Source organism: Bos indicus, chromosome 26 (assembly GCF_029378745.1).
Source record: "Bos indicus isolate NIAB-ARS_2022 breed Sahiwal x Tharparkar chromosome 26, NIAB-ARS_B.indTharparkar_mat_pri_1.0, whole genome shotgun sequence".
Classification (NCBI taxonomy): domain Eukaryota; kingdom Metazoa; phylum Chordata; class Mammalia; order Artiodactyla; family Bovidae; genus Bos; species Bos indicus.
In genome coordinates, this window is record NC_091785.1 from 51,489,621 (window position 1) to 51,561,709 (window position 72,089).

The window sequence follows — 72,089 nt, forward strand, 5'->3', positions numbered from 1 at the left end:
TTAATTCCTAAAAGGGCATTTTCACACATCCTCCTGGATCTGCTGTTTTTTAAATGTCAGTCCAGAATGATCCTGATGTCAAAAAGACACAACTTGGGGCGGCATATTTTGCTCCCCTTGATGTACATGTGCCCTAATTTGCTTATGAATTAATTTACAGAGTAACATTCTGATGTCTTTCAGTTTTTAACCAATTTTTAACCCAGTATAGAGCTACTGTGCATTATTTTATGCTAGTTTTTGTTTGAACACAGTGTTTCAAAGCTGTTGTCTAAATACAAGAGGTGTAGTGTTGCATCCTAGATGAGTCTGTTTAGCTTTGGAAAAAAATGTCAGACTGTCTTCCAAAGGTGGCTGTGCACGCATCCCACCAGGATCTTGAGTATGTTTTTTTACGGTTGTTTACTATCAGTGTACCCTCTGTGGCCAGGTGTCTGTTTCAGTCTTTACCAATTATTAACTGGTTTGTTTGCTCTAGAGTTCTTGGTATAATTTGAATCAAAATTCTTGATCAGATATGTGTTTTTTTTTTAATTATTAATGTTTGGCTGTGCTGGGTCTTCATTGTGTGGGCTTTTGTCTAGTTCTGGCGAGCAGGGGCTACGCTAGTTGTAGTGCATGGGCTTCTCACTGGTGGCTCCTGTTGTTGTGGGACACAGGCTCTGGGGCTCATGGGCTCAGTAGCTGCAGCTTCCGGGATCTAGAACACAGGCTCAGTGGTTGCGGTGCGTGGGCTTAGCTGCTCCACAGCGTGGACAGGGATCCAACCTACGTCTCCTGCATTGGCATGAAGATTCTTTAATATTCAGCCACCAGGGAAGCCCTCAGCCATGTTTTAGATTCTAGTTTGCCACAGCTGTATCTGGTGAGAGAGGCCAGTATCAAGAGGCTGGGAGTGCTCATCCACAGTTCTGGCTGTGCCATTGAAAGCTTTGGGGGCTTTGGTGAGCTCCTCAACTTTCCTGGGACTGCTTCCTCTCTTCAAAAATGCCCTGCTGTTGGACTGTACCCCGCCAGGCCCCTCTGTCCATGGGATTTCCCAGACAAGAATACTGGAGTGGGTGCCATTTCCTTCTGCACAGATACACATTTGGAAGATATTTTCTCCTGGTTTGTGATTTTGACACAGGAAGGGGGAACCCCTTCCACGGCCTGAGAGCAGGCTCTTGTCTGACACTTGGAAATGAATTGTCCGAGGCGACATGTGCTGTCAAAGAGACTTTATTGGGAAGGGCTGCCTGGGTGGAGGGCAGGAGGGTGAGGGAAGCTGAGAGAACTGCTCTGCCACGTGGCTCACAGTCTCAGGTTTTATGGGCACTGGGTTGGTTTCTGGTTTGTCTCTGGCCAGTCATTCTGAACTGGGGTCCTTCCCGGTGGCAGATGCATCACTCATCCAAGGTGGATTCTGCAAGGAGGACCCTGGGAGGTTGGTAGGACCTGCGGATTGGAGTCTCCTGTCTCCTTTGACCTTTCCTGAATTCTGGTTGGTGCTGGCTTCTTAGTTCCTTGTTCTTACCCAGGACCTCCTGTTGTAAGACGACTCCTGCAGGTGGTTTCTCTGGTGCCCGGCAAGGACGGGCGGGTGGTTTTGGTTAGTAGTTCCCCTAACACTTTGTCCTGTGGTTTTTTTGAGTAAGGTCCTTTACAGAGTGAATGTATACATTTTTAAAAGTCAGTGTTTTAATTAATTTATTTAAAACACTTTGTATATTGGCTTTTTTGTTGTGTTTTAGAACTCACCACCAGACTCAAGGTCATGTAGATCTTTTGTTGTTTTCTAAAATGTTTATAGTTTTTAATTGAAATGTGGTGTCAGTTGCAAAGTTTGTGTTTATGCTCCTTTCATTCCGTATGGTTTTTAATCAATTGTTCCCTGGCCGTGTGTTGAGCAGGGTCTTGGAGATTTTTGGCTCCATTTCAGTTTGGGTTTCCAGTCTGAGCGCTCACAGCAGAGCTGCTTCTGGGTGAGCCCTCTGAGGTCTGTGAGCGCGGGGCTGCCCGCTCTTCTCTGGCGGCCCGCAGGGGGCGCCAACCGCCCTCTGACCCGTGGGCGCAGGACGTTTGCCTTCAGACTCGGCTCAGTGACCAACTGGCGGGAGCTTTGTCTCCTCAGGACCGTCAGGGCTCAGGCTTCTGGATAACGGGGCTGCGTCCAGGCTGAGAGGAGCGGAGTTTCCTCAGTGCCCACCAGCAAGGAGGCGCTGCAAGAGGGAAAAATGAGGACGAAGTAGACGTTTCCTGTGTCCAGCTGAGCGCTGACCGGAGGTCCATCTCAGAGGACTGGGGCGGGGCGGGGAAGAGCTCCATGTGCAAACGGCGGGTTTTTAGTTAGATTTCTGTTAGATGATCTAGAGGATGGCCAGTGATGCTCTCTGGTGTAGGTGGCCAGTTTTCTGTCACTTTCTTGAAAGGACTGTCCTTTCATCTTTGCACGTTCTTGGCTTGATTTTCATGAACTGTCCACATACATGTGGCTTTATTCCTGGGCTCTCTATTCTTTCCTCGAGTCCCTGTGCCTGTGTTTGTGCCAGTTCCTCACTGTTGTGGTTACTACAGCTCCGTGATGTGGTTTGAAGTCAGAGAGGAAGATGCCTCCAGGTTCATTCTTCTCTCTCAGAGTCTTTTTGGCTGTTGAGGGTCCTTAGTTGTTGCAGAATATTATTAGGAATATTCTATGAATATTTCTATGAAAAATGCCATTGGATATTATGTTTTGATTGCAGTGCATTTGCTGATGGCTTTGGTTGGAATGGACATTTTAATAACTCATTCTTCCAGTGCATGAGCATGGAATATTTTCCCGTTTATTTGTGTTTTCTTTGATGTCTTTATCAGTGCTTTCTAGTTTTCTGACTACTGGGCTTTATGTCCTTGGTTACATTTTTTCTTAATATTTGTTTCTGATTGTTATTAGTGTATGGAAACACAACTGATTTTCGTATATTGATTCAGATTCTAAATTGTAGTATTTTATATGATTGTAAATTGATCCCAAATTATTCAACTTTACTGAATGTATTCTAACAACTTTATGTGGGAAATTTTATTTGTAAATTCCATGTGGACTCCTTCAAGGGCAATGAGCATCACAACTTCCCTTGAACTTCGTCTGGGTAAGTCCTGGCCTCTGTAAGAAAGTTTCAAGCCAAAAAAAAAAAAAAAAAAAGGAAAGTTTCAAGCCTGTCTGATCTGATTTTCTTTTGTGGTATTGACATGGTTGTTTTGAAAAATAATTTACTTTTCAGTAACTTAAAATGTGCAGGAAACTCTTAATAATGGTAAAAAAAAAAAACCCAAAAAACCTCACATTTGCCACATCACCTAAAATACTCCATGCGTTTTACCCAAAATGGGTGCCTTCTCCTGTGGAACCAGCACATAATCTCCAAAATCAGGAAATCATATAGTTTCTACATTGTAATGTAATCCACAGCCCCACTTCCACCTTCAGCAATTGTCCAATGGTGTGAATGTATCCTTTTTCCCTCCTCATCCAATTTTTTTAAGACTGTTACTGAGATTTTCAGTCATGTGGACAAACGTGGTGGATGTAAAGCAGACATGGTGAATGTGGGATCTGGGTGGCCTTTTCTATATGGGTTTTTTCACTAAAGATGTTTTTAATGTTTATTCATTTTGTAACATGTACCAATACTACATTCTTTTTCCCCATAGTAATTAAACATAAATAACATGCCATTTACCATTTACATATTTGTAAGCATACAGTGTTGTAGTATGAGCTACCTTTCCTTGTTTTGCAAACCAGTTTAATAATGTGTGCCTTGTGCGTGCTTTGGAGAAACTCGGGAAACCGAGTCAGTGACTGAAATGGCCCAAGATATCACCTTAGATACCATCTTCATCTAAATACAAAACAGGGGCTTCCTGGTGGTCCAGTGGCTAAGACTGGACACTCCTTAAGAAGGAGGCCCAGGCTCCATCCCTGATCCGAGAACTAGATCTCCCATACCACAATGAAGAGTTTGCGTGCTGTAACTAAATATCTGGCTTGCCTCAACGAAGGTCCACCTGGTGCAGCCAAATAAAAAAACAAATAAATATTAACAAATAAAACAAATAAAACTAAAGGAAAGGAAGGGTATGGTTGTTGTACAGATTTACGTCTTAGCTTTCCCTATTGATAAAAAAAGAGTTTCACAAGACTGTCATCCTTCTATCTGATATATACAGAGAACTCCTTTGAAATGAGATTTCTCTTGTAAATGTGACTCAGAAGAGCCATCTTGAACTTGGGTTTCAGAGATGATCATGTGTCCTCTTAAAAAAAACATTAATTAAGTCCAACGAATTCTCATGCTGAAGGGGTATATTTTGGGGTAGCATTTGCTCCCCTTCACTTTGGATGTATCCCAATTTGCTTACACAGGCATCTACCGAAGACATCCTGATATTTGAAAGTTTTTAGCTTTTAGAAGTAGAGCTCCTGTGTCTAATTGTGTGATAATTTTTGCCTGGACGCTTTTTCAAAGCTGTTTACTAAGTACTAGACAGGTAGTGTTCAGGTCACAGGTGAGCCTTGTTTAGCTGTGGAAAAATTCAGCTAAGTTTCTCTGTGGCATGTGGGATCTTCCTGGGTAAGGGATTGAACTTGAGTGTCTTGCATCGTCAGGCAGATTCTTTACCACTGAGCCACCAGAGAAGCCCCGCCCCCTGCCCCCCTTTTTGAATTTCCTGGATCTAATAGGTGTGCAGTGCTACCTTACTGTTGTTTTAGTTTGTAATTTCCTTATGATATATGATTTTGAGTATTTTTGATATGCTGATTTACTGTCTTTATATTTTCTTTGGCCAGGTGTTCAGATTTACACATTTTTAATGAGGTTGTTTGTTCCAGATTTTTTGGTATAGTTGGAGTACAATCCAGAAGTAGATGTTTTTTGGGAACACCTTTGCTTTCTCCATGATTCAATGAATGTTGTCAACTTGATCTCTACACTTACAGTAATAAAAGAACCATTGCTATTTAGAATGTGGGGGCTTTAGGGAGGTTATTAGGTCATGAAGGCTTTGCTTTGCCCTCATGAACTGAATTAGTGCCTGCTCATGCTTAGTCGTGTCCGACTCTGTGACCCCATGGACTGTAACCTGCCAGGCTCCTCTGTCCATGTGGTTCTCCAGGCAAGAATACTAGAGTGGGTTGCCATTTCCTGATCTAGGGAACATTCCCTACACAAGGATCAAACTCAGGATTCCTGCATTGCAGGAATATTCTTTACTTTCTGAGCTACCAGGGAAGCCCATGAACTGGATTAGTGCCCTCATAAAACCACATAGTGCCCTTGCCCCATGTGATGTGTGGGCACAGCAAAAATACAGCCATCTACAAACCAGGAAGAATGCTGTCATCAGAACCCAATCCAATCTTAGACTTCCAGCTTTCAGAACAGTGATAAATAAATGCTTATGTTATAATTACTATAGCAGTCCAAACAAGCTAAAACAATCATCAACATAATGTTCAGGTATCAACAGAGTTTTCACCAGAAGACTATGCATCAGAGAATGTGTTCTGTTTGATTTCACTTGTGTGAAATTCAGAAAAAGACACAAACTATGTAGAGTGCTAAAAATAAAGATTCATCTAACTTGAGGAATACTGACTCAGAAAGAAGAGGAGAAGTTTGTCTGATGTAGTGTTGGTCTTCTACTCGGTTTAGAAGTTTGGTCATAAAGGCATTTTTACTTTGAAAAAAATTCAATAAATTGTAAACTTATGTTTTGTGCACATTTTGAACGTGTATTATAAATGTTTGAAATATGTTACAAATGATACTACTCTTCAAAGCAGCAAAACTTCCTTTGACTATGAAAGCAGTCTCTTTGTCTACTGAAGGCAGAACGTATTAGTTTGCGAGGGCTGCTATAACTAAGTACCACCGACGGGGGTGGCTTAAACAAAAGAGACTGATTTCCTTGCAGTTTGGAGGATAGTAATTCAAGATCAAAATGTTGGTAGGGTTGGTTTCATTCTGAAGCTTCCGTCTGGCTTATAGACGGCCATCACCTCCTGTGTCTCTCGCAGTCTTTCCTGTGTGTATTCTTGTGTTCTAATCTCCTTTCTTAAAAAAGATACCAGTCATCTTGGGTTAGGATGCACTATTTGAACTGATTACAATTTAATTTCCTCTTTAAAAACTATATCTACAAATTCAGTCGTATTCAGAAGTACTGGGAGTCAAGATTTTGATATATGGATATTAAATAAGCTTTTCAACCCATAACCCAAAGTGAGATGGTAGTAGGCTGTGGCACAAAGTTATGATAATTGTGTGGAAGAAATTGTGTTAAATTGGATTAAACAAATATTACGGGTAACAGACTATGGCACGAGTATCAATGGCAGACATCAGTATTATGATGTAGACTTCCCAATGTATGAAGGAAAATATGGACATGGAATCTAAAAAAGAAAAGCACTAGAAACCAGTTGGGCCCCATGGCAAATCTGCATTGTACCCAATTGTTATTTCTCCAGAGAACTCATTTAGTGCAACATACTGTCTAACAAAGCAATCACTTAATACTCACCTATATGTATAATCTCTTAAGGAAATGGCATCAATCTACAGATAATATAAATCCTGCCTGCATTATTCAGCAGAAGAGCCATGATATTGATGCTCTTTCTAAAATGGCTGTTCCTTCAAAGGTATGTAGACTTCTGTATTATACATTTATTTATAACCATCAAAACTCTGCTTTCTTATTTGGGCAATCATGTGCCAAAACTAGACTTATGATTCATAAATGACAAGAAAGAAAAAGGAAATACCAATGGCCAGAAAAGTGTGGATATTTACTATTTTAGGTACTATTACTTATATAATTCATTGAGTCATTTAGGTGGATGATGAATATATTGAATGCCATTCTCTGTGATTCTTTACTTAATGACTAATAGCTACTACCATTTATTGATGACTACCCAGTCCATGGATGTACAAAGTGTCAGAAAGGACTGAGCATGCACACACACACAGACGTGTATGGAGAACAGTATGTTCCATAGTGCACACTTTCTGTTGCATGATCCTCAAAATAAACCTACCCATATAAAGAATCCATTTTGACCAAAAAAAAAAAAAAAATGATGAAGCCCAGAAATATTAAGAAACATTGTTCAGAGTGCATGGATCAAAATTGTTAAAGCCAGAATGGGAATTCAACAAGTTGACTCCATAGCCCATGTTTTTACCAGTGAATTCTACTCAGTTCAGTTCAGTCACTCAGTCGTGGCCGACACTTTGCAACCCGTGGACTGCAGCAGGTCAGGCCTCCGTGTTCATCACCAATTCCTGGAGTTTACTCAAACTCATGTCCACTGAGTTGGTGATGCCATCCAACCATTTCATCCTCTGTCATCCACTTCTCCTCCCACCTTCAATCTTTCCCAGCATCAGGGTCTTTTCAAATGAGTCAGTTTTTCACATTAGGTGGCCAAAGTATTGGAGTTTCAGCTTCAATATTAGCCCTTCCAATGAATATTCAGGATTTATTTCCTTTAGGATGGACTGGTTGGATCTCCTTTCTGTCCAAGGGACTCTCAAGAGTCTTCTCCAACACCACAGTTAAAAAGCAACAATTCTTCAGCGCTCAGCTTTCGTTATAGTCCAACTCTCACATCCATACATAACTACTGGAAAATTGATAGCCTTGACTAGATGGACCTTTGCTGGAAAAGTAGTCTCTACTTTTTAATATGCTATCTAAGTTGGTAATAACTTTCCTTCCAAAGGGTAAGTGTCTTTTAATTTCATGGCTGCAGTCACCATCTGCAGTGATTCTGGAGCTCCAAAAATAAAGTCTATCACTGTTTCCACTGTTTCCCCATCTTTTTGCTATGAAGTGATGGGACCAGATGACATGACCTTAGTTTTCTGAATGTTGAGCTTTAAGCCAATCTTTTCACTCTCCTCTTTCACTTTCATCAAGAAGCTCTTTAGTTCTTCTTCACTTTCTGCCATAAGGGTGGTATCATTTGCATATCTGAGGATGTTGATATTCCTCCCAGCAATCTTGATTCCAGCTTGTGCTTCATCCAGCCCAGTGTTTCTCATGATGTACTCTGCATATCAGTTAAATAAGCAGTGTGACAAGATACAGCCTTGACAGACTCCTTTGCCAGTTTGGAACCAGACTGTTGTTCTAACTGTTGCTTTCTGACCTACATATAGATTTCTCAAGAGGCAGGTCAAGTGGTCTGGTATTCCCATCTCTTTCAGAATTTTCCACAGTTTATTGTGATCCACATAGTCAAAGGCTTTGGCATAGTCATTAAAGCAGAAATAGATGTTTTTTTCTGGAACTCTCTTGTTTTTTCAATGTTTTTCCAACAGATGTTGGCAATTTGATCTCTGATTCCTCTGCCTTTTCTAAAACCAACTTGAACATCTGGAAGTTCATGGCTCATGTATTGCTGAAGCCTGGCTTGGAGAATTTTGAGCATTAGTTAACTCGTGTATGAGATGAGTGCAATTGTGTGGTAGTTTGAGCATTCTTAGGCATTGCCTTTCTTTGTGATTGGAATGAAAACTGACATTTTCCAGTCCCATGGCCACTGCTGAGTTTTCCAAATTTGCTGGCATACTGAGTGCAGCACTTTCACAGCATCATCTTTTAAGATTTGAAATATCTCGACTGGAATTCTATCACCTCCATTAGCTTTGTTCACAGTGATGCTTCTTTTTTTTTTTTTTAATTTTTATTTTATTTTTAAACTTTGCAATATTGTATTAGTTTTGCCAAATATCGAAATGAATCCACCACAGGTATACCTGTGTTCCCCATCCTGAACCCTCCTCCCTCCTCCCTCCCCATACCCTCCCTCTGGGTCGTCCCAGTGCACCAGTCCCAAGCATCCAGTATCGTGAATTGAACCTGGACTGGCGACTCGTTTCATACATGATATTGTACATGTTTCAATGCCATTCTCCCAAATCTCCCCACCCTCTCCCTCTCCCACAGAGTCCATAAGACTGATCTATACATCAGTGTCTCTTTTGCTGTCTCGTACACAGGGTTTTTGTTACCATCTTTCTAAATTCCATATATATGCGTTAGTATACTGTATTGGTGTTTTTCTTTCTGGCTTACTTCACTCTGTATAATAGGTTCCAGTTTCATCCATCTCATTAGAACTGATTCAAATGTATTCTTTTTAATGGCTGAGTAATACTCCATTGTGTATATGTACCACAGCTTTCTTATCCATTCATCTGCTGATGGGCATCTAGGTTGCTTCCATGTCCTGACTATTATAAACAGTGCTGCGATGAACATTGGGGTACACGTGTCTCTTTCCCTTCTGGTTTCCTCAGTGTGTATGCCCAGCAGTGGGATTGCTGGATCATAAGGCAGTTCTATTTCCAGTTTTTAAAGGAATCTCCACACTGTTCTCCATAGTGGCTGTACTAGTTTGCATTCCCACCAACAATGTAAGAGAGTTCCCTTTTCTCCACACCCTCTCCAGCATTTATTGCTTGTAGACTTTTGGATCGCAGCCATTCTGACTGGTGTGAAATGGTACCTCATAGTGGTTTTGATTTGCATTTCTCTGATAATGAGTGATGTTGAGCATCTTTTCATGTGTTTGTTAGCCATCTGTATGTCTTCTTTGGAGAAATGTCTATTTAGTTCTTTGGCCCATTTTTTGATTGGGTCATTTATTTTTCTGGAGTTGAGCTGTAGGAGTTGCTTGTATATTTTTGAGATTAGTTGTTTGTCAGTTGCTTCATTTGTTATTATTTTCTCCCATTCTGAAGGCTGCCTTTTCACCTTGCTAATAGTTTCCTTTGATGTGCAGAAGCTTTTAAGTTTAATTAGGTCCCATTTGTTTATTTTTGCTTTTATTTCCAATATTCTGGGAGGCGGGTCATAGAGGATCCTGCTGTGATGTATGTCGGAGAGTGTTTTGCCTACAGTGATGCTTCTTAAGGCCCACTTGACTTTGTCTTCCAGGATGTCTGGCTCTAGGTGAGTGATCACACCATCGTGGTTATCTGGGTCATGAAGATCTTTTTTGTACAGCTCTTCTGTGTATTCTTGCCACCTCTTCTCAATATCTTCTGCTTCTGTTAGGTCCATACCACTTCTATCCTTTATCGTGCTCCTCTTTGCATGAAATATTTTCTTTGTATCTCTAATTTTCTTGAAGTGATCTTTAGTCTTTCCCATTCTATTTTTTCCTCTATTTCTTTGCCAAGGAAGCCTTTTTTTCTGATCTCCGAGGGAGGTTTTCTTATCTCTCCTTGCTATTGTTTGGAACTCTGCATTTGAATGGGTATATCTTTCCTTTTCTCCTTTGATTTTCACTTCTCTTCTTTACTCAGCTATTTGTGAGGCCTTCTCAAACAACCATTTTGTGTTTTTGCACTTCTTTTTCTTAGGTATCATCTTGATCCCTGCCTTCTGTACAATGTGCATACTCCGTGCATACTTTTTTAGGCACTCTGTCTATCAGATTTAATCCCTTGAATCGATTTGTCCCTTTCCCTGTATGATTGTAAGGGATTTGACTTAGGTCATAGCTGAATGGTCTAGTGGTTGTCCCTACTTTCTTCAATTTAAGTCTGAATTTAGCAAGTGAATTTGGCAAGTGGATTTGGATAATAATTGTCACCTCTTTTTTTTTTTTTTTTTTTTAAGTGAACCACTTTCTCTACTCTTTTGAGATTTGCTTCAGTGTTGCATGAAGAATGATGATGTCAAGGTTCTTGGTTAAGTCATGTTCCTGGTTTTAGTTTCCAATTTTCAAAATAATTTGTGGGTGACCTTGAACCACTCATTTTGTGTCATTCATCCAGTTAATTTTTAGGATGAAGTATCTGACCTCCAAGATCACTTCTGGCTCATAATTTCCCCAAATCTTGATTCTTTTGGAGAATTTAAAGCAATTTTGCTATTTGCATAAAATTCAGGATAGTTCTGTAAAGTACTTTAAAAAATGGATCTCATTCATACATTTATTTATATATCTATCAATTTTTTTTATAGTTAAGCAATGGCACCCCACTCCAGTACTCTTGCCTGGAAAATCCCATGGAAGGAGGAGCCTGGAAGGCTGCAGTCCATGGGGTCGCTGAGGGTTGGACACGACTGAGCGACTTCACTTTCACTTTTCACTTTCCTGCATTGGAGAAGGAAATGGCAACCCATTCCAGTGTTCTTGCCTGGAGAATCCCAGGGACGGGGGAGCCTGGTGGGCTGCTGTCCATGGGGTCGCACAGAGTCAGACACGACTGAAGTGACTTAGGAGCAGCAGCAGCAGTATAAAATGTATTTAACCTTGACTCTCTTCCTTGCTCTCTCCCTCTTTAACACACACACACACATACAGACACACTCACACACACAATGCTTTCTTGTTTTAAATTCCCTTTTTCTTGAGGGAGTGCAAGTTAAATTATAATAATCTGGTGCCAATGAGTTTGCCTTATGTAGCTTCTCCATAAAAGGTGAGAAGGAACTAAGGAGTCTGGGATCCTTGGGCACTGAAGAGGAAAACTTTGCCTGAGTATTATTCTGTCCATGATTTTCCAGCAAAATTGAGGTAGTACAAATGGGAGTTTATGAACAATCTTAGTTTCCATTCAGATTCTTTAATCTGCTAGCTATCTTTAATGTCTGAGCCACCAGAGAAGCACCAAGAATATTGGAGTGGATAGCCATTCCTTTTTCCAGAGGATCTTCAGGACTCAGGGATCAAACCTGGGTCTCCTGCATTACAGGCAGACTCTTTTCAGTCTGAGCCACCAGGGAAGCCCCTACTATCCATATTTTGTGGAGAAACTGAACCTCAGAATTATTTTACACAGTTTTCTTTTGTTTGTTTTTTATATTTTATCCTTCAACACAGAGATAATACTGATCACAATCACAAATAGGTGGCGAGATCTTGTGAACTGTTGATAGGTGAAAATTCATGGCTCATTTCAATTTTTTGACTGCCTCATCAGAGACAGGCGTTGTGCTAGGAATTTCCTAATGTTGTCTACGATCCACATACCTCACTGTGAGACAGCAGTTTCCTTTTTCTACAGATGAACTTTGAAACTGAGAATCTTTACTTTTCCAAAGACAGGCAGTTAATTATGGTGCAGAGTGAAGATTTTATTTCTGATCTAACTGACATCGAAGTTGATGCTCTACTGACTCCAAAAAGAGCCTGAAAAGAGTTCACTGATAAATTGTTCTACTACAATCAACTTCTCCACTAATGACCTCTACTTGTACTCATTCTCCCTAGATGTTTCTCTGTGATCTGTACTTTGGAGGCACCTGGGATCTCTTCAGCAGCCATGAGATGCACAGGGTGTGCATTGCTGTGTTTGGCCTGAAAGATAATGCTTATTAGGACTAAAGCACAATAGAAAAGAAGGTGACTGAGCAACATTGTATAATGCAAACCAGGAATGTTTTCCTGAGGTGCAAGGTGCTTTCCTGAGGCAGATAATATACCATGTGAAGATGGGAGAGATTATACCCATGACATTAAGGATACTGGTCACATAATGTTATCAGAAGACATTCTTCTGATTAACCCTCCTTAACTTCCCTTACTCCTGAGATGTTTCTATAATTTTAATTATAATGTGTTTCATCATTATCTGGATAGTTCCTTGGGGAGATGCTCTCAGTGTGTGCAGTGTTCAAGATTCTATTATAAATAGTGAGGAATTATCATTTTTTTTTGTTGCTGCTGAAGATAGGTCTGCAAATTTTATAGTCTTTGCAATAGAGATTAATGCAGTCACATCTTTAATTTTTAGCCCTTTTTTGAAGAAGAGATTAAGACCTTCCTTGTGGACCTATTTGTTATCAGTGTTTTATTGTCTGGAATTATATACTTGGGAAATATTACTATTTGTATTAATAGTTGATATAAAAATTCATAAGAATATCTTGCTACCATAGGGACTTACAAGAATTTTTGCTCTTTAGGTTTTACCTCTTATATCTTCTCTACAAACCCAGTGATTTTCACGTTGTGTTTTAAAATGTATCTGAATGGAATTGAAAGTATGGTGTCATTGGGATGATTGTTATTCCCAGTGCAGTCACTAAGTTGTGTCCTACTCTTTGCCATCCCATGGACTGTAGCATGTCACGCTTGCCTGTCTTTCACTATACTGAAGAAATAATTATACCTTTGCTGTATCGTGTGTGTGTGTGTGTGTGTGTGTGTGTAAAATTCCTGAAAAGTTAATGAAAGTGATATTTTAAATTTCTAAATTATACATTCTATATGCTTAATTGCTTTAAAAGACGATGCACAGCTATCTAATAAAGTGGCTCTCTATGAGAAGTTACTTCGGTCATCTGGCCCTAGGACTATGGGATCACCTAAGCTTGAGAGGCATAGATAGTGGTGGTCCAAGAACTCTGTTTTTCAGGCTCCATAGCCATGTCAAGCTCTTCTGGTTCATCAAGCATGAATTATCAAAAGGACAACTTTTCCCCTTTTTTGGACGATAATCAAACTGCATTTTAAATGTAGAGAAAGAGAATATTAGAGAAAGTTATCAAAGAAGCAGTAGTGATATACAGTTATTGAGTGTACCCCTAGAGTTCAGTTAATTGGTTTGCATTTCCATCTGGCCAGTTTGCAGATGTCTGATCCAAGGAGAGCCTCAGGTCTGTCAGTGAGTCAGTTTTCTCATTTTTCAGAAAGCTATGCTAATTAGAACCTCTCTCCTGGGACCTTTGTTTATAAAAGATCGTGTAAGGAGTCAGCAAAAGGTAGCTGTTATCTCACCTTAAAACTGAGACTGTTGGCACTAGAACAGGTTTTAAATAGAGATTTGATTAGTTATGGACACAGTAATGCATTCTATGAAGCTGATCTGGAGATCAGGATGCTTAAAAATCATGTGTGAATATCCCTGAATGTCTACAGTATATAACAACTACTGTAGTCAGTTTGGAGTGTTCTAAAATGAATGAGACAAACTCTACTATCACAGAGCTAATGATTATGAAAAGTGGAAGAAAACCCACATATCACACAGGAAGGGAAATTGGAGAAGTAGTGTTACTTTATGTTTCTTAGGAGCCTTCATGATTTTTTATATATTTTATACTTAATTGCTGGTGGTGTTGTCACTAAGTCATATTTGGCTATTTGAGGCTCCATGGACTACAGCATGCCAGGCTCCTCTGTCCTTCACTATGTCCCAGAGTTTGCTCAGACTCATGTCTGAGTTGGTGATGCTATCTAACGATCTCATCCTCTTATAATTAGTTGTACCAATCATCCAAATCAAACACTGTTAATTAGGTAATTATGGGTTCACCAAGCGAAGGTAAGAGTTTTTATATATGGAAATTCTTGGTCTTAGCTCTATCTCCCAGTCAAAATCAGTAACTCTCATCTGGCTTAGTTTATCCACACTTAGAAACCAGAAGATCTATGATCATGAAAATATAGGGTACAGGTGAACCCAGACCAGAACTGAAATATCAGTGACTATGTTATGTGCCCAAATCATTTTCTCTATGGTGTATTTAATTCCCATATGAATAATTTCAGGGGTAGGAAGAGTGTTTACAGAGATTAATCAACTTCCAAATTGTGAGTTGCTACTAGTTGGAGGGAGGCATGATACAATCATAGAGTTTATACACTTTTTAAAATAGTTCCTCTTCTAACTTTTTGTATTTTCATTTTCTTTTTCCTCAATATTTTTACATAACTGGCTACTTGCCCGTAACTGAAAAGTCACATCCTCAGAGAGATCTTTGACCACTCTGTGTGCAGCCTGCCTCTTCTTATTTCTGTGTTTATCAGCATGCTCCGTTTCCGTCTCATAGTAGTTCCATTCCCTAAATTGTCTCATTTCTGTATTTTTTATTCACTCCTTTTCAAAAAGAATCAATTATAATGCAAACCAAAATCTTGTGTAGCTTGTTCAATTTCATACTGCAAAACTTAGACTACTTCTAGATATAATATAATAAAAATATAATATAGCAAATATATTTGACATAACATTGGTTTTGATGTTTGTAAATGAATTATTATAAGCAAATATAACTACAGACCATTTTATGTCATAATATTCCCTTGAAGCAATGTTATTATGGGGATCTTAAATTCCCAAGATGATGTTAATCCTACAGATGCATCCCTAAGTACTCAGAGCAGTTTACTTCTCAGAAGACTTATCTGGGGAAGTGTATTAAACAGAGAAAACATTCGTTGTGGACATTTTAATTGTAATGACATTGAATTTGAAAATAATTAGACATGTAATGGATTGTTGCTGAAAAGCAGTAGAATCTTAAATAAGACAATAATTTTAAAAGCATGGCACCTGAATTTTATATGTATATAGAATTTGTATATTGATATAATTTTGATATGGTGATTGAACCACTCGCGGTTTACTTTACTGAGATAACTGTTAAACTGATACAGTCTGTGTTGTTAAATACTGCTTACCTCATCCTGCAAGCAGCAGTAATCAAACAAGTGAAATATATAGCTAAATAAAATAAAACATGATGAGGATTTTCATAAGTTGAAAGCTTTTTATATCATATGCTGGCATAGTGTATAAAAGTATGTCAATGGCTAGATTGTAAGACCAAGCTTTAAGACAATCATCCCGTAAAATTGCGTAGATAAGAAGATATCTTCTGAACTTCCCTGGTGACTCAGTGGATAAGAATATGCCTACCAATGTAGGGGACATAAGTTCGATCCCTGGTTGGAGGAAGCCTCCACGTGCCATGGAGCAACTAAGCCCGAGAGCCACGACTACTGAGCCTGTGCTCTAGAACCTGTGAGCCACGACCATTGAAGCTGCTCACCTAGAGTCAGTGCGCCACAACAGGAGAAGCCACTGCAGTGAGAAGCCCACACACCCAACCAAGAGGAGCCAAGCGCAGACAAAAATAAATAAATACATTTAAAAAAAAGGATATCTTCCAAGTCATAGGGAAATGAGCAGGTTAATATTACATGTGCATTTGTATTAATATAGACAATGACAGGCAACCATCATACACAAAAATAGTATTCAATGGCATTTCAATGATTCACTCTTATTACTTCCCTGGTCAGCACAAAGTGGTTGTCTGACCTTATTGAATATTTACATTTATGAGTCTCAAGTCATTTCCTATAAGACAATATGCTGAAATGGATTTGGTCATTCTCTGATGACTCTCAGTCTAGCTTTACTTCTGTTAGCACTCTATGATGTTAGCATCATTGAAATAATTTAGCAAAAATAAGTGTCTAATACTAGTAGTATATGAATGTAATTGTCCGTTTTAAAGTTAAGAAACTAATAAATATTGTAATAATTACCTATAAGTCCTATTAAAGGACATAAATGTGATTATATACTCATATTAAACTTTGTGCAAAGTCTACATTGATTTTTATATTATTTGAACTAGAATACTGATAAACATGACTCAAAATTTTCAAGAATAAAATAAATCCATTTGTTGCTTTTAGTTTGTCCATAGGCACTGCAGACTGGGTCTAAGTGAAGGCAATGCCAAATTTCACAGATGTGACAGAATTTGTTCTTCTGGGGTTGACCAGTCGTCAGGAGCTTCAGGGTCTCTTTTTTGTGGTGTTTCTAGTAGTTTACATGATCACTCTGATAGGGAACACTGGTATCATTATTTTGATCAGCATCAGCCTCCAGCTTCAGAGCTCCATGTACTTTTTCTTGAGTCCTTTGTCTTTTGTGGATGTGTGGTTCTCTTCCATTGTCACTCTGAAGATGCTGGAAAACTTACTATCAGACAAAACCCATTTCCTGTGTGGGGTGTTTGGTGCAGTGTTACTTCTTCAGAGCCCTTGTCCACGTGGAAGTATATATCTTGGCTGTGATGGCCTTTGATTGCTACATGACCATCTGCAACCCTCTGCTTTATGGCAGTAAAATGTCCAGGAGTGTCTGTGCTCATCTCATCTCTGTGACACACATCTATGGATTCTCTGTTAGCCAAATCTGCACACTCTGGACATATGGCCTGTACTTCTGTGGAAACTTTGAAATCAACCACTTCTATTGTGCTGACCCTCCTCTTATCAAGACTGCCTGTGGAGGGGTCCACGTTAAAGAATGCACCATGATTGTTATTGCTGGGATTAATTTCACATATTCCCTCTCAGTGGTTCTCGTTTCCTATACCCTCATCATAGCGGCCGTGCTGCACATGTGCTCTGCCGATGGCAGGAGGAAGGCATTCTCCACGTGTGGGTCCCACCTGACAGCTGTTACCATGTTTTATGGGGCTCTCCTCTTCATGTATCTCAGGAGGCCTACTGAAGAGTCTGTGGAGCAGGGGAAGATGGTGGCTGTGTTTTACCCCACAGTGATTCCCATGCTGAATCCCATGATCTAGAGTTTGAGGAACGAAGATGTGAAAGAGGCGGTCAACAATGCAATCGTCAAGGCAAGCTTGAAGCAGTGCACCTGCAGTGCATAATTCCATGTATGCCACTTCCTGTTATAAATGTCCAGGCATATAAATAACCCTGTTTAAAATAAACTGTATACAGGCAACACTTAAATATACTAAGAGGTCCAGTCTAACACAGTGATGGTTTACCCCGTGAACGGACTCTCAGGACTAAGCCTCCTTTATCTACATATGCAAACATACTAACCCTGACCTATTACTGTTAGTCACAGTGTATGTAAAACTGTGCTAAGTGTAGTCATCGGATAACTCATAAACACATTTGGATAAGCACACGTTAATTTGGAGGTATTTTTGTAAGAGTTGAATATGCTTTCTTAGGATATTTTCTATATATAATTGCTTTTCACTTGTTTTAAAGTAATATGTAATTTCATGAGAAAAAATTAAGACTTCATCACTTTTCCATGAATGTAAAAGTTGGTGGATCCTCATGTATCAAAAAAGCTTTCAATAACATTCATACATGCATGGACTTTTGAAAACAAAAATGTTTTCAGAATCTTCAGCTAGTGTCATGAATCAATCAGAAGGTTAACTCTCAGTATATATTGCTCTATAATTAACACTATTTGTGTTTCAAACCATCTGTTGGCTCACTGTAATTCTACTCTTTGGTTTGGATTTTGGCTAGTTGTTTTTCTCTTCATTAATTTAAATAGGTGAAAAATTTATGAGTAAAGCCTATCATGTCCTTCTCATAGTTTAAAAAGATGAAGCAATATGGATTTTTGTCATTTAAAATCTAACTTTTGATCAGAAGAATGTCCTGTTAAACATTTGATTGCTATGATGAAGGTATTGTTTGATTCCAAATTCTTGTCACTAACATTACATTCTTAGATCTGTATTTAGCTGCTTAAGTCAAGCTTTTAATAACTAGAGTGCATCAACTAGGTAAGAATCTGTGTAAAACTAAATGTCATTGCACTGCTGCTGCTGCTAAGTCGCTCCAGTAGTGTCCGACTCTGTGCGACCCCATAGGCGGCAGCCCACCAGGCTTCCCCGTCCCTGGGATTCTCCAGGCAAGAACACTGGAGCGGGTTGCCATGTCCTTCTCCAGTGCATGAAAGTGAAAAGTGAAAGTGAAGTCGCTCAGTCGTGTCCGACTCTTAGCGACCCCATGGACTGCAGCCCACCAGGCTCCTCCATCCATGGGATCAGCACAGCTCAAACTGGTATCCATTGGGATCTGATTACACGTTTACAATTCAATTTATGTTGATTGGTGTCCACTTAATCTACCTTCATTCTTAATATAAGTGGAATACACTTTTTGTCCTTGTTGACTCTTGCTAATAATACCAGCATAAAAGCAAATCAGAAGTAGAAGTAATTTCTCATGAATGAGTTTATTCTTACGCTACGCTAAGTCACTTCAGTCGTGTCCAACTCTGTGTGACCCCATAGACGATAGCCTACCAGGCTCCCCCGACCCTGGGATTCTCCAGGCAAGAACACTGGAGTGGGTTGCCATTTCCTTCTCCAATGCATGAAAGTGAAAAGTCAAAGTGAAGTCACTCAGTCGTGTCCGACTCTTAGCGACCCCATGGACTGTAGCCTACCAGGGTCCTTCGTCCATAGGATTTTCCAGGCAAGAGTACTGGAGTGGGGTGCCATTGCCTTCTCCGGAGTTTATTCTTGTTTAGGGGCTAATCCAATTAAAAGGGGTACACAATTGAACATGTGTAGAAAGATTCTGAGAAGTAACATTTACTTGTGGTAGTATCACTGGAAAGATGGATTCATTTAAGCACAGAAAGTACTGTTACTCAGGCTAATTTACTAATTGCCCACAAGCCACATTCCCTAAGATTGGTTCTGAGAAAAAGCAGATGGTGGGAGGAGAGTTCTTTTTCATAACTTTAGGTTCTAAGCAGGAAGAAAGAGTACTATTTGATTAGTGTTGGAAACTACATTAACAGAGTTTTTTTTTTTTTAATGTTTTCAAATCACCCAAGTTTGCTTCTAACAAGTTGGTGTCAAGTATGAAATGATAGGCTGCTCAAGAAACAATCGTACTGACAGAGACCATTATAACTTGACCCTTTAAGATCACATTTTCTGTGATCCTTATGGCAGACATATTCCTCAGTGTCCATTATTTTATGTTTTATTTTATAAGTAAAACATTTGTCATCCAGCTGTTCACCACCGTTCCTATTGCCCCTTGTCAGTGGGATACATGATGTTGTCCAGTCTTGGCAATGAGCCATCAGTAGAAAGTGGTGCCTGAAACCTGAAGATCACCTTCTCTATGTTAAAGTCATTAGATATGGACTTTTTTCTCTTCCTTCCCACTTGAAAATGTTGCCACTGAAATGATCACTTTTTAGACAAAGATGGAAACCACATATTGAGGGTCTAATTGCCTTTCCCAAACCCCTTAACTCATACTGCTGCCTGAGAAAGGAATAAATTATTAAGTCACTGCAGCTTGGGAGTTCATTTAGCTATAGTGATATTTTTGCTCTTATAATACTTTCCATAAACATATCCTTGGCATTTCACCTCTGCATCTTACCACTCACTAGGACAATTTTTACCTGAGAATGATCAAGTCTCTTCAGAAACTATTCTGGTATTGAGAGCAGGGAATCTTGTCTTCTGTCTTAACCAGAAGGAGAAAAAGTCAAGGTTCTGATCTATATTAGATATTAGGTTATATATCCCTTTGTCGTAACTACTTGATGAGTCCTTGGGCTTGTTATGACCTTTAAGAGTCCAGTTGTCACATTAACTGGTTTTGGATCCCTTTTGACCCATCATCTAGGCCATTTCACTAGCCTTTTTAGGTACTTACAAGTCTCTTTCTTAAGCTTAGGAAATCTCAGCTATTTTTTGTCTGCGCTGTGCTTGCAGGTGTAGATAAGTTGTGTTTTCACCATACATTTGAGCCAGCACATCTTTAACTGTCCTTACTTATTAGTGGGGCTTCCCCAATGGGTCAGCAGCAAAGAATCATCCGCAAGGCAAGAGACATGATTTCAATCCCTGGGGGAACATCCCCTGGAGAAGGAAATGGCAACCTACTCCAGTATTCTTGCCTGGAACACCCCATGGACAGAGGAGCCTGGTGGGTTACATTCCATAGGGTCACACAGAGTCGAACACAACTGAGCATGCACACACTTATATGCACTTATTATGAGTGAAATTGTTCCCCCAGAAGATGTGTTAAGTTCCTAACCTGAAGAACTTCAGAGTTTGGTTATAGGATCATTGGGTTATAGGGTCATTATTTGGATGTAGGGTCATTGAAGATGCAATTGTTAATATGAAGTCATACTGAAGTAAGGTAGACGGTTAATCCAGTGTGCTGCTGCTGCTGCTAAGTCGCTTCAGTTGTGTCCGACTCTGTGCGACCCCATAGATGGCAGCCTACCAGGCCCCGCCATCCCTGGGATTCTCCAGGCAAGAACACTGGAGTGGGTTGCCATTTCCTTCTCCAGTGTGAGTGATGTCCTTACAAGAATGAAGAAATTTGGACACAGATGTAGAGGGAAGATGACCATGAGAAGACAGCAGAGACTGGAAAGATGCTTACAAGACAAGGAATGCCTGGGACCATGAGCAGCTGGAAAAAAACAAGGAAGGAACCTCCCCTAGAGCTTCACAGAGAGCCTGGTTCCACCAATACCTTGACTTCAGACTTGTAGGCTCCAGAACTGTGAGAAAATAAATTTTTGTTGTTCTGAGTCAATGAGTGTGTGGTACTTTGTTAACACAGACTGGTGAAACTAATATATTTCTTTACAGTAATTTTTAAAAGTTAGAACTTGGGTTTTACTTAGTTTTTCTTAGTGTCCCAGGCTATCATCCTGTCTGCTCTAGGAGCTCTTCAAATGTATCTGAAGTTTCTTAGTAAACCTGTGGTTTTGCAGCAACCTCCCCTGAATCCAGTGTGCTACCCAGAAGGGGCACCAGAGTCCTTCTGAAAGATTCACTGACCTTTAAACCCTTCTCACATTGCCAATCTCAGGTCCAGCCCTTACTCTGTAGTTTACTATAGAAGCTCACTGCTGTGCTTCTAACTATTTAAATTATACTTTTGGAATTGTTTAAAAAATAGCAACAACAAAGATGTTCTCCTCTCTTGAGTTTTATCTTTGGCAATTGACAGTCATGATTCCCAAGATTAATTTCTGTGCAACTGTGCTCCCTGACCCCAAACGAAGTTGATTTAAGAACTTGAAAATCAGGATTGCAATTCATTGCTTCTCTTCAGAATTTGTACAGTTTACATCCACTTAGAACACCTTGTTGCTGCTTTAATAATGGTGTTGAGGTTAGGTGAGGCATAAATTAAAATAAAGTTTAATATAAATAATTTAACATGGCAATATTGATGTCTTCACATAAATGTGAAATCTAATTTAACAAGGAAATGTTTACTAAGATAACTTGGAAAAAATAAGCTAAACTGTTTCTAAATAACTTATACAATCAATTTTTTTGCCAGTATTTTCCAAAATAGCAGACTATTCAGCATATTCAGGAATGTTTTTGATTTTGCCCTATGAGAATAGCTCACAATATCACCCACATGGTAGACACCAAACATTTGAATCTGAATTAAAAAAAAAAAATTCCAGTTGATGGTTTAAGTGGGTCTTAGATTGCATCACTTTACAACCACCCCAACATAGAACAATATTCCTGACATCTGACAGCAACCATGTTTAAACTTGGTTTTAAACTACCACTTCCTGTCAAACCATTGTAATGTCTTCAAATCCCTAAAATATAAAAGGATCTTAAGCCTTACTGAGGGATGTCTGCATTTTTGTTTTGATACAGAAAAAGAGAGTATGACTTTCCAAAAGCTGGCCCTGATTTCCAGATCTCCATGTCGAAAAATGACATCTTTTCAAACAACATGAGAACCGTGGAATTACAGAGAGTGACCACCAGTGAATCTAGTGGGAGTCAGAAGCAGAGAGGAATGATTTTTAGCAGACAGGGTGCAGTTGAGGAACAGCTACTGCCTGGAACGACATGGGGATGGACAAGAACTTTACCACCTCCCTTGTTCTGTTTCCACAATGTGTAAAATAGAAACATTTTTGAAAGCAGCGGCTAAATCTTATTATCAGTTAAATAGAAACTATCCAGGTCAAAACTATCAAGTGTCACAGATGCAAATAGTAGCAATTTGTTAAAAATGTGCATTATAGTCTTTTAAACCTTTTACTTATAAATTTTATGAAAAATAGAACACATGTGCAAAGTCATTTTGCTCATATAAAAATGGCAGAAATAAAATTAACCTATCAAAGATAATAAAAACAACACATCTGCGTGTGGCATAGTTCCAAGACAGTCAGTGTTACAAGATACATTTTAATGTTTACTAGAGACAGGAAATAACATTTTTTAAAGGCTTTCCTCAAGGCATTTTTTACCTCTTGGTTCCTCAGGCTGTAGATCATGGGATTCTACATAGGAATGACTACTGTGTAGACGACAGAGGCCACTTCGTCTGTGTCAAGGGAATGGTTTGATTCCATTGATTCCATTTGATTCCATTGATGAGAACCACAGGATGAGAATGCTTTGTGCCTCCCTTCTGCAGATTGGATTCTCAGGATGGCAGCCACAATGTATAGGGAAGAAATAAGGACCGTGGTCAAAGGGCTGATTATGTTGAATCCAGCAAAGATAAAAATCAAGATCTCTTTGAGGCTGGTGTCTGAGCAGGCAAGGGCCATCAAAGGAACATCATCACAATAGAAGTGATAACATTGGGGCCATAGCAGATCAGTCGAAAAGTAACAACTGTGTGGAGGAAAGCAACAGAAAAGCTGTATCAGTAAGGGCCTGCTACCAGTTGCATGCACACCTTTTGAGACATGATCACCATGTAGAGGAGAGGATCGCAGATGGCCACATAGCGGTCATAAGCCATTACTGCAAGAAGGAACGTCTCCAAAATCAAGAAGTTCAGGAAAAGGCCCAGCTGTGCGCACATGCATAGAGAGATATGGACCTGTGCTTGCTCAGGAGGGTCTCTGGGAACTTTGGGGCTATTGATGAGGAGTAACAGAAGTCTACAAAGGCCAGATTACTGAGAAAAAAGTACATGGGTGTGTGAAGGTGAGGATCCAACCGGATCAAGGAAACGATGCCAGCGTTTTCCCACCAGAGTTAGAGAATATACCACTAGAATGAGAAGAAAGAGAAGCATTTCACTCTCTCTCTGGACTGAAAAACCCAAAAGAACGAGTTCCATCACCTGGTAATATTCTCTTCAGTCATTTGTTCTAGTCTCTAAACTGCTGAAAAGAGGCAAGTTAAAGAAGATAAGTTATCAGGAGTAAGGAATTGTCATCAGATGCCAAAACGTGTGTGTTTTAACTTGAGAAAGTATTGCTCATTGAAGCAGAATAAGTCGCTCAGTCGTGTGCGACCCTTTGCGACCCCATGGACTGTAGCCTACCAGGCTCGTCCATCCATGGAATTTTCCAGGCAAGAGTACTGGAGTGGGTGCCATTTCCTTCTCCAGGGATCTTCCTGACCCAGGGATTGAACCCAGGTCTCCCACATAGCAGGAAGACGCTTTACCGTCTGAGCCACCAGGGAAGTTCCCCAGAAGTTCTGAAGCAGAATATCAGAACAAATAAATATATCCCCTCTCAAACTCTCCTGTCTGACTATTTATAATTTTCTGAAGCCAAAAATTGAGGTTTAATAAAAATAATGTTTATAAATATATGTAATATTTTAAGTTTAGATTATTTTTAGTCATATTAAATAATAGAATAAAGACATTTTAAAATACCCGGCTCCCATATTTACTTCTCAGTGGAGTAAAACTTTAATATGTAACATTTTATTTGTTTTAATAGACATTTATTTTAACAAATGTTCATTATGCTAAATATAATACAAAGCTAAACAGGATATTCCATGGATAGAAAAGTGGAGGAAATTAAATATTTCTATTTGTGAATTAGGCACATTTTGGATTCATATGTAATTTATTCATTTTCAAATACTACTTTCTAAAAGTGAAAAAGCACACTTGTAGTTAGAATACACATATGTTAAAAAGTAGAGTCCTTTATAATCATTTCCTCAATGGACTTGAGTTTGAGCGATCTCCGGGGACAGTGAAGGACAGGGAAGGCTGGCATGCTGCAGCACATGGGGTCTCAAAGAGGCAGACACGACTGGGTGAGTGAACAGCAACAAATGGTTTTACAGGAATTATTTTCAACACATAATCAGGAATACTTTCTAAATTATTGGTGTGGCATTATTGGTGTTACCAATTTTTAGTGATTTTTTGCCCGGGGAGCCCTAACGCGGGGTGGCCCAGCAACTGCCTGCGAAGGCCTCCCGTGGCTGTTTGCTTCCTTCTACCAGAGCTAGCTGTGCTCTCCGCTTCAGTTTTTCACAAGCCAGGGCTGCGCCTGCCACTCTTCACCAGGGGGCCCATGGGAGGTGCCGGGGGCCCATGGGTGGTGCCAGGTGCCCTCGGCTAGGTGACCCCAGCATGGCACCCTGCTGTGGTGCTGATACACTCCCGAAGCCTTCTCCCCCATGGGCAGTACTGCGATGACCTAGAAATGTGTTTGCAAGGCTCGGAAAGTGTAGGGTGACACACGGCCCTGATTTGGGAATTGAGGCCCTTGGAGCAGGCTTGGTGGTCTGACCTCTGAGGAGCCAAACCCCAGCTGCGAGGAGAGCCCTGAAAACACATTCTCTCGCCTGCCTTTCCTTCCTCCAAGATAGATAGCTTTCCCAGTCTCTTGTGTGCTGAGAGTCACACAGGGCTGGAATGCACTTGCTTTAATGTCATTATTCAGTAGCAATTGCCCCTGAAGCCCTGCACCTAGGTTGGGCTGCCACACTCACAGGCAAATCAAAGTGACCTCCAAATGAGTAAGCTCTTTGCATCAAGTAGCCTAAGTATTGGAGCTTCAGGTTCATATTTGTCCTTCCAATGTATATTCAGGCCTGATTTCCTTTAGGATGGAGTGGTTGGGTCTCCACAGTTCAAAAGCATCAAATCTTCAGCAGTCAACTTTCTTTATAGTCCAACTTTCACATCCATACATGACACATGGATAAACCATAGCCTTGACTAGACAGATCTTTGTTGGCAAAGTAACGTCTCTGCTTTTTAGCATGCTGTCTAGTTTGGTCATCACTTTCTTTCCAAGTCCTAAGCGTCTTTTCGGAGAAGGCAATGCCAACCCACCCCAGTACTCTTGGCTGGAAAATCCCATGCATGGACAAGCCTGGTAGGCTGCAGTCCATGGGGTTGTTAAGAGTCGGACATGACTGAGTGACTTCACTTTCACTTTTCACTTTCATGCATTGGAGAAGGACATGGCAACCCACTCCAGTGTTCTTGTCTGGAGAATCCAAGGGACAGGGGGAGCCTGGTGGGCTGCTGTCTATGGGGTCGCACAGAGTCAGACACAACTGAAGTGACTTAGCAGCAGCAGTAGCAAGCCTCTTTTAATTTCATGGCTGCAGTCACCATCTGCAGTGATTTCCGAGCCCCCCAAAATAAAGTCTGCCGCTGTTTCCACTGTTTTCCCATCTATTTGCCATGAAGTGATGAGGCCAGATGCCATGATCTTAGTTTTCTGAATGTTGAGCTTTAAGGTAGCTCTTACACTCTCCTTTTTCACTTTCATCAAGAGGCTCTTTAGTTCTTCCCTTTCTGCCATAAGGGTGGTGTCATCTGTATATCTGAGGTTATTGACATTTCTCCTGGCAATCTTGATTCCAGCTTGTGCTTCATCCAACCCAGAGTTACTCACGATGTACTCTGCATATAAGTTAAATAAGCAGGGTGACAATATACAGCCTTGATATATTCCTTTTCCTATTTGGAACCAGTCTGTTGTTCCATGTCCAGTTCTAACTATTTCTTCCTGACCTGCATACAGATTTCTCAAGAGGCAGATCAGGTGGTCTGGTATTCCCATCTCTTTCAGAATTTTCCACAGGTTATTGTGATCCACACAGTCAAAGGCTTTGGCATAGTCAATAAAACAGAAATGGATGTTTCTCTGGAACTCTCTTGCTTTTTCCTTAATCCAGTGGATGTTGGCAATTTGATCTGTGGTTCCTCTGCCTTTTCTAAATCCAGCTTGAACATCTGGAAGTTCATGGTTCACATATTGTTGAAGCCTGGCTTGGAGAATTTTGAGCATTACTTTACTAGCGTGTGAGGTGAGTGCAACTGTGAGGCAGTTTGAACATTTAGAAACAAACTTAGAGCGTCCTTTTAAATAACTTAATTAATTAAACCTTTTAGCAATATAACGCATCAAATAAAAATGAGGTTTGTTAGGGAGCTGGGAAAAGCCAAGCGCCATCTTGGATTTCCCATAGCCCTGACTTCTTGATTTACAGCTACTGTTCATGCATTTTTAATCCCCCACTTTAGGAGTAGACTGTTGCCATGTTTTAAGGATGTCAGAATAGCAAAAGTCTAACAGTGAAGTGTTATTTTTTTGTGGAGGCAGAATGAGCTTTCACATGTTCCATAATCTTAAAGAATGCTTATTTACTTTACCAAAGTAACAAAAGATTTTAAAAACAAATATAAATCACTTAAAGGCAAAGAAATTCATAATCTGTTTTTGAAAGCTTCATTCTTAGAAAATTTTGTTCTCTTAACATAGTCAGTTCAGTTCAGTTCAGTCGCTCAGTTGTGTCCGACTCTCTGCGACCCCATGAATCACAGCATGTCAGGCCTCCCTGTCCATCACCAACTCCCGGAGTTCACTCAGACTCACATCCATCGAGTCAGTGATGCCATCCAGCCATATCATCCTCTGTCATCCCCTTCTCCTCCTGCCCCCAATCCCTCCCAGCATCAGAGTCTTTTCCAATGAGTCAACTCTTCGCATGAGGTGGCCAAAGTACTGGAGTTTCAGCTTTAGCATCATTCCTTCCAAAGAAATCCCAGGGCTGATCTCCTTCAGAATGGACTGGTTGGATCTCCTTGCAGTCCAAGGGACTCTCAAGAGTCTTCTCCAACACCACAGTTCAAAAGCATCAATTCTTCACAGTCTAACTCTCACATCCATACATGACCACAGGAAAAACCATAGCCTTGACTAGATGGACCTTTGTTGGCAAAGTAATGTCTCTGCTTTTGAATATGCTATCTAGGTTGGTCATCACTTTCCTTCCAAGGAGTAAGTGTCTTTTAATTTCATGGCTGCAATGACCATCTGCAGTGATTTTGAAGCCCCCCAAAATAAAGTCTGACACTGTTTCCCCATCTATTTCCCATAAAGTGATGGGACCGGATGCCATGATCTTCGTTTTCTGAATGTTGAGCTTTAAGCCCACTTTTTCACTCTCCACTTTTACTTTCATCAAGAGGCTTTTTAGTTCCTCTTCACTTTCTGCCATAAGGGTGGTGTCATCTGCATATCTGAGGTTATTAATATTTCTCCTGGCAATCTTGATTCCAGCTTGTGCTTCTTCCAGTCCAGCGTTTTCTCATGATGTACTCTGCATATAAGTTAAATAAGCAGGGTGACAATATACAGCCTTGACGTACTCCTTTTCCTATTTGGAACCAGTCTGTTGTTCCATATTCAGTTTTAACTATTGCTTCCTGACCTGCATCCAGATTTCTCAAGAGGCAGATCAGGTGGTCTGGTATTCCCATCTGCTTCAGAATTTTCCACAGTTTATTGTGATCCACACAGTCAAAGGCTTTGGCATAGTCAATAAAGCAGAAATAGATGCTTTTCTGGAACTCTCTTGCTTTTTCCATGATCCAGTGGATGTTGGCAATTTGATCTCTGGTTCCTCTGCCTTTTCTAAAACCAGCTTGAACATCAGGAAGTTCATGGTTCACGTATTGCTGAAGCCTGGCTTGGAGAATTTTGAGCATTACTTTACTAGCATGTGAGATGAGTGCAATTGTGTGGTCGTTTGAGCATTCTTTGGCATTGCCTTTCTTTGGGATTGGAATGAAAATTGACCTTTTCCAGTCCTGTGGCCACTGCTGAGTTTTCCAAATTTGCTGGCGTATTGAGTGCAGCACTTTCACAGCATCATCTTTCAGGATTGAAATAGCTCAACTGGAATTCTATCACCTCCACTAGCTTTGTTTGTAGTGATGCTTTCTAAGGCCCTCTTGACTTCCCATTCCAGGATGTCTGGCTCTAGATGAGTGATCACACCATCGTGATAGAGAGTAGACTAAATCCCAGTCCATCTGGTACCAGCTTACCAGATAACAAACAAACAAAATGTGTTTATTGATGAATCTTAGAAGTCTTTTCCATAAATCTTCAAGTAGCAGTATTCTTGCAAAGGCATCAGAATGAGACCATAGAAGGTGTGTTTAAAATCTGATTAAATTGCAATTGACAAAGTAGCCTGGTCATTGCTGTGATATGTAACACTTTAATATGATAACTAGAATTATAACTGACAACATTTTATCAGGACATATCAGATTCTCATGAATTTCACATAATTTCTAGGATATCTATATTAGTAACATCAACCATACACTATAACCTGACAAGATTCACCACTTTCCAACAATACTTCCCATGTAATTTAACATGTCAAATGAACTCAGGTAGTTTAATATCTCTCTTTGGGATGTCTCAGGGGCCCTCTGAAGCACCCCAAAGTTAGCTAGATGTCAAATGCTTTAGGAAATGTTTTCAATAAATATCAAATGGGTTTATAACACTCTGTCGGATAGGATCATATAAGTCGCTGTGAAACAATAGTTACTCACTTGGCCAAAGGTAACAAAAGATTTCAAAGGTAAACATAGATCACTTCAGAGATAAAGAAACTTAAAATCCATTATCAAAGGCAGTTCAACATCTCAAGAAAACTTGTATTTATGCACAAAACCCTTCCCTTGGGGTCCACTTCCCATAAAACCTTCTCATCACATTCTGTGCCCATTACTTTGTTCTCCCATCCTGAAACAGCCACCTGTAAGTCAGACCCACTTCCTTCTCCCTCCATAAAATGTAATTTCATGTATCGTATCTTTTTTACTGAAAACACACATCCTATTTTCCTTAAGCAACCAAGAACTGGCCTTTATATTAGCATTCTATAGATTGGTGAACATAATTACCAGCGATAATTTCTAAAGAAAATTCTAGAGAACATCTCAGGATGGCATCAAACATTATTCATTAATCGTCTAAAATCTCTAGTTTCTCCCTAAGAGGAAGTTAGTGTTCAGTAATGAATGCTTCAGAATCTTATTTGGAAATGACCTAGCTATTCAATACGCTTCTGTCACTTACTTTAGCACCCCCCCTAGAAATTCAAGTTACCCCAATCTGGAGAGACTACTTTAGACAGGCATTTCTAAAATATAATTATTCTTAATAGTTTATCTAAAAGTTCATATCTCATTTACATTTTTTATGAGTTTTATTTTTTTCTAGAGGTACTTTCCTTGTTGACAAACTTGTAATAGATGTAACAATATAACAATATGTAACTTATAATAAACCTAGGCAGAATTAAAATATTATGCTTAATGTTAATGACTCTTAGACATGTCTATATTAGATTAGCAAACAAACATTAATACTAGATATTTCATATTGAATATTTCTCAGTTCATGTGAATATGATATTCATTTAGATTAATTGCATTTGTATTTAGAATTGTGTGATTTGTAAGTACTTATTTTTCTTTGAAGTGAAGTGAAGTGAAGTCGCTCAGTCGTGTCCAACTCTTTTCGACCCCATGGACTGTAGTCTAACAGGCTCTTCTGTCCATGGCATTTTCCAGGCAAGAATACTGGAGTGGGTTGCCATTTCCTTCTCCAGGAGATCTTCCCGACCCAGCGATTGAACCCAGGTCTCCTGCATTGTAGGCAGATGCTTTACCATCTGAGCCACCAGGGAAATGTGACCCTCAAATATATGGCCAGCTGACTTTCAACCAGCATCCTGAAAGGATGGGCTTTCCAACAAGTGGAGGTGGAACAACTAGAGAGCCGTTAAGTGAAACAAACCAACCAACTCCCCCCAACCCTTACTTTAAGAACGTTTATTCTTCAACTTCTCTTTAGGCCAATTAAATTAGAACTCATTTACCATTTTGGCAATATTATTAAAACAAACAAACAAAAGACACACACTGAGACATACATAAATCGAGACAGACAGACAGAAATCTCATAGTTTTCCACTTGACATTGAAAATGTCTCTTTGACGGCCCGCCCCCCCCCCCCCCCCATTTTATTGAAGTTCTAATTTGCCCAAGGCTGAGGTTTCAGGCAAAGTGGGCTGTGTATTTCATGTATTTCAGGGAATGAAAGGGGTTAACTTCAAGCTTTTCCCTAGGCAGTCTTTTTAACAAACTTGTTGTAAGAAAAAATTTTTTTCAGTTTAACAAGTTTTCTCCGAAGTCTAAAGAATATCATGGCCATCCTGTGTCAGAAAGTCACCTTTCCTTTTTGTAGTCATAGTTTTATACCTAAATTATAGGCTGAATAGTGCGCAAATTGACTCTGGTATCAGGGGCAGATCAGCTGATACAAATCTTGGATTGTCCCTCTGGTGGGAAGGGAGGTCTTTGTCCCATCAGAAGGATCTGAAGGGTTAAGGGAATTTGCAGGAGTGGGGGAAGCTTTGTCCTCCCCCATCCTGAGAAGCAGGAGTAGTTACAAGGGAATTCTTTAGGATGTTCAGGGGTGGGGGAAGCTCGGTTCTCTCTCCACCTGAGAGATAAGCATAGTTAGAAGGGGATCTTCAGAGTGTTAGGAGAGCTTTTGATCCTTCAGGCTTTTGAATATAGGAGGAAGACCTGGACCAAAGGGAACCTCAGAATCCTCTCCAAGAGATCATGTGGGCATGAAAGATCGAGTAGGGGTCGTCTAGGAAACCTGATGGAGAGAGACAGAGGGAGACAGGAGACAGGGAGGCAACAGGAAGACATGAGGCATGAGTCCCTGAGACCCGGATTCCGACTAAGGGCCCTGAAGGACTGAACGTAAGGAGATTCTGAGTTCTCTCACTGCTTTTGGCAAAAGCTAGTGTGCCTTTCAGAGGCCATTTTTTGGGGTCCCCCACGGTGCAGGAGTGCAGCTGGGAGGAGTTACTGCACTTCCAAGGTCAGGGGCAGCAGCTGAGAGGAGCTACCTCATGTCCGAGGTAAGGAGCAGTGGCTGTGCTTTGCTGGAGCTACTGTGAAGAGATATCCCACATCCAAGGTAAGAGAAACCCAAGTAAGACAGCAGGCACTGAGATACGGCATCAGAGGGCAGACAGACAGAAACCACAATCACAGACAGCTAGCCAATCTGATCACACGGACCACAGCTTGTCTAACTCAATGAAACTAAGCCATGCCCTGTGGGGCCACCCAAGATGGACAGGTCATGGTGGAGAGGTCTGACAGAATGTGGTCCACTGGAGAAGGGAATGGCAAACCACTTCAGTACTCTTGCCTCGAGAACCCCATGAACAGTATGAAAAGGCAAAAAAGATAGGACACTGAAAGATGAACTACCCAGGACGGTCGGTTGGTGCCTAATAAGCTACTGGAGATCAGTGGAAAAATGACTCCTCAAAGAATGAAGGGATGGAGCCAAAGCCAAAAACAACACCCAGTTGTGGATGGGAATGGTCTTAGAAGCAAGGTTCAATGCTGTAAAGAGCAATATTGCAGAGGAATCTGGAATGTCAGGTCCATGACTCAAGGTACATTGGAAGTGGTCAAACAGGAGATGGCAAGAGTGAGCATCGAGTTGGACTATAAAGAAAGCTGAGCACTGAAGAATTGATGCTTTTGAACTGTGGTGTTGGAGAAGACTCTTGAGAGTCCCTTGGACTGCAAGGAGATCCAACCAGTCCATTCTAAAGGAGATCAGTCCTGGGTGTTCATTGGAAGGACTGATGTTGAAGCTGAAATTCCAATACTTTGGCTACCTGATGTGAAGAGCTGACTCATTTGAAAAGCCCCTGATGCTGGGAGGGATTGAGGGCAGGAGGAGAAGGGGACGACAGAGGATGAGATGATTGGATGGCATCACCAACTCAATGGACATGAGTTTGAATAAGCTCTGGGAGTTGGTGATGGACCGGGAGGCCTGGTGTGCTGTAGTCCATGGGGTCACAAAGAGTCGGACACTACTGAGCGACTGAACTGAACTGAGTTCGTATTTGGGCCAGGCCTTTTGTAGGGCTAAAATTTCGTTTCTGAGAATGTAGCCAAGGGGTGAGTCTGAGAGAGGCTCCCGAGACGTACCAGAGCTCACTCTTAGCCTATCTGCCATAGAATGGGGTACTGAGAGTCACTGGCTGACAGAAAAGCGTCCCTTTTGTCCCAGTGATCTCCCCGTGGGACTAATGCACGGAAATGGCCAACTGACCCAACAGTCGCGCCCGACAGTGAGAGGTGACCCCTGAGAACCGTGCAGCTAGGGCACCGTGTGACCCGGGCAGAGACAGATTCCATACTTTTCACAAGTGCACAGGTATGTTAGGCCAGAAAATAAGTCTACTCTAAATACACTCAAATCATACAAAGGAACTTTTTCCTGTCACAATGTAATGAAACGAAAAATCAATAGTAGAAGGAAACGTGGGAAAATCCACAAGTATGTGAAGATTAAACACACTCTTAAATAACCAGCAGGCTAAAAAATAATTTAAAACAAGGAACTTAGAAAACACCTGGAGACAAATCAAACTATAAATAGAACATACCAACATGTATGGGATTCTGCAAAAACATCACCAACAATGAAATATAAAGCTGTGAATGTGTACATTAGAAAGAAAGCTCAAATAAGCAACCTGTCTTTACAGCTAGGCAGAAAAGGGAGAGCAAACCAAACTCAAAGCTAGAAGAAGGAATGAAAATAGTAAAGACTAGCTCTCAGATAAATATACAGAAGAGGAAAACCAAAGAAATCAATTTTAAACAAAAGTTACTTCAAACAGGTCAACAAAAGTAACAAATCTTTAGTTATACTAAGAAAAAAGACAACTGAAATCAGCAACAAAGAGAAAATGTAACTGCTGATATGAGAAAATAGCACAGTAAGGGAGAGCTCTGAGCAGCTGAGTGCTGTGAGATGGGATAACCTGATGCAATTCTGTTAAGCCTCAGTCTGTGATATTCTATTCTGGCAACCCTAGCAAACTAGCATAGCTTTATCCTCTTTCTTGCAAGTAAAAGTTATGAAAATATAAAGTATCCTAAAGGAGGAAAAGAGAAAAGGACAAACTACCTAGGGTGTTTAGAGATAAATCTTTTTCTTTGTTTCTTACCAAAGTTAAAATAAAAACATCAAAACCACCAGAAAAAAACTCACAAATAGACATTTTAGAGAAGCCAAACAACAACCATGGTAAAACAACTAGAAAGTCATTCAGTTGGTAAAAACAGTAAAATAATATAGTAAAATAAAAAACAGTAAAATGCATTTTATTCTTTGGAGGTTTTAAAAATTCAATTTATTGAAAATTCCAAAGAGGTTGTAATACAGGCACATGATTCAAGATACTGAAAATACACTTTGCCTTAATCTGTTCTTCCTGTCGTTTACCCGGTGTGTCCAGGGCCATCTGCCTCCACAGGTAGTATTTTGTTTCTTACAGATCCTTCTAGAGTTCCTTATAAGCAAACATGAAAATATATTTCTCCTTCATGCCCTAATTCAAAACATACATAGTGGCATATTAAGCATGGTGTTTTGGTACATGTTGCTTTTATTTATTTGACAATGCCTTGGAAGTTGTCCTCTATCAGGACATAATTTCCTGCACAGCAGTGCACTGAGCGGATGATGTAGTAGTATAATACTTCTTGCCCATCCACACTGGGATGAACACTGACATGCAACAATCTGTTTATATTACGAGCAATGCTGCAATGGAGAACTGTGACCTGTGCTATTCTGCTGCTAGCAAGTGTAGGATATATTTCCAAAGGATTTGTAACCTGGAGTATTTGTAACTGAGAGAGCATTTGATAAGATGGTACCAGTAAGATCCTTCTGAGCCAGCAATGAGCCTTTCTCTTTAAACTGCAACTACTCTATGACACCACTCCCCGACCTGTGTTTAAAACTGCTTTCCAATGTTTTCTAACCTTCAAAACACTCTACAGTCTTTCCTATCATAAGCACAGTCCTTTATTCTCAGTGCAGTTACAACCTCACTGGGTACGTACCTGTTGTCTCCACTCTTCTCTGGGTCCATCACTGCTCAACTCACTCCATTAGAGCTGGAAGCAACGTGGCCAGATAACTCCTTGAGTGTAGACAAATGGATCATGGAGGATCTGACCCAGGGAGCCTGGTGCCCAGGAGAGAGGGAGGGTCTGTAAGGGGTGTAACTGGGGAGAAGGAAAGGTATATTAGGTTTGATCCACGGTAATTTTTCAGGTGAAGATTCTACAGAGCCCAGACATGGGAGCAGGAGTCTTGGTTGGAGAATTTGTACTTGGGAATTTGTACCCAAATAGCACAGCTAAAATGGGAGGCAGGGACTCCAAAGGGAACAGCATGTGAGTGAGTCTGCTGTGAACCTGCTGTGAGTGCCAGGGAGAGACACACACGGGGACAGGATGCAGCAGAGAGGCAGGAAGGCAACAGCAGGCATTCCAAAAGGAAGGGGAGAGCGTCATGGCAATAAGGATGTGCCACATCCTACAGATCCCTGGCTGCACTTTGAGAAGCAAGGTGTTAAAGCTGCTGAGGGTGGAGATTAGCTGGGCTGGATTCTAAGGGATCCAGTTATACTTATGAGTACAGCACAGGGGCTTTTTTGGCCTCCAATCCTGACAGTGTGAAATAGCTGCGGGGTGAGCTGAGGTGGTGTTTCCCTTGCAGAGAAGAGGAAATGGCAACTTTCATCAGACTGGAAATGATGCTGTTTCATGTTCATATACCGATCTCCTCAGACAAATGGGGCCCACCAGCAAAGACCTTCAGAAATAAAGGCAAAAAGATCATGGTGACTTTTAAAGTATTATTTTGGAGTGCTACCCACAATGAATAAACTAGATTAAAGGAAATGACTCTATGTCACAGCTCAAGTGGTTCAATTGCCTAGGAGCTTTTTTTTTTTTTTTAAGTTTTATCTTGAACCCTTCTTAGAAGTGTCTACAATTACATGAGGGCTTGATGGGGTGTATCACTGCTTGTTCAAAGCTCTGGTGGCAAATAAAATATACAATGACAGGAAAGACCCTTTATTACACTTGTTAAAATATGGAAGGGACCTCCTTGGGAAGCTATAAATTATTGGTTACCGTGAGGAGTAGAAAGTGAGCCTGCAGAAGACACAGCTGGGCCATAGGAGAGGAGCCAACTGAGCTCCTGCCCCTCTCAGCCTCTCTGATGAAGGCTCTGTCTGACCTCCAGACCCTCAGACATGCCTCCTGGGGCTCAGAGACCCTGAGAGGCCTCGCATGGGTCCCAGTGCTCTTCTCTGACCTGGAGGAGGAAGCGGTGGGCTCAGGAGAGACCCTGGGCGTGGAGTGAAGAGCCCAGCCCGAGGTGCGCCACGCGCTGAGGGACACCATCTATGGGCTCCGCTGGTGTCGGCTTCCATGTGTGTAAGACGAGCAGCCCGGCTGCTCTTGGGTGTTTCTTGATTCTTCAACGGTCCTTGGGCCTCAGCAAAACTGGCAGAAGTGAGAAATGCGTAATCTCAGGCATCCCTGCTGACTCAGGGGTAAAGAATCTGCCTGCCAACGCAAGAGACACAGGTTCGATCCAGAAAGATCCCACACGCCGTGGAGCAGCTAAGTCCGCGCACCACGACTTTTGCTCCCGTAGAGACTGGAGCCACAACCCCTGACGCCCGTGCCTCCCAGAGCTTGTCTTTGCAACAAGAGCATGGGGTGGGGGGCAGCTTTCTTAGAGTGAAAGCTGCTCCCCCACAGCACGGACAGTGCCTGAGATGAGAGCCAGATGGCCCTGCAAGCCTGACCGGGGAGGCACAGCCTTCAGTCACCGTGCAGGTGAGCAGTGAGCACCTCTGGGCCTCAGAGAGTCATGGAGAGTCGTGGGGCCTGGATTCCTGTCCTCAGGAAGCCCTGGCCCTAAGAGGGGCATCAGACAAGACGTAAGTGCCCCACCATGTGGCACATGTTCACTAAGAAGAGGCACACAGGACCAGACAAAAGACAAGGAGTTATAACACAGCCTGAGGGAGTCAGAGGAACATCAGCAGAGCAGATGGTTTTCAAGCCAAGGCCTCGGAGGCACGCAGTTCAGCAGCCAGGAATCCAGAGCTAGGGCCAGTGGTAGATGCAACAGAGAGCAAGTTCCCCCAGAAAGGCAAATGTGAAGGCAGAGCATTCATCTCAGCTCCTGGATGATGTCAAAGGCGGTGTGGACTGTGAGGTGGACACAGGGGGTGAGGGCTGGCAGAGGAAGGGGGCAGGGGAGAGAGAGTGAAAGGCATTTAGAGCCTGGCCTGGGATGCCACTATCCTTCCTGGGAAGTGGGAGCCACTCAAATGCTGTGAGTAGAGAATGGACATGTTCAGAACTGCAGTTAAAGCAGATCAGTTATCAGAGAGAGAAAGCAAACAGGAGGGCAGAGAGGCTGTAGCCAGAGGGTGGTCAGGAGCCCAGCAAGAGCACCGGTGAGAGGAGCCCAGACTGAACTCAGGAGGCAGAGCTGGAGGGAAGAAGCCCATCAGAGCAGGCGGAGGAGAAGGAGAGGGGACGGTAGGAACATGGAGAGCACCTCCTGCAGAGGCTGAGGATCCTCATTGTTTGGTGATGAAGGGATGCTCAGAGAAGTCAGTCCCTGAAGGAGGAAACCTGAATCCTCATCCCTGTCCAGATGTTTGTTTGCCTACAGATGTTATAAGGGTGAGAACCAAACAAAACTTAGGATAAGACCTGTTTCTTGTGTGAATTCTTAAAAAAAAAAATTCTCTATCAATCACAATTTTTAAGTTGGAATCTAATTCACATATCATAAAATTTACTCTGTAAAATGTGCAGCTCAGTGATTCATCATCTGTGTGCAAAGCTGTGTCGCTATCACCACTATCTAAATCAGAGCACTTCGTCTCCTCACAGAGAAAGCCATTACCCACTAAACAGGCACTTCCCCTTCTGCCTTCCCCCAGCTTTTGGCAATCGTCTGTGTGTTTTTTGACCCTAATGATTTGCCTATTCTGCATATTTAAAGTACATGGATTTGTACAACTGTGGCCACATATGCTGGTTTCTTACACTTAGTGCTATGTCTTTGAGACTCATCTATGGTTTAGCACACGATTCATTCCTCTGTTTGACTTGAAAATTTTCCTTTATAGGCCATTATAACACACACACACACACACACACACACGAGTTCTTTTCTTTTTAATTGTGAAAAACTCATGGAATATAAAGTTACCATTGTTGCTCAGTCCATGTCACTAGGAACCATCTTTGTGCAGGGAGCCTCTTTGCCTCAATGACCCTGAGCCACCAGTGAGCACAGAGCAACCAGCCCAGCCACGACACCCCTTCTCGGGACCCTCTGAACCACCCACCTGACCCGGACTCCACGCGGGCCTCCCCACGGAGGCCTAAGAAGAGAGATGGTGAAGGAGACAGACCAGGAGAGAGGAGAGCAGAGGTGGGCGGAGAAGCTGCCCATGCTGAGCTCCTGTCTCAGTCGCTTGCCTGCCAGACCAGCCCTGCTCAACTGCTGGGATCAGAAACGGTCAGATGGGTGAGGGAGCTGTGACCACAGATGTCAGCAGCTTCAGCCAGATACCTGACAGTCTACAGTGCAAACATGCCAGGCCCAGCTTCACTCCCTGGGCCAGCTTCAGAGCCCCAGAGCCCCAGCTTCATGTGGGGGGCTATCCCAGCTCCATCCTCCAGAGCTCCACATCCCAGCTCTCAGTAGAGTCTTCTGAGCTCCCAGGAGGTCATGTCCACTCAGGGTGTATGACAAGTGGCATTAGGCTGGGACCAGCTGGAAGTGGCCAGAGTGAAATCAAGTCTCTCTGTATCTCCTCTGTCCCGGAAGCACCCACTCTCTCCTACTCGCTCATGCCTGTTTTGTCCAGGTGTTCCCTGAACACAGCCAGGCTGCAGGGAGGGGTTTCAGGGCAGGGTAAGAGCTGCAGCATCTCACAGTGAGCAGGGCTGGCCACCAACTCATGCCCGACTCTGGGAGAGCATCACTGTGGGTCTGAAACTGACCCCTGAAGGCATAGGTGACTGCTCCTGGATCACACAGGGGCCCCAGAATTTAGATGTGTCTTGTGACCTTTATAGCTGGCTCTAAGGGACAGATCATCAGCAATGAGACATATGGACCCCGGTAATCACAGTCAGGTTGGTTAAGTACAAAGAGGGTGGGGCAGGGCAGTGAGAACGGGGGTGGGCACCACCTGCCTCTTCTGTTTCACACCCCCCACCCCAACTCCCCTGACCTTCTCCTCCTCAGCATCCTACCCCCGGGGCGGGGCACTGAGGATGGGGGTGGGCACCGCCTGCATCTGCTGATTCACACCCCCCCTTGCCCTGACCTTCTCCTCCTCAGTATCCTACCCCCGTATTGGGCTTTCTTGGCCCAGACACAACAGAAGTGATCATTAAGTTACTCAGAATTCAGTGGAATAGCCACGAAGTGACTTCAAGTGTAAAAAGAAATAAAATTGAAAATAAAATCCACCCAGACTGTTAATGTTTTGGATGAGGTTAGTGTCAGAGAAGATCCCTGGGCTCCTGGTAAAGGTCCCCCTGAAACTCTGGCTCTGGAAGGAGGGAGAAAAGATGACTTTTGGTGAATGTGACCTAAGCCTGGTTTGTGTTTGACCAGCTCATTGATTTGATTATTGGTCATCATCACATTTGCTGAGCCCCATTCTGCATCTGTTCAAGGTCCTCACAGGGCTGACAAGTTGGAGAGCTCATCGCAGTGTGCTTAAAGACTTGAGGGGTCCTGGGTGAGGCAGAAAATGGTGGGGGCAGAGCATGGGATGAAGAAAGGCGTCGTGGACCCGGTGAGGTCTGAGCCGGGTCTCCAAGGGTGAGTTCGGCAGGGCCTGGCTCTGAGCAGGACTGAAATACACGATGAATAACTAAATGAATGAAAATGGAAATACTCCCAAAAAGAGCAAGACTGTCAGCTCTTCTGTAACTGAGTCCAAGCTTGCCCTGCTCACCTCACGACAGGCCAATAAACTGAGAGATGAGTTCTTGGGTCAAGGAATAGCAACTTTATTCAGAAACCCAGGACTCTTGTCCCAGGACCCATCTTGCCTGAATTAGAATTCAGGCTTCTTTTATATTAATTCTCAAAGGTGGTAGGGGAGGAAAGTCAAATATTTCCTCATTCTGATCAGGCTCCAGAAGGATGTGTTAATGTCTGCCTCCTTGCCATGATTCACAGGTGAGTCTGAGCAGGAAGTTTCCTGTGAGCTAAACAAAATTATTATTTTAACTTGGTGCTCATTACCTGGGATGCAGGGCTCCCAGAGATGGGACTTTATGTACAAGCTTATAGGCAACATTCCTTTAGTGGTTAACTTGTAATAGTTAGAATATAAAGGGTCCTTCTTTATGACACTTTCAGGCCAAAGCTTGGAACTGCAGGGCACCCGGGGACAGCGGGAGAAACCCCACACGGTGCCCACTCCACTCCCTCACAGCTGTCTTGTTGACTGAGCAGCTTGTGTCTTGACTCCCAGGGGGCATCTGTTTGCCCTCTTCTCTAGAACAGTGCTGGTTGTAAGGTATAGATTGGGCTGAGGCAGAAAAGGAGAGAGGACCTCAATGGAACGGAAGTAGGTTACCTTTATTCAGGCAAAGAGGGGCGGCAGTAGGCCTAACGACCAGGCTGAGCCTGAGAGGGATCAGGGAGGTTTCATATTTAAAGGGAGGTTTGTGGAAGCGATAAGGGAAACAGTCAGGCGGGATGTTTTGGGTATTCTTTAGTTGAGATGGCATTTGTAGTTGGGCAGGGGGTGATAAATCCTCGGGACAAGGGGTGATAGATGCAACCAGCCTGGAGCATCAGGGCGGGGCCTAAAGTTTGGTTTTGTTTTCCCTCTTTTCTAGGCCCAAAGACTCTTTCACTTGTCAGAAGCAACACTCACCTGTGCCCCTCCCTGATCAGGCCCCAGCAAACTGGCTGTCCTCACCTGAAAGGGTGTTAGTCTCTCAATCATGTCCCTGGGACCCCATGGACTGTAGCCCACCAGGCTCCTTTGTCCATGGGATTTTCCAGGTAAGAATACTGGAATGGGTTGTCTTTTCCTTCTCCAGGGATCTTCTCGACTCAGAGATGGAACCCAGGTCTCCTACATTACAGGTGTATTCTTTACCATCTGAGCCACCAGGGAAATGCATAAGAGACTGCTACCTCCCAAAACTGGGGTCAGAAGGCTGGGCGTGTGGTTCAGGTTTTACAGGGCATTTCACATCCTCCTAGTATCTCCTCTTGTCTCCCTAAGAAGCTCTTACATCTCAGGACACCTCTAACCAATACCCCCTTTTGGTGGGAGCTAGTGCTCAGCAGTTAATATTTTCAGCCCAGAGAGACACAGCCTGTGCTTTAGACCATGGAAACCCTCCCAGCTAGCCCCAATCCATCCAAATCTCTCCTGTTCCTCAGATCCCAAGGTCAACAGGCAGTCCTTGAGTCTGTTCAGCAGACAAGGTCCCACAGTGTCCAGCACTGAGGCTCCTCTCACCCCCGTGTCCCCTCGGCCCTGCATGATGACCCCGCACTCCTGGGAATGGAGGGTCCCCTGTGAGCTTCTTCCGGGAATGCTGCTGGGCCTTCTTCCGAGCCAGGGAGCTGGCTCGGGCAGGCCTGTGAGTAGGGGGAGGAGGGGATGAGCCGTCAGTCCCTCCATCTCCTGCAGGCCGGGCCCTGTGGGAGGAGGCGCTGGGGTCTGAGAGTGGGCTTGGCCTGCTCAGCGGTCAGGACTCAGGGCGGATTTGGGGGAGGCTGAACCTACTGGGGAATGGTGACAATGTTGATGGTCACAAGCTGTTTCCATCTCTGTACGAGCTGGTCCAGTTCACCAAATTCTCCCAAAACTAACACCGGTATATAAACACTCTTCCTCTGGCAACAGGGGGTGGGCTGAGTGTTTTCCAGGAAACTCCTCACTAACCTCTGGGAAAGATTCTGACAGAGTCTCTGATGAAGCAACAAATGTCCGCTTTGGTTAGGAATCAACAAGGACTCCCTGTTTGGCACATGGATGTCAATGCTATGTAGCAGCCTCGATGGGAGGGGAGTGTGGGGGAGAAAGGACACATGTGTGTGTTTGGGTGAACTGTTCCCCTTGGTGTCACTTGAAACTGTCACAACACTGTTTGTTAACGGGCTACACCCCAAATACAAAGTAAAAGTTAAAAAAGACAACATGTGACCAAACACAAAGAGAAGACACTGGATGATCTGAACGTTGGCTTCAAAGTGCATTTTGGTAACACAGGAAACTACAGTATTTTAAAATCCTAGTCTATGATTTAGAATCTATGATATTTAGGTGACTGATCAATTGTTTAATACAGGCACTGATAAAAATACAAGCTAAAGGCTAACCAGTTTTAATATAATAAATTTCACACTACAGTCTAAAGCCAGGGCACATAGTCTATTTATTTGTCTCCCTCCCTCCAACTCCCTCTCTCTATAGTTTTAAGATTTATGTCACCAGTGAGCTCACTCCAGCTGTCCTGCAACACACACCCTTCATTCTGTGGGAGAAGTGATAACACTCGTTTACACTAGTGTAAGTGAGGAGGTGACGCACGGTGACAGAAGGAAGGAGACTGGTGGGGGGCTCGGCCCGGCCTCGGCCTGGGGGCTTTGCCCGGACCCTCACTCCCTCTCTCACTGCTGACCGTAACAGGGCCCTGGCGCCTGTGAGGGGCCCTGGCCAAGAACCTTCATGCACGTCTTGCCATTTACATCCTGAGCATGGAGTTTTCACAAAGATCTTCAAATTTCTGTTTTCTGACTTCTTTAGTCTTCATTAGTCTCACCAGGGGTGTCATTACCTAAATTGGCCTATATTATTATTAACATATATTATTGATATATAAATATTATATTAAAATAATAATAGCACATAACACTTAATATTTATTTACATTATATATGCATATGCTTATGTAGCATTATGTTAGAATAAATTAAATCAATAAATATAAATAAACCAGCATAGCGATGTGAGTATATATTACTCCTCAGAGGCAGACCTTTGCCTTTTATGCAGTCAACTCTGCCTGCTGACCATATTTTGTTTGCCAGAAAAAAATGAAGACTGAGGCCAGAGTGAAAAGTGAGGGGAAGGCATGCAGAGAAGACCCAACCTGCAATTACAGGGGAGGCATAATTGAATCACTCAAGTGAAACAAGAAGTGTGTTCCCCAGACCAGCCTGAAGTGCACAGTCTTAGTGAGGGGAGCAGATACGACCCCGCACGGGGCTCATGGGCACCTTCTGGGGTGGGGTGAGTGGGAGGGAGCCTACTCCTGGTGTCTCTCTGTCGGCTCCTCCCTCGGACCCGGTCTTCCTCCCCAGGCTCTGCTTCGACACCAGGAGGCCCGTTTCCTGCCCTCCACAGTCCTCCTCCTACCGTCTCTCTTTCCTGGATTCTCTCGGCTGCTACCGGCCAAGCTGGAGACACAGGCATCACAAGACCTTCCCCGCTCTCGCCGCGCCCTCCTCCTTTAGCGCTGGGTTAACGGGGTGCCTGGTGTTCATTACTGAGACTTTCTTTGCTCATATTTTCCTCCATTCCTGATGGTAGGATGTGCAGGGCAACTAAAGACATTTCTGAATTTCCCTGAATGTGGATGCTAGATGAACCTAGTTTGCTTATAGCAGAATCATGTTGTTCTAAAGAAAGATTTTTATATTCCTATTGAAAATCACTGGAAAACCCCCAAACAGGAAATGGTGACACCTCAAAGTCATACTGTTACATGACAAAAGCAAGTTGTAAAACAACACACATTATTTGTCTAACTGAACTAAAAATGAGCCTATATTATCTGCCTGTAAATAAATATATATTTGAAAATGTTTTTTAAAAAGCTGGAGGAATATATACAAGTGAACCACAGATACTTTGATAAGGATGAAAGAGAAATTCTACTTTTACTCTAAATTATCCAGGTTTGTGTGTGTGTGTGTGTGTACTTTTAACTCAGGAGGAACTTGAACAAGAGTGTATATTGTTTGTATTTAAATAAACACTTTACATATGATTGTACAGAACCAGCTTATCATAAAAACAGAACCAATGTATTTCAGAGTCAAATGATAAGCTGCATAGAGGAGAGTGAATATCTGCTGAAGGGCTAGAGACAGAAAGAGCACACGAGCAGCACAAACAGTGAAACGCTGGCTGCACACTGCTGTGCCCTCCAGTCACTGGGCCATTCCCTGAACGCTTGCTGGGTTTAAGGCAGCCTGGAAGTCAGTCACCTGTCCAAGGCATGTCTGAATTTATGTCAGGCCCATAGTAAAGACATGTTTTATTTAGTATCTCTCAGAGGTAGGAAATGTTATTCTCTAAACTTATTTTGGCCTGTTCTATAATGGATTGTTCCATTAAAAACAAAACACTCAAACCAACATTAAAAACCACCTTTTTGGTGTACCTGAAAGCTTTTGCTATTTTAGAGCTTTCTCTTTTTCTGTCATCTCTTAAACATGTAAAATAAATACAGTTCAGTCCCCAGCAGGAGGGGCCACTCAGGGAGCTCTGGGCCTCAGTCGTTCCTAGGAATAAAAGTGGCAAAGAGCATTTTTGCTCCAGAACTCTAAAGGCATTTTGGTGTGGGATAATCGGGACCCGTGGAAAGCATATGATAGCCTGATACTGTTTCTTACATCTGCCACAGTTAGGTGATTTTCAATATCTTACTTTCTGTAACCAAAGATTGAGAATGCTCAGGAGAGAGCATAAATATAACTACATAACTCGTTATAAATAGCATATAAGTAGGAAGTATAGTCAGATGTGAGTCTAACTTACCTTAATATCCTAGTTCCTGTGGCTCTCAGTCCATAAGACTCAGACTACATTCCTCGGGCACCTCTACAAATTGGACAGTAGGTGGCGCTTTGAGCCTGTTTGAAAAACAGTTCACGGGCTTTGGCTTGTTGACTTGAGTTTTAACTGTTTTACCACCATTGCAGAGAAAACAGAGTAATTTGGTACATAAGTGTATGAAGTCCAGATCAGTGTCATGGGAGCAATTCCAGAAGAACACAAAGCCATGTAACTGGATCTGCAGGAAGCATTTACAAATATCCACAGAAAAGACTTTACCTCTCCGTAGATCCAAACTGAAAACAGAAAGTGAAAGTCACTCAGTCGTGTCCGACTCTTTGGGATCCCTTAGACTGTAGCCCGCCAGGCTCCTCTGCCCATGGAATTCTCCAGGCAAGAATACTGGAGTGAGTTGCCATTCTCTTCTCTAGGGAATCGTCCCAACCCAAATTATCCAGTAATAAAACGCTTTTAGGGTCTGTGTCACAAATGCTCTTTGCTACTTTGATTCCTGGTAATGACAGAATCTCAGGCCGACCTGGGACCCACCCTAAAGTAGTTTGTGTCCTGTAACCCTGGTCAGACACATAGACTTTAGTTTGGTTTTCTTGTTTGCAAACAATTTGACCTAGCTGCTCACAAGCAAAAAGCAAACTGCTAGACCTTGAAATGTTCCAGTAGAGTACAGTCAAGTGCTCTTGATTCTAGGTACTTCAAAGGATGTTTTTAAGCCTTGTCAGCCACCAGCTTCTCTTGATTCTGAAAGCTGGGTTTACTAGGGACCGGCAGCAGTGGAAGTGTGATGAAATCACTGCAGCGGTGTTGTGCTTCAAAGCACAGGGTCTGTACAGACTAGGAACAAAGATAAAATATTCTGAAGGGGTGAATCCGGGCATTTACTCTTATCTGAACAAAAGCTTGTACACAGATGCATTTTATGCATCACTTCAGGGAAGCCACAGGCTCCCTGGGCTCTCCAAATCCCTCAGGTTAAGAGCTCCTGGCCCGGGAGTGAAAGAAAGCAAAGGCAGCCCTTCCATCTTCCCCATTCCGACCTCTGGTCCCAGCACATTCCGACCTCTGGTCCCATGAGAGGGAAGGTGGACGCTCAGCGCGGTGTCCCAGCCGCAGGGCTGCCAGAGGAGTTTCAGGAGCAGACCTGCCCAATGGCGCCGCTGCTTCCTGCCTGCTGCCGGGCCTTGTGAGAAGGCCCCAAGGAGATCTAGGAAAAGCAAAGGGGAGTCCAGCTCAGCAGAGCAGCCCCGAAGCACAGGGAGTTAAAGAAACAGGAAGCAGGAGTCAGGTCAAGAAACGACCCCTTTCTGACGGCTGCTCTGATAACGGGTGTGGCTGAAGCATCCCGCTCCCTGCGCAAGAATCTCTGCGTCTGCAGGCACTTCCGATTTGCCTCACCGTCAGCAGCGCCTGCTTGTCAGAAGGCAGATCTTTTCTACCATCAACAAACTGTCTTTTCCCCGCTGTCAGCCCTATAATCTGGCACTATATGAGCCTTGCTCCACTGGCTGCTAACACTTCTGTTAAAAGGAGATCTAACAATCGAGAGTTCAAAATTCCAGGTGTCTATGGATTCCCGCCACCAATTCCCGCCCCCGCCCACGCCCCAGAGTTGTGTTTGAATCAGGAAAAAAACGCTCATTACAGGCTTAGGATAGAAGATACTAAAGTGAGAACATGAATGAATTTAGAACTTTTGGAACGTCCGATTTTAAAAGTATTTGTTTATCTTTAAAGTCCAATAAGAAAATTTTACTCTTATCGTGTCTGAGGAATAAACATGGAAAGATACTTACTGAAAAAAAGCTACAAAATTTGAGGCTTTGAAGAAGGGAATTAAAAGAGAATGGGTCTCATGAAGAGTAACTCCTTTCACATGGAGAAGTTGAGAGGAGAAAGAAATTGATTTAAGAAAAGATCTTACTATTGGAGCTGAGGCCATTTAGTCAAATTTGCTTTTCTGCATGCAGGGTCACCTTGTACAGACTCGTACAGACACACAATACAGCTACCATCTCCACTGATACGCAGAGGGGTGCCCTGGCCACTGCTTCAGACCACCTTGTGGGCACTCAGGATGCTCAGGACTCTATCTTATGTGTCTCTGGGAAGTGACTCCCAGGACGTCCATCCACTGAGCCGAGTTCGTCTGTTTCCAAGCAGCCCTTTAAATCCCTGAGGCCAGCGCCCCTCTCTCACCACATAAAATGTCCCCCCGTGTGTCACTGCTCCTCATCAACATGGCTGCTGCTTTTATAATCAGTCTTAAGATATGGTCACCTGATTCTATTATTTTTTATTATGCTGAAGTCAGTCAAGTGTCTTATATCTTACTAGCATATTAGTATGTCAGATTCAGAGAAATAATTTAAGGATGAAGTCAAATGATTATCCTCCTATCCATATAAAGTATATAAATATAATCTCTGGGAGATGGTGAAGGACAGGGTAGCCTGGTGTGTTGCAGTCCATGGGGTCATAAAGAGTTGGACATGACTAAGTGACTGAACAATGATAAAATATTATCTCAATTGATAAAGAATGTACAGTGCATAGGGGAGAGTGGGAGAAAAGTATTTTAAAAATTGGATCAAGCTTAGCTAATAGAATTAGCAGTTGCAAATGTTGTTTGAGGGAAGAACATGATGAATAATGAATTAGGAAATTTTCCTCTTATGTGAAAGGAAAAAAGCAAAAGTCACAGAACATTCTCATGAGTAGACATATTTATTTATTTAGAAACTGCTTATTTTCTGTCAACCAATTTCCATTTTAAGAGCTTGTGGGGTTTCCATAATGGCTCATGGTAAAGAATCCTGCCAATGCAGGAGATATGAGTTCAATCCCTGGTCCAGGAAGATCCCACATGCCTTCAGAGGAACTAAGGCCATGAACCACAACCACTAAGCCTGTGCTCCACAGCCTGGGGGCCACAGCTCCTGAGCCCACGCTCTGCCACCACTGAAGCCTGGGGGCCCTGGGGCCCATGCTCCATAACAAGAGAAGCTGCTGCAATGAGAAGGTCAGGCACCACAACCAGAGTGCGCCCCGCTCGCCACAACCAGAGCAAAGCTGTGCAGCAGCAAGGACCCAGCACAGCCCCCACCCAAGAAAAGAGCCTGTGAAAGAACAGCTGAAGCCCACGCAGTGCTGTGCCTACCCGTCCAGTGGCCTGAGCAGTGGGCACTGCAGGCCAGCCTTCAGGGGGATCTGCGGAGTAGGCAGTGGACTCGCTGCCCGCCTGTGGACTAGGCCAGCACCTCAGATCCCGTAGCGTTACACTGAGCTGCTGAAGTGACCCATTCACGGTGAGTCCTCCTTGGTCAGAGCTTGCTCAGCTGCCACCTGCTCTTCCCTTTTAATCTCTTCAGAATCTGCAGACGTAGAGATCAGGCACGATCTCCCAAGAGTGTTCACAGGAAACGGTGCACTGGGCAGAACTTCCCAGGTGAGCAAGTCAGACCCACCGACTGAACTCCCTGGTTGCCGGGAATGGGTGGTCTCCAGAGTGCAGAGGAGAGTCCGTGTCACACAGACCGATGGTAAGAAGTTCACATACATGCCTCTGGGAGAGGCCGGCGGTCAGCTCTGGGCTCGTAACCACCAGGAGTCTTGGCTCCTGGAAGCTGCCTGGGTCTGGTTAGTAGAGGCTCCAGGAGCGAAGCGGCCGAACAGAGGAGCAGTGGCAGCAAACTGCAGCTCAGCTCGCTGGCGAGGGTTCCTGGAGGACGCAGCAGGGACAGCAGCTGGGTTTTCAGTGGCAACGATGGCATGAGCTGCCTACAGAAGCTTCTCCCAGGTTCTCTTCGGATTCCTAGTGTAGACGCCGCCACTTTTCCTTCTGTAGATGTACTGCTCCGTTGGGAAGTAAAGGTCGGTGCTACCTAAGAGGGCCCCTGCTGCAAGGAAGGTGATGACGTCGTCCTTCATTTGCTGGACAGCAAGGACCCAGGATAGTGTAAAAGATTCACTTCAAGTTATGACAAGAATCCAGACAGTGCTGTATGGACCACTGTCTGGGTGGCGTGGGAAAAGCCTGAGAAGATATGTTAGAGAAGCCAGATAATCTGATAAAACAAACTTGACTTTCATTCAGTTTGTAGAAATAAGGCTGTGAGTTTTATTCTTTAGAGGTTTAAAATTTTTTGTAATGTCTTGGCTTTTCTGAGAAACTTGTAATACATGTACAAGGTTCAAGAACCTAAAAATACTTCATATTCCATTGTTCTTCCTACCCTCTCCCTTCTTGTCAAGGCCCTGCTGCTTCCACAGTCAGCCGCGTGTTTTGTTTCTCAGGAATAGCTTCTGGAGGTGTATATTTTTTTCCTAAGTATATCTTTGGCTGTGCCTAGGGGACCTTTTCCATGGGAACTCTTAGCTGTGGCATGTGGGTTCTAGTTTCCTGACAAGGGATTGAACTCAGGCCCCTACAATGAGAGTGCAGAGTCTTAGCCCCTGGATCAAGAGAGAAGGCCCAGAATGTCATTTTATGGATACACAAGCAACTATGAATATCTATTTCTTCTTCACTCCACATGTGGTGCTGGTGGTAAAGAACCCACCTCCCTATGCAGGAGACATAAGGGACTCAGATTCAATCCCTGGGTCTGGAAGATCCTCTGGAGCAGGAAATGGCAACCCACTCTAGTATCCCTGCCTGGAGAATCGCCATGGGCAGAGGAGCCCGGTGGGCTACAGTCCATAATGTCACAAAGTGTGGGACATGACTGAGTGACTGAGCACAACCACATTTAAAACCATACATGGTCGCACACTGTGCACAATGTTTTATGGTATCTTGCTTATATTCAGCTGACAATATCTTGGGGAATATTCTCTCTTGGGACACTATTTCCCACAAATCAGTCCACTGAATAGATGATGTATTATAATACGCTTTACTGGTCCACACTGGAATAAACACTAATATAAAATGACATCTTGACATCACAAAAAACAATGTAATGCATAACCTTAGCCTAATTTATTCCATTGCAGGAAAATGTATCAATTTCTAATACATTAGGAATTTCTACAAATCTAGTGGATTTGTAGCCTGAAGTATTTCCAGCTGAAATATAGCATCTGATAGGATGTTGCTGGTAAACTAGCACGTTGCTGGATTCCCACCCCATCCCCACCCCCCACCCTGAGGAGCTATGCAATGATCATTTCTCTTTCCTTAAGACTCAACCTCTCCTCTCCCAGATTTCTCCCTGATCTGTTTTTAAATACATTCTCCAACCTCTTCTATCCTTGTGACTTCTCTATAATCTGCTCCTCTTCTTAGTACTGACCTTCATTCTCATGCCCTCATTGCCTGGCCTGGTCTCTACCTGCCATCTCAACATTGCCCATCATTGCTCCACCCACTCCCCTGGAGATGGTATCAATACGGCCAGATAGATGGTTGAGTATAGCAAAATGGTTCATGGATGATATTGAATCACTGAGCCTGGATGAGAAGGAGACATCCACAGGGGAGTCTAAGGTAGCTGGGGAAGAAGGAGAATTTAGGTTTTATCTGTGGTCTTCACTCAGGGGAAGATGCTACAGGGCCCACCAGGGAAGGAGAAGTCAGAGTCAGAGGTAAATACTTGGGAGGTGGTGTCCAGAAATTCCAGCAGGAGCTCTGGAGAGAAGAGTGAGGGAGAGCGCCTGCTGTGAGGCTGCTGTGAGTGTCAGGCAGGGACACACACGGGGCAGCAGAGAAAGGAGCAGGAAGGTGATAACAGGCTTCCCAAGGGAGGGAGGGTGTCACGGTGATAGTGATGTGCACACAGTCACACATGTCACGGGGATGAGGGAGGACAGAAAAGAGCCAGTGAGAGGGAGGGCGGATGCAACTAATACATCCTGTATGCTGTTTCCTGAGAGGCCAAGAGCAGAGGCCAAGAGAGGGTGAGCCAGAGCACAGGACACAATGAAGGAGACATGAAAGTTGATAAATAAAAACATAGGTGTTCAAATCAAGATTTTGTTAAAACACTCTTTTAAGGAATACAATTGGGGTTTTAAGGAACTCCTTTTAAGGAATACAGAAATAAAATTGCAGGTGAGATAGTAATTCTTAGATGACTCACAAGAATGACTCCCCTGCCTAAAGAGTGACACCATCAGAAGCAGTTCTGTGCAGAGGAGAACGGGGAGACGGCACAGCACAGTGGTGGAGGCACATGGTCAATGGAGACTCTGGGCCTTCACGGGAGGAGGGGGTTCCTGTAGACCCCATATGCCGGTGTGCTGAGATTGTAGAGCAGGAGTTACTTGAGCCATTGAGAGTCACTGTACTTGAAGGGGTTTTTGTTTACATATAATTTTATTTCTTTTGGCTGCACTGGGTCATCTTTGCTGTATGCAGGCTCTCTCTACTTGTAGCAAGCAGGGCCTGTGCTCTAGTTGGGTGATTGGGCTTCCCACTTTGGTGGCTTCTCTTGCTCTGGAGCGCTGGGCTCTAGAAGGCCTGGGCTCAGTATTAGCTGTGTACAGACTTAATTTCTCTGTGGCATGTGGGATCTTCTGGGGACCAGAGATCGAACCGGTGTCCCCTGCACTGCAAGGTAGATTCTTAACCACTGGACCACCAGGGAAGCCCCTGTACTTGAAGTTTTCATTGGAGCTACCTAAAACATGATAAAAGTGACCTCAGCAAAAGGGGGAAGGAGCAGTGAGTGCACGGCCTGCCTTCCACCAAAGAGAGCCTGCTGGGTTTGCACAGACCCCTTCCCGTTTCTGAACCACATATGCCATTTACTCACTTCCTCTTTCTCCACCTAAAAACCACACATCTCTTAAATTCTCCAAGCAATCTTCCTGGTGGCTTTCTTCCATGGAAGTAGAATTTTGAGGCAAAAGATTCTGTGCAATCTTTCTATGTGAATATCAGAAGAAGGTGAACATTTTGTTTGAGGTAATTGTTCTGGAAATTCAGAATTAAATATGTTTCAGCTCACATTGGCCAAACGTGCTGTACCTGGCCTCAGCCTCCTGTATTTTAGTTGGCTCACTGGTGTCATTAAGGTCCTGGGATCCCTCTAGCCCCTCAACTACTGCATCCACCTCCTACGACATGGCAAAAAAAGGCTCTCTGGTACCATTAAGATCCCTGTTGATTGCAGATCCTGTGATCTTGCTGGTGCCTTGACTTACTGCAGCTTCCTAAGTCCTTACCTAGGATTTGTTGGCATAAAGTTCAACCAGGAAAAATGGAAAACAAAACCTGTTTTAGTGTGTCTCTTGATATTTGGTTTTGTTTTTACATTTGCAAGAGCAAAACAGAGAAAATGAAGCAAAAGATACTTTCAAACATATATGGTTAACTGATTTAGAATTACTGATTCAAAGAGTGTCTGTAAAAATAAAATGTGACTTCCACTTCCAGCTTTAAGAGGAACAGTATCTGAACTTCCTCACCTGGCACTGGTAATTAGAAAGCTGAACAAAATACTGGAAACAACTGTTTCCAGACCCTGGACAGCAGGCCACACAGGACTAAGTTCCTAGAGTGAAGATGGATACACAAATCCATCTGAAGACTCCCGGCTGTCTGCCTTCAGGCAATTTCCATGCTGCAGGTACAGGGAGGGGAACCCAGATGCAGCCCAGCAAAGCCCTGATCTGAGAACAGATGTTAGCCAGGGAGGTGCAGAAGGTGATACGTGTTGGGCAGGGGATGGAAAAGAGATAGCTACTCAGACAGAAAGAATTATTCCAAGTGCCTAATGAGCCCGCTGGGTCTCTATCATCTGATCACACACAGGTGAAATTCCACAAGGCTGGGCAGGAACAACTTTTGAGGAAAGAATGATGACTGGAGACCTATGCATTGAGTGGGACTGGATGCCATGATCTTAGTTTTCTGAATGTTGAGCTTTAAGCCAACTTTTTCACTCTCCTCTTTCACTTTTATCAAGAGGCTCTAGTTCCTCTTCGCTTTCTCCCATAAGGGTGGTGTCATCTGAATATCTGAGGTTGTTGATATTTCTCCCAGCAGTCTTGATTCCAGCTTGTGCTTCCTACAGCCCAGCATTTCTCATGATGTACTCTGCATATAAGTTAAATAAGCAGGGTGACAATATACAGCCTTGATGTACTCCTTTTCCTATTTGGAACCAGTCTGTTGTTCCATGTCCAGTTCTAACTGTTGCCTCCTGTTCTGCATATAGATTTCTCAAGAGGCAGGTCAGGTGGTCTGGTATTCCCATCTCTTTCAGAATTTTCCACAGTTTGTTGTGATCCATGCAGTCAAAGGCTTTGGCATAGTCAATAAAGCAGAAATAGATGTTTTTCTGGAACTCTCTTGCTTTTTCTATGATCCAGTGGATGTTGGCAATTTGACTCTGGTTTCTATGCCTTTTCTAAAATTACCTTGAACATCTGGAAGTTCACGGTTCACGTATTGCTGAAGCCTGGCTTGGAGAATTTTGAGGATTACTTTACTAGTGTGTGAGATGAGTGCAATTGTGTGGTAGTTTGAGCATTCTTTGGGATTTCCTTTTTTTGGGATTGGAATGAAAACTGACCTTTTCCAGTCCTGTGGCCACTGCTGAGTTTTCCAAATTTGCTGGCATATTGAGTGCAGCACTTTCACAGCATCATCTTTTAGGATTTGAAATAGCTCAACAAATAGATGGGGAAACAGTGGAAACAGTGGTTGACTTTATTTTGGGGGGCTCCCAAATTACCTCAGATGGTGATTGCAACCATGAAATGAAAAGATGCTTACTCCTTGGAAGGAAATTTATGATCAACCTAGACAGCATATTAAAAAGCAGAGATGGTACTTTGCCAACCAAAGTCCTTCTAGTCAAAACTATGGTTTTTCCAGTAGTCCTGCATGGATGTGAGAGTTGGACTATAAAGAAAGCTTAGCACAGAAGAATTGATGCTTTTGGACTGTGGTGTTGGATAAGATGCTTGAGAGTCCCTTGGACAGCAAAGAGATCCAACCAGTCAATCCTAAAGGAGATCAGTCTTGGGTGTTCATTGGAAGGACTGATGCTGAAGCTGAAACTCCAATGCTTTGGCCACCTGATTTGAAGAGCTGACTATTAGAAAAGACCCTGATGCTTGGAAAGAGAAGGGGACAACAGAGGATGAGATGGTTGGATGGCATCACCGATTCAATGAACATGAGTTTGGGTGAACTCAAGGAGTTGGTAATGGACAGGGAACCCTGGCATGCTGTGGTTCATGGGGTTGCAAAGAGTCGGACATGACTGAGCGACTGAAGTGAACTAAACTGAATGGATTGAAAAGTGTCCAACATTCATGTGGGGCTGAGAATCCTCAGCAGCCAGAGTGAAGAAACCTCCCTGAATATGTGGTGCATTCAACTGAGACAGAAAATGCATGTATTAGAGCTGAAACTAAAAAAAGAGAGAGAGAGAGATGAAACTAATCACAAGCCTTAAAATAAAGGGCACATAGAATTGTACTAACAAACCTTAGCAATAATCCTCAAAGGTGTCAGTTATGAAGGTAATCATTTCCTACCAGGAAAAAGCAAAATTAACACTTTCAGAAAAAAATACAGGAAAACAAATGAAAAGACATTTCTATTGCCCAGGAAACTTCAAGACATTTAGGGGTCCTGTGTCAGATAACAAGTCCGATGTATATTTCATATTATCTCATACCCACCCACAAAATGAATATAACCCCCTTTATATACACTGCTAATATTCTAGAATATTCAAGAAATTGACTACTTTCTGGAAAAATATGAATTCTCAAGGCCAATATTTAAAGCAGCTATAACAAAAGAAAAATAAGCAAGGAAGGTTATACAATAAATTTTTACAAGAATTACTTCTGAAAATCATGTGAAGGCGATGCAAGCAAACAACGACTGACTACAAAAGTACCACATAATTTTAGAGAATCAAGAATAGACGAACAGAAGAAATCTGTATTTTGTGAACATAATTTAACCCTGATAGGAGTCGGACAGGACTGAGCGACTTCACTTTCACTTTTCACTTTCATGCATTGGAGAAGGAAATGGCAACCCCCTCCACTGTTCTTGCCTGGAGAATCCCAGGGGCGGGGGAGCCTGGTGGGCTGCCGTCTAAGGGGTCGCACAGTCGAAGCAACTTAGCAGCAGCAGCAGGATGCGAACTTGACATAAGTGACATAAAACAAGACCACACACCAATTTTACCTACTATTCTTGGACTCCTAATCTATTAAATGCTAATTAATGATATATAAATCATTGCAGAGAAGTTCTCCATCTCTAAAAAACCTTAGGTTTACTCACGATTTTTGTTCCTTAAAAGGAAGTCAAGCTGTACAGTCTAAGAAGTGCTTGCTCCAGAAGATGTGGAATATATATACAACGGAAAATTACTCAGTCATAAAATCAGATGAAATAATGCCATTTGCAGCAACATGGATGAACATGGTGATTTCACTTTAAGTGAAGTAAGTCAGACAGAAAGAGACAAGCATTGTATGGCATCACGTATGTGGACTATTGAAGAATGATACAGATGAACTTATTTACAAAGCAGAGGTAGAGTCACAGACATAGAAAACATGCTTATGGTTACCAAAGAGGACACGTGGGTGTGGGGAGAGGTGAGCCAGGAGTTTGGGGTCAGTATGCACGCACTGCTGTATGTACACCAGGTGACACAAGGAGCTGCTGTGTAGTGAGGGAGCTATACTCAGTATCTTGTGACGACCTGTAACGGGAAAGAATCTGGAAGCATATATAGTTGCTCAGTCGTGTCCAACTCTTTTGGGACTCCAGGGCTTGTAACCTGCCAGGCTCCTCTCAAAGGACGGGTCACAAGGAGCTGGGCACAACAGAGGGACTAACCACACAAGTCCTACTCTGCTCGTTCTCAGCCAACTTGGAGAAAGACAGGACGCCTTGTCAGCACTGCAGTAAAGTTTTGCTCTAAGATGCCTGCCCTGTAGGGAACAATTTGAGCATATTCTGAATTTCAGTTGTGCTTGCAAATAATTTTGTCAGGAGAAACAGTTGGTGAAAGAAAGCATAGCTGACCCAGAGGAAACTAACCAGGTGGGAAAACACAGAACACATGCTTAACACACAATCAAACATTAAACTGATTGAGGACATTGCAGGAAGTGTCATAATTCATGCTCCATTTGTCCACACTTAGTTGAGTGTGCTCAGTTAAGACACTCTGTGTCTACAGAGTGTGCTGTCACTCTTGGCTAATTTAAAATATAGTGTATTAATAGGAAATTGGACGCATAATAAGGCAAACAGATCAGAAGACAACTGTCCTCGAAAAGAGAGTTGATGACTTAGAGTTCCCAAGAGGAGGGACAGGCCACGCCACTGGGCCACATGGGAAGGGACTGGACTTGTCCGAGAGGGAGGGAGGGAACTCAGCACAGGGGCCTTGACTGTGACTCCTCAGGAGGGAACAGTGGGCTGGGTGCGCAGGCTCAGGACTGGCTGGTGCGCGTGATGTTAGCAGCCATCCTCGGTGTCTGCCTCTGGGTGACAAGGGAAGGGGACAGTGGCCCGGAGCGCAGCGTAAATGTCACCTCCTCAGAGACACGTCCCCGTGTGCATCTGCAGTGACACCTCCCCCATGTCTCCCGCCCTTACCACCTCGGTCCTTCATGGCACCAGGGCCGGCCCTGTCTGCACCCGCTGGGGCTCATCACCCATCCGTCCTCAGGCCCGGGGACTCCTCTCCTCCCCGCCCTAGCCCCCGCTTCCCGCTGTGTTGTGTCCTGCCCTTCACTCCATGGAGCTTATTCTTCTACAAGCTGTTCTGTTTATTCCTTGTCTCGCTCCACAGCATCAGCTCTGTGGGAGCAGCAGGATCGTTTCTTTTTAAAGTGTGGTGGTTTTCTGTCTTACTCTCCTCTTGAATGTCAAGGACTGTGAGGTGTTGTGGCTGGATCCCTGCCCTCAGCCCAGGCCTGGAACAGAGCACATGCGCTCTCAGCATTTGGGGAAGAACCAGCAATGGTAAGCCTTGTTGCTGCCCCCAGGGGACTGTTAAAAACAAGACAACAGCCCCAAAGGAGTTGCTTAGTTAGGTACCATACTAGCAAAATAGACTTAAATGCAGTTTTGGCTCTTCCAGAAATGAAATCTTGAACCAGTCAACCAGGAATCTTCTGATTATCCTTAGTTAAGTCATCTGCCTGAGAAAGCTTTCCAGCCTCTAATGGAAAGTAACCTCGCAGTAACCACTGGGATTCTTTGCCCAGTACAACTTCCTTGTTCCCGATCACTTATGCCTATAAAAGTCTTTTATTTTGTGCAACTCCTCAGAGTTTCTAACTGCTAAGTTGGATGCTGCCTGATTCATAAATCTTTAAATAAAGGCACTAAGATTTTAAAATTTTAGTCAGTTGAATTTTATTTTATTTTAATAGGGCGTTTAGCTTATTTTGGAGAAGGCAATGGCACCCCACTCCAGTACTCTTGCCTGGAAAATCCCATGGATGGAGGAGCCTTGTAGGCTGCGGTCCATGGGGTCGCTAAGAGTCGGACACAACTGAGAGACTTCACTTTCATTTTTCAAATGGCAACCCACTCCAGTGTTCTTGCCTGGAGAATCCCAGGGGCAGGGGAATCTGGTGGGCTGCCATCTGTGGGGTCGCACAGAGTCGGACACGACTGAAGTGACTTAGCAGCGGCATAGCTTATTTTAAGATTATATTTGGCTTTTAAGAGATTGTTATAGATTCAATCGAGCTTACTGTGAACGATGTCGGATACAGGATCTCCGAAGAAGATTTAGCTTCAGGACCAGGGACCAGGATTGATCACTCAAGAGCGTTTGTGTAGCAGAGTTTTATGACAGTGGAAAAAGGTCAGAGAAAGCTTGTGACATGGACAGCAGAAGGGGGTGGGGAGTGCCCCCCCTTGCTAGTGTTAGCAAGGGAGGTATATACTTTTTAAATTAGTTACTACAATAAATCAAAAGAATGTCTCAAGTGTGTGAAAGTTTTACCAGACCCACTCCCACAATTAACATTTTAGGATAACAGGACTAGAATTTAACAGAAAGATCCTACCAGACCCATTCCCATAATATACATTCTAAGATATCAGGATTAATCAGAAGGTTTTCAGGAAGGAGAAACTGTCCTCAAGCAGGATACATTGTTGTTATATAATCCCTAGTACAGAGTTTAAGTGGCTCAGATGGCAAAGCATCTCCCTACAATGTGGGAGACCCGGGCTGGATCCCTGGCTTGGGAAGATCCCCTGGAGAAGGAAATGGCAACCCACTCCAGTACTCTTGCCTGAAATATCCCATGGACAGAGGAGCCTGGTAGGCTACAGTCCATGGGGTTGCAAAGAGTCAGGCATGACTGAGCAGCTTCACTTTCACAGGAGTTTAAACTGAGTTGTGTAATCATCAGTTCTGGGCCTAAAGAAAGAAAGAAAAACAAATGTTTTAAGTGACTAAGACTAAGGAATGTAGAGAAAAAAGATGTTTGTCCTTTCCTCCTCCTTGAGAACTCCAGACCCCTCTCTCCTCAGCTTCCCCTGGGCTTCTTATCAACCTGCCTAGGAATTGACTCTCTCACTTTGAGCACCTCTTCAGCCTGTGAGCTCCATGAGAACATCGGGCCAGAAAGATAAAAGACCTTGAGTAAATGTTATGATGACTGAATAACTGTACAGATAAAATGACTAAACAGAGTCCATATGAAGGTTACATTCACTGAAGATTAGCTTTTTCTTCCTCCTCCCTCCCTCTTTCCAGAACAGAAGTTCAAGGGACCTTATATCACCCTCACCTCATATGGAACTCCAGTGGTCTGGGTGAGTTTTATCTTTTCTCTATTTGTACACTGGAAGACATTTCATGACTGTACCCCTCAAAACTGAGAAAATTACTACTTGAGGGGCAGGGACCCTCCATGTTGTCTAAGTCAAAAGAGAACAATATGTGAACACAGAATATTGGGATGACTTGGGCCCCTGGGCAGCTGGAAGGAGGGAGACAAAGGCAGAGGGGTGTTGTTTCCACTTCCCTCCTCCCAACATGACACATTTGTCCCTCTTTTTACTTAATCAATCTGATCCTGATTATCTGGAGATTGACATGTCTGCTGGTAGATGGTATGGTCTTAGGTCACAGCATTAAAGGCCACCAGCCATCAGTTCTGAGCTGTTTGCCAGACCTAGGACAAGTCTTCAGCGTCTTAGATCTGCTGTTTTTAACCCTGAACATTGATAGCGGTACTACCTATGTGAGGGCCCAGAGGCAGAGGCATCGGCACTTGGGATTGGTCACTGGGAAAGGCTGCAGCCCTGTGAAGGCTGCCCCTAGAACCCCAGCCTGGAACACGAGTGGTACATGGAATATCTGGATGAAGCAGTGAAGATGTCAGCAAGAGACACTCAGTTGGTGCCAGGACAGCATTGAATTAGAGCACTGGGCTTTTCTCCACTCACTTCCAGAGGGTCAGGCCCTATTGCCACTGGCTACATACCCTGAGTGATAACCATCTCCTGGGAACTCCAAGTCACAGCCTGATGGCTGGGCCTCCAGAGGGCTGAAGGATGTGTCAGGAGCAGTTTGCCCACAGATGCTGGGCACTCCAGGGCTCTGACAGGGGCTGGTGAGGCTGGCATGGCAGGGCCCCACAGCACAGAGTATCGGGGTGCCTGGTTGGGGCTGCCATCATCTAGGGCCATGCCACCATGAAGGCCCCTGGTAATTTCTGAGCTCAGAAGCTAAAGCAAGGTTGAGCCTGATTAGTACTTGGTTGCAAGACCACCTGGAAAGATCAGGTGCTGTGGAATTTCCCGCTTGTCTCTCCTTTCATCTCTCTCACCCTTGTCCACCGCCCCCTCCGCTGGCACAGATGGGCTCTCCTTTGGCCATTGGGAGGTGCACCTATTGTTGAGTCTTGGCCTGGGTGGGTGCTGTGGGGGGTTCTGACAATGGGCAGCACAGTTGTGCTGGCGTCCTCTGTGCTTGCTGGCCGCTCTGGGTTGGTGGGCAGGTTGAGTGCCTATAGGAAGGCAGTACTTTATGCCATGGAACTGTCCGCATAAAATGGTTCTAATGGTGACATTGGACCTCTGTGTATTTTCCACATTAAAAAAACTGTAGCATGTCTGTGTGTGTGTGTGTGTGTGTGCGTGTGTTAAAGACTTAGGAAAATTCTGAAGTCAAACAAAAAATTGGATCACATGATAAAATATGAATAAGCTTCAAAAACATGACACTGTGTAAGAAACTGGACCTAAATGGCCACAGTTGTACAAACCCATGTGCTTGAAATACACAGAATAGGTGATTCCATGAGGATGAAAGAGTGAGGAATGTGGAATTTAAAGTGACTGATTAAGGAACACTAGATGTCTTTGTAGGGAGATAAAATATAAAATATTCTGGATCAGATAGTGATGATGGCTACACAACTATATAAATAGGCAATCACTAAAATATAGTGCTCAAAGGAGAATTTTTGGGTATACGATATAGATCTCAACTTAAAATGATTAATTTGATTTTTTTTTCAAAAAATAACAAAACCCACATATTATCCTCAGTGCTTTATGTGGTTCTCACTCTAAGCTCTGTAGACATAAACAAAGGTGCCTGTGTCTGTGTGTGCATGCTCAGTCATGTTTGACTCGTTGTGACCCCATGGCCTGCAGAAGGCCATGCTCCTCTGTTCATGGAATTTTCCAGGCAAGAATACTGGAGTTGGTGGCCGTTTCCTACTCCAGGATATTTTCCCGATCCTTCACTGTTTCTTCAGAATTTGTCTCCAGAGCAAGGAGTCAGCCAGCACCACTCGCCTAGGCTGAGACTCAGGGCACACACAGGAGTGGGGACGCACACTGGTGGGAAAGAGGGAAAGTGTGTCCTGCTCAGAGCGTGTAATGTGGGGAAGCCGGAGACAGGCTGGCAGGAAGAGGGCCATCCCAGGTGACTGCTTAGATGAGACTTGGCTTCTCCCATTTGGTACTAAATTGAAAGGAAGAAAAATAAGGAAGGTGACAGTCACTGACCACTCACTGAATCCTGCAGGGGCTGGGGTCTGGTTTTCCAGGTCGGTTGCTGCAGGGCAGGGCCTCGTGGCTAGAAGGAGAGGTTCCCCAACTTCTCAGTGTGTTAAGAAAGTTCTTCACTTCAACATCCTTCTCCGGTCGTCTTCAATTGGATACTCTGTGGATAAACTTGAAACAGTGTTTCTTAAATTAACTTCAAACAAAGGTAATAATTACGTTATTGTTGAGTAACAATGATAATGGTGATTTTCATTATAATTAATTTCAAGATTTCTCATTGAATACCTACATTACAACACAAATGGTAACAAAAATCCCCAACAACCTGTCGGGCCATCTGGTCGACCTCGCCACAGCGGCCACCAATCTGTCGGCTTTGTGATCCTCACACAGATGTATCCGTGTCTCACACCCCTGAAACACAGCGCCTCCACACGGACACCATCCTTTCTACTTCCGAGCCCGAGGAGAACAGAAGGGACTCCTGGCGCCCCTCGAATAGAGGCAGCCGGACCCGCAGGAAATCCGTCTGCTGAGTCCTGAGCATGTGACCGGGAACCGTGGCCGCCTGGGAGCAGCCTCAGCGCCGGGAAGGCAGCGGGACGACCGTTCCCCCAAGGTGGCAAGGAAGCGCTTCCGGGCGCCCTTTGGGGAGGAGGACAGGTGGCCCGTGGTCCCTTGCGGTGCCTCCTGTTCTGGACACCAGGGCCGGCCGTCTCCGGGGAGAGGGCACACGTTTGTGAATCGGGACTATCGGGGTCCATGGGGGAGGCTGGGAAGACTGGACATGTCTGCGTGCGTCCGTGTGGTCCGCACCTCCGGGCGCGTGGGAAACATGGAGAAGGTGTAACCCCGCGGACGCCGGCGCCGTGACCTTTCCTGTTCGCGCTCAGCTTCCCCGGCGGTGCCCGGGGGCAGAAGGGGCCTCGCGGCGCTCTGGTTCACCCGGCCGGGCAGCGACACCGACCGCCGCCGCCCGCCCAGGCCGCGGACCTGCAGCTCGAATCTCCGGCGACAGCAGGCTCTTCCCGGGTCTCATGGCACCGGGAGCGTTGCCGCTGTCACCCCCGGCCTCTGGAGCTCTGCCCCGGGCTCGGCGGCCGAACCTTCGCGGGAATCGCCAACGTTCCCCGGGAAGGGACCGGCTCACGGCGTCCTTTGGGTGGCTCCCAACGGGCGGCGCACACGGCCCCGGGCGGACCCCGACCGCCGGGCCGCCCTGACGCCCCGCTTGTCCCGGGCGTCCGCCTGGGAGCCGGCTCCCGGCCCGGCAGGGCGCGGAGACCCAGACACCAGACGGGAGGGCGGGAGCTGGGAAGACCTCCCCGGGCAGCTGCGGGAGAAGGCGCGCTCCTCAGCGATTCCCGAGGCTCGGACCCAGGCGGCCCAGAGGGCAGGTCCCTGCTCCCAGGCAGACTTAGGAATTTAGTGAAACTTAGATTGTGTGGACTGTAAAACTGAAACCATGAAAGGACTGGGTAAAAACATATATGAATGATTTTTATTCTGTGGAGTAGAAAGATTGGAATCATGATACAACATTAAAAAAAAAAAAGTCTCTTCAGAAGCCATCAAATAAATGAATGATAAACAGTCATAAATCCACATTTCATATTCTACACGGAAGGTCCAATGATAACAACTCAGCGTGGGAGGAACATTTGTGCAAATACTTGTGTACTAAGATTGTTGATATTAGTATCACTCAGTATAAAAACAGAACATTCAGGAAACAGCCATTAAGAGGGATCTGGGAAGGAAATTTGTATCGGTACTGACCTGGAAAGATCTGTATAATGAATTGTTGGATAAAAGTAGCCAAGTTATAGGATTGCCACTCGTGCTAAAAGAAAAATATGTACATTTGTACATTTATCTTTTAAATGAACTAGGATGGAAAGGCAAGTGAATTAGAACAGCTAAAGCAGTTTTATAAAAAGAATACAAGCTTTCCCATAGCTTGGCACCTGGTGCCAGAAAGAAGTGTCTTCAGAAACCAAGACAAGCCACACCGCCTGCTTTTCTGCCCCCTCCTCCTCCTGTAACCTCAAGGCAGGCAGCTGGCATCCTAGCCCCTTAAAGTCACTGCTCCACTCAGACAGACGCAGATCCAAGGAGGGGTTGGTATGACCTTGGCTGTGCAGACTTGGGCTCCTCAGCCTCTTGCCTCATCCTGGGAGCCCCCAGCCAGTCAGTCATCACCCCAGACTTCCCCACCAGAGGCTACTGGCCCCACTCTGCAGGGGGCAGCCCTTGTCTCTATGAGCTCTGAGCTGTTTTCCCAAAGGAAGGATTTTCCCTTTGCACCGCAGGTATGAAGCAAGGGGATAACTGACTTTTTGCACCTGGACCCATCGTACACTTTGTCCTCACATCTGGCCCCTATTATCCCCATGAGGGTAAAAGAAGACCATTCCCTTTATATAGGAGGTGTGAGTCAATGAGACTCCTGAGCTTTTACATCTGGACCTTTCATGCACATTTGGTATGCACTCAGCTCCTGAACACACAAGACAGAGACAGGGTTAGGCCTCTTAGTGTGGTGTGGCCATTGATTTCATGAAATATCCAGGGTCTCTAAGCAACACCAGGATGGTAAGAATAAAGAAGCAGCATGCAATCATTCAAGCCACACACACAGACACACACACAGGAGAGGCTATAGAATCCACCTGATCCTAAGGGAAAATGCAACTCTGGAATCAACCATGTCAATGTGTCTTGCAGAAGTAAGATCATCTAAATGACTTGATTCTTTAATAAATTTTCAATTATCAATAAATATTTGTTGTCCTTGTGTTTATTCTGAGATTACTGAGAGTAACATGGCCAGTTTTACATTTACTTTAAAAATATTTATTTCATGGCGCAAAATTTAATAAAACTTTACCTTTCTTCAAGCAAAACTCCATCATACAGTATTTAAAAAAATACTACTTTCCAGAGCGAGAGCTGGCAAGTTTTTCTAAAGAGCAGATAGTAAATATTTTAGACTGTCATATGACCTCTGCTGCATCTACTCAATTCTGTTATTGCAGCAGGAAAGCAGTCTTAGATATCTTTATAGACACTGAAATTTGGCAGTCATATAATTCATAGGTCTCAAAAAACTTTATAACATTTTAAATAATAAAAACCATTCTCAGCTTGTAGGTCCAACCAGCACAGGTTGTGGTAGAATTTGACCCAGGGGATGCAGGATGCTATGGCCTGATCTATAAAACCACAGTGGAACTGTGAGAGGAAGCATGCTGACTGAAACTGCCCACCCTGTCCAGGAACCACAGTAACCATTTGCATGAGTTGTTTTATGACAGGAGGTCCTGGTAAGGAACACGGAACTAATAAGCCACCACCAACCAAAAGAGTTCGGGAAAGGTCAAAAGGAGACACCACATGTCCGACACCTCCCAGAATCCTCTCTGGCATCCATCTTGGCTGAACAAGGTGTGCACCAGCAGGAAGGACTCTGAGTCAGAATTACTGGCTAAAGACAACCCAAAAACTCCTCCCATCACCATAAAACCACTGTGAGCCGCGGCAGAGCTGTTCTGGGTCCCCTTACCCTGCTGCTCTCCATGCGGGTGCCCTTGCCCAATAAAATCTCTGGCTTTGTCAGACATGTGTCTCCTCAGACAATTCACTTCCGAGTGTTCGACAGGAGCCCAGTTTCGGGCCCTGGAAGGGGTCTCCCTTCCTGCAACAGTACCACCTGATGTGGAACACCCACTTTGTTCTCAGGAATCAGTGACCTGTAAGGATGTGGTTGTGAGCTTCATCCAAAAAGACCAGCCCTGTCTTGTGATGCTGGAGACATCAGTCATCTGTGGGTGAGACTGTCACCATTTAATAGAGAATCACCCAGAGCAGCTTGGCCGGAGTCAACTCTCATTCCCACCCCCAACCTCTTCTAAGGCTCACATTTACCTGAAGGACATTTTCTATTAATAAATTCTATTTTAAACTAGCCCTGAAAGAGAAGACACTTTTCAGACAAGCACAAATGAATAAATAAATTATAAAACTTATTACCATGTTCTCAAGCAGTTTAATATTTCACTATATGGGTTTTTTTCTCTATAAACTAGTAGGTTCCATAAGGGTGAAGGACATCTAAGAAATTACATAGACAAGATCAGACCCCTGGGAAGTCCTAGATATCTGTCTCCTTGAACTGAGAGGTTAGGGCAAAACTTAGCAACTTCCCAAATTTTAGCTTAATACTGAAAATGGATTTTAGTGATATTTCCAATTAAACTTTTCAATGCATCAGTTTAGCAGGGGACCTACCAGAGTGAAATTCATCTTTCTTGTGATGATCCAGTTACTCCACACACAAGATGCCTGTGCCTTGAGGCTGTGCAGTTAGAAATTGCCCATATTATCAGGGAAAGAGCACACATTTCAAAGCAAACTATGTGTTTAGGGGAGAGTGGGGGCGGGGGATGATGCGGGGGAAGGAACAAGTCCATCTCCCTGGAAGGTAGAGGGATCAGCTCCTATTTCACTGAGTCGGGAGCATCTGTTTTCCACATAGGTTTTCAGAGACGCAGCTGGTGAGGACAGCGGATTGGAGCTGAGCTTGGCTGTCCTTCCACAGAAAGGAGAGCTGAAAATACCAGACTACTGCATGTTGGAGCAGCCTGACAAGGCCACTGCACAGAAACCCCCCTCAAAGCCCAACGTGCCAGTCAAGGTTGTGGACAAAAAAAAAAAGTCCCCACAAAATTACAGCCAGGAGAAGTGTGCATCTATCTCCCATTTAGATGCAGAGGGAGGCAGCCCAGGGTTGGTCTGGCAGGACTGTTCCAGAAAGCTCCACTCCTGTCCTAGGAATACTGTCCTGTCATCCCAGGGGCATTTGCCCCCTCCAGGGTGGACATGGAGCAAAATGGAGCTTCCCCTTCTAGGCTGACGTTCCCAGCAGCAAGACAGCAGGAGAAGGAAGAGCCAGGTTCTCTCACCTAGAAAATAGTCAACAAGTTGCACAAATTGTTTTTCCTAAATCCAGGAAGGACAGCTTGTCTCACAAGCATCCCAGCTTCAGAGGATGTTGGGAATGTCTGTAGTCTCGGGCAGCTATGTGCTCAGTTCAAAACTGAGTGTGCAATCACCCCAGGAAAGAAGTGACCAGACTCCTAGGAGCCAAATGGGCGTCTCTGCCATGTTCCCTCTACCCACGCCCTTCCCAGAGCTCTTGCTGTATGAGAGTTTGTCCTTCAAATTGCATCCATTCACATTTAAGTGAGAGAGTCATTTCCTAGGCAGGTTGATAGGGAGTCTAGGGGTCCCCAAAGAGAGAGGGGTCTGGAATTCTCAAGGAGGAAAAAAAGGACAAACTTTTTTTCTTTCTCCACATTCCTTAGGATTATATACCAATAATGTATCCTGCCTAAGGACAGTCTTTGGATTCAACCTTCTGTTATTTTAAAAAGTTAATTATGGGAGTATACCTGGTCTTTACAAGGATGTATCTTGCCTGAGGACAGTGTTATCTTAAAATGTAAATTATGGGAGTAGGTCGGAGGAGGTCTTTACAACCTCCAGACATTCTTTGGATTATATAACCTCATTATTAACACTAGCAAGCGGGTACTCTTTCTGCCCCCTTCTGATGCCTATGTCAGAAGCTTTCTCTATCTCCTTTATACTTTAATAAAACTTTACTACACAAAAGCTCTGAGCGATCAAGCCTCGTCTCTGGCCCCGGATTGAATTCTTCTCCTCCGGGGGCCAAGAATCCCGGTGTATTCGCGTGATTCAACAACAACCTTTCATCTTGGGGGCTCGTCCGGGATCCTTCAGGACAAGGTAAGGAAGCTTGGAGCTTTAGTTCTTTGTTCTCTTAGCAAACACGTTTTCTGCTGTGCTTTACTAACTCTACCGTGTGCTTGTGTGAATGAATGGCATGCCCTGCGTGAAACAAGTAAGGAGCTCTGCTCTGCGGTTCCACGGTGATCTCATAGGGCTTATGGCAGAAACCTGTCGGGGCGTTATACCGACCTGCCAATGCCAAGAGGCACCCAATGTCTCCTTCGGGAACCGACCAGAAATGGGCAAAGCGTGTGGACCGAACTCTCCTTTCTCGGTCAAACTTTTCGGTCTCTTTGACCATTTCATAACGCCTTGGGAATTAGAAGTACTAACCTAATCTATCGGATCATAGACTTTCAAGGGACTTGTGATCTATACTGTTACTGTGTACTGTGGCTTAGGTCCCAAACTTGGATTGGTAGTCAAGAAAGTGTCTAGCCTCGCTAGGAATCGAAAGTTCGGAAGCTAGATGGAGCTCTAGCTCCCAGAACATCTCTGAGGTTAAAGGTTACTCAGATTGGGACTGCGATGGGTTTTTTTCCTTTGGTAATGCCGGCTCTTAGTGGATCAGAGGAGGCTGTTATACTGGTGTGGTGATGCTTGAAAAGAACATCTCAGTTTTATGTTCGCGTCGGTCTTATTGTGGTCAGGAAATACTCAGGGTCGTGCACAGGCACTCAGGTGACGAATGTTTCCCACAATGGTCTTAGCTTGGGAGGCATTCCGGAAGGTTACTCTGATTCACCCCGGGTGACATCAGAGGCAAGCAAGGTTAAGGGTGAAGAGCTGGACGTCAAGTAGGGATGCTATCAAGTCTACCCCTGGTACATCCCCACCCCGTCTCGGTGGTAGAACCGGGAGGGAGGAGTACGGCGCCTGCGTCGGTAAGGGACAGACTAAGTCCGACCAGGAAGGAAAAGCTTTTGGTGTAACGTCTGTCTACACCCCCATCTAGAGCAGGGAGGGACGCCTCCGGTAGAAAAAATGGCGCTGGTCGCTTTTTTTCTCTCTTACAGATGGGAGCTAACAATTCCAGCCTCACTCCTTTGAACTGTATTCTGAAAAACTGGGATAGATTTGATCCCCAGGGCTTAAAGAAGAAACACCTGGTCTTCCTATGTGATACTGCATGGCCACAGTATCCATTGGAGGACAGCGAACGGTGGCCAGTTGGAGGGTCTCTTAAGTATAATACTGTTCTACAATTAGACCAGTTCTGTAAGGAACAAGGGAAATGGGTAGAAGTAGCATATGTGTTGCCCTTTTTCTCTCTGCGAAATATGCCAGACTTATGTCCTAAGGGTATAGATTTGGGCGTGAAACCTTCAGCTCCCTCCTGTCCTCTTACTTTGCCCCCATACCTGGGACTCCAAACTGGGATTCAAACTGCCCACATGGAGGTCCAAACAACTCCTGTCTCAGTACGGCCTCAGACTACTCTGGTTTCAGTAGAAACTCAGACCATCGAAGTAAGAGATGAGATGGAGGACAGGAGACAAAGAGAAGAGGAGAAACAGGTTTCTCCAATCTATCCCTGGGATCATATGCGCAGAGCAGCCAGAGAGACTGAGGAACAGCCACACAAGCTGTTGCCTCTTTATGAAACACCCACCGAGAGAAATAATCAGTCTGTGAGAGTTAATAAGCCTTTTTCTTATCAAGAAATACAAAGAATCAAGGAGGATCTGGGAGACTATTTAGAGGACCCAGAAAAATATATTAGAGCTTTTAAAGGTGTTACTCTGCTTTATGACCTCACTTGGAAGGATGTGATGTATATCTTGGGACAAACGCTGACTCCTGAGTCAAAGACTCGAGTTTTGGGAAAAGCGGTTGCTTATGGAGATGAGTGGCTTGGTAATGAATCAGTAGGGAAGAGGGAGAACGAGATAGCGGCCCTCCCCACTGGGAATCAGGCGGTCCCAACTATAGAACCAGACTGGGACTACAACACAGCTAAAGGAAGATGGGATCAGAGTCATTTTGTTAGATGTATTCTTGAAGGACTTAGGCAGGCGCGTTCTAAGCCTTTAAACTATGGCAAATTGGCAGATACAGAACAGGAGGAGAAAGAAGCTCCTGGTAAATTCCTAGATAGACTGAGAGAAGGCCTTCGCAGATTCACTGAGATTGATCCCGAAAGTGAAGAGGGAAAAGTGATCTTAAAAGATAGATTTCTTACTCAGTCGGCTCCAGATATCCGCCGTAAGCTATTAAAACAGGTGTATGGACCAAATCAGTCTTTAGATACTCTGTTACAACTGGCTCAGACAGTCTATTATGGTAGGGAATATGAGGAAAAGAAAGAAAGGCAAAAAAAGACAAAGGAAAAGGCGGAAGCCTTCGCCATGGCTATGAAAAACGTTCTTAAACAGCCTGAGAAAAATGCCCAGAGGGGCCCAGGTGAAAAGGGATGGGCTTGCTACTGCTGTGGAAAGGAGGGGCACCTCAAGCTGGATTGCCCACAGGCATCTAAGCCTCCCCTGGCTCCATGTCCGGTCTGCAAAGGACCACACTGGAAGAGAGACTGTCCCCAGAGGCGTAGGTCTCCGGGGTCAGACTCTCAAGACAATCAGGACTGAAGGTGCCCGGGGGTCCCCACACAAGCTCCCGTCCTAATTACACCTGAGGAACCCCGGGTATTAATAGTTGTGGGGGGCCAATCCGTCGATTTCCTTTTAGATACTGGGGCAACTTATTCTGTGCTTACTGAAGCCCCTGGCCCACTTTCTTCCCGATCCGCTTCCGTAATGGGACTGTCTGGACGAGCCAAAAGGTATTATTTCAGTTATTCTTTATCTTGCAACTGGGATTCTGTGCTGTTTTCACACGAGTTTCTGATTGTGCCAGAATCTCCCTCACCCCTTTTGGGAAGGGATATACTGAGCAAGGTCCATGCCTCTATTTTCATGAATATGGAGCCCTCCCTTTCTCTCCCTTTAGTTGAACAAAATGTAAATCCTAGAGTATGGGCTGATGGAAAATCTGTGGGTCGAGCACAAAATGCTATTCCTGTAGTTGTTAAGCTCAAAGACCCACACATATTTCCACATAAGAAGCAGTATCCACTGAAACCTGAAGTTAAGAAAGGATTAAAACCCATCATCGAAAATTTAAAGGAGCAGAGACTATTAATTCCCTGTAACAGTCCTTGCAACACTCCTATTTTGGGTATAAAGAAATCGAATGGTAAATGGAGACTAGTTCAAGATTTACGAATAATAAATGAGGCTGTAGTTCCTTTACACCCCGTGGTGCCTAATCCTTATACTCTATTGTCTGAAATTCCTGAACGGGCCAAATATTTCTCAGTAATTGATTTAAAGGATGCCTTCTATTCAGTGCCTTTGGCGGAAGAAAGTCAATTCCTATTTGCCTTTGAAGACCCTACGCAGCCAGCTTCTCAGTTAACCTGGACAGTTTTGCCCCAGGGATTTCGTGACAGTCCTCACTTATTCGGACAAAGTTTGTCACGAGATTTACAAAACTTTAATAGCTCTGAAGCAGTGGTGTTACAATATGTAGATGATATTTTGCTCTGTGCTGAGACAGAGGAAGCTTGTTCGCGAGCCTCAGAAGATTTCTTAAACTTTCTGGCAGGCTGTGGTTACAAGGCATCAAGAGAAAAGGCTCAGCTTTGTCAACAATCGGTTAGATATCTGGGCCTAATCATATCAGAAGGGACTAGGGCCATAGGCCCTGAGAGAATTAAACCTATACTAAATCACCCCCTACCTATGACTTTAAGACAATTGAGAGGATTTTTGGGAATCACAGGTTACTGTCGCATTTGGATTCCGGGTTATGGGGAACTTGCCCGGCCTTTATATAAACTTATAGCTGAAACTCAGCAGGCCCAAACCAACAAACTGGTTTGGTCTCCAGAAACTCAAAAGGCTTTTAAGGTTCTTCAGACTGCTCTCCTGCAAGCTCCAGCTCTGAGCTTGCCCACAGGGTCAGAATTTAATTTGTTTGTCACTGAAAGAAAAGGTGTGGCATTGGGAGTTTTGACACAACCCCGAGGGCCTCACCAACAACCTATTGCTTATCTAAGCAGAGAATTAGATGTAGTTGCATGTGGGTGGCCCCACTGCCTAAGAGTAATTGGGGCAACGGCTTTATTAGCACCTGAAGCTTTAAAAATAATTAATGGACGAAACCTTACTGTACTGACTTCTCATGATGTGAGTGGAATCTTAAATTCTAAGGTTAATATTTGGATGACAGACAGTAGGCTTCTTAAGTATCAGTCATTGTTGTTAGAAGGACCAGTAACTAAACTTAAAGTTTGTGGAAATTTAAATCCTGCCACTTTCCTTCCTGAGAAGGAAAATGAAACACCTGATCACGATTGTTCTCAATTCCTAACCTTAAACTATGCAGCTCGGGAGGATCTAAAGGATACCCCATTAGACAATCCTGACATGGAAATATTTACAGATGGCAGTTCTTTTGTTCAGGATGGAAAGTGTAAAGCAGGTTACGCCGTGGTGACTGCTGAACAGGTTTTGAAAGCAAAATCTCTCCCCTAGGGAACCAGTGCTCTGTTAGCGGAGCTTGTGGCTCTGACCCGAGCTCTAGAGTTAAACAAAGGGCAGCGGATGGGCCTGATAATCTATGTGAGTCTACTTCTGCTGACTCCAAATATCCTGAGTCTGCCGTTGGATCCTCAAGACAATGTCTTCTTGTCCTGGGCTCACTCCTATGCTGCATTCCACAATCGGTCTAACTGCTGGGTCTGCGGAGCGCTCCCCTCTTCATCAGTGGAAGGCTTCCTGTGGTGGACATCCCCACTTCAAGATAAAGACTTTCTCCAAGTTTGTGAATACCTTCGACAACAATCACATGCGATGCCTCTTCGTCATCTGATGACATCTACCAACCCTAAAATGGACTGGTGCAACACTTTGTACTCTAACTATGGACATAATGTGACTTTTAATTTTGATTATACATTGTCTCGGTTCAATGACTATTTTGCTACATATAAGGTAAATAGGTCTAGATCTAATGGCTTTTTACCTGACGTTTATCAAATATGGGATGAAGTTACATGGCTAACTCCTGAAAAAGGACGTTTAATATCTACTGCCTCTATATGCTGGGAACAAACAGAGCCGTCCCCAAAAGTTAGCCAACAACTTAATTACAATGATTGGAAACAAATGGGATATTTGTCTCAGGAAACATGCAATGTAATCATTCCCGTGTTTTCCAATCCCAGTTCCGGTTCTCCCTTTGTCTGGCCAGGCACGAATTGGGACTGGATATCTCAGTCGCGCTGGCTTGCTCCAAACGGGACTTATTGGATATGTGGCTCTTACCTATGGGCATGGCTCCCCCCTGGTTGGATAGGGAGGTGCACCCTGGGTCTAGCCTTTACTCATGGCTTTATATTTTCAGAGCTTCCAGAAAAGCCTGCTAATTTACCCCACCTTAGAACTCGGTGGGCAAGGTCTGTATTTTATTGGTATGATTATTTGGCTGCAGCGTTTGTTCCCTCTTTGGGAACTACAGATGTTATGTTACGAGTGGATGCTTTGACTAATTTTACTCAACAGGCATTACAGGATTCTCAAAAGGCTATTTCAGCTCTTAATGCTGAACAAGCACAAATTAGAAAGGTGGTTTTACAAAACAGATTGGCTCTAGATATTCTGACAGCTGCACAAGGAGGAACTTGTGCCATTATTCATACCCAATGCTGTACATATATACCTGATATGAGCACGAATGTTACTCATTTTACTAACCACATGAACACGATGATTAGGGCCATGGACACTCCTGAAGCCTCAATTGCTTCACTTTGGAAAACGTTAA

General features: G+C 43.7%; 1 long non-coding RNA gene and 1 pseudogene across 1 annotated transcript; one reads left to right on the forward strand and one right to left on the reverse strand.

Moving 5' to 3' along the window:
• Nucleotides 1–16,403: 16,403 nt before the first annotated feature.
• Nucleotides 16,404–17,751, forward strand: LOC139179927 (olfactory receptor 5M9-like; annotated as a pseudogene).
• A 39,068-nt stretch (nucleotides 17,752–56,819) lies between these two features.
• LOC139179928 (uncharacterized) lies at nucleotides 56,820–61,028 on the reverse strand. Its single transcript, XR_011564224.1, has 3 exons — nucleotides 60,742–61,028; nucleotides 60,453–60,620; nucleotides 56,820–57,846 (listed from the first exon to the last, which is right to left on the reverse strand). It is a non-coding gene; the product is annotated as an uncharacterized lncRNA (long non-coding RNA).
• Nucleotides 61,029–72,089: the final 11,061 nt, after the last annotated feature.